Source organism: Lagenorhynchus albirostris, chromosome 18 (assembly GCF_949774975.1).
Source record: "Lagenorhynchus albirostris chromosome 18, mLagAlb1.1, whole genome shotgun sequence".
NCBI classification, from domain to species: Eukaryota; Metazoa; Chordata; class Mammalia; order Artiodactyla; family Delphinidae; genus Lagenorhynchus; species Lagenorhynchus albirostris.
Genome location: NC_083112.1, coordinates 22,335,094 through 22,407,182, shown reverse-complemented (window position 1 = coordinate 22,407,182; position 72,089 = coordinate 22,335,094). Strand labels below are relative to the sequence as shown.

General features: G+C 43.5%; 1 protein-coding gene across 1 annotated transcript; it reads right to left on the bottom strand.

Annotated features, from left to right (window-relative positions):
- Positions 1 to 38,220: 38,220 nt before the first annotated feature.
- Positions 38,221 to 62,633, bottom strand: SMIM2 (small integral membrane protein 2). Its single transcript, XM_060129567.1, is given in 3 exon segments — positions 38,221 to 38,511; positions 38,513 to 38,546; positions 62,584 to 62,633. Coding segments are annotated over 3 exon segments (375 nt in total).
- Positions 62,634 to 72,089: the final 9,456 nt, after the last annotated feature.

Below are 72,089 nucleotides of genomic sequence, written 5' to 3'. Positions count from 1 at the left end.
TTGATTTCTCATTGATTTGATTTGATTTCTTGTTTGATTTGTATTCTTCTACATTCTAGATGGGAATCCTTTGTCCATTTGAAACATTTTAAAGGCTCTTCACCCATGTTTCTAACTTTATCCCTGTGTAACTTTTTTTTTTTTTTGCGGTATGCAGGCCTCTCACTGTTGTGGCCTCTCCCGTTGCGGAGCACAGGCTCCGGACGCACAGGCTCAGTGTCCATGGCTCACGGGCCCAGCCGCTCCGCAGCATGTGGGATCCTCCAGGACCGGGGCACGAACCCGTGCCCCCTGCATTGGCAGGTGGACTCTCAACCACTGCGCCACCAGGGAAGCCCTAAAATATTTTTAAAAAGAGGATAGAGTTTTCTTTTTAATATACTGCGTTCATCTGATTATACCAATATGAAATGAGCCTGGCAGCTTTGTGTTTGTCCTTCTGGAGTAACTTGGAAACTTATTATTCCTCAAGAGTTTAGTAAAACTCACCTGAAAAACCATTTAAGCCTACAATTTTCTGAGCGTGGAGGTTGTTAAGTGCAATGTAATCTCTTGAAAACTTATTGGTCTATTCAATTTCCCTGTATCTAATGCCAATTTTGGCATTTAATATTTTTCCATTTTGTCTAGGTTTTTGATCTTTTTAGTTCATAAATCTTTTAATGTTTTTTGAAAATGATAGTTGCTCTTGGAGAGTTCAATCAATACAGAAAAATTTAAAGAAGAAATTGAAAATCCCACCCCAAATCCTAGCCCTAGAAGTAATCATAATATAAACATCTCTATATATGTACATAGTTATAATTTTTATGGCAGGCATTTCTTAGTATGCATAATTATAATATTATTAATAATAATAGCAAACACATATAGTACTTTATATTATTACATAAGATACAGGTAGAAGAATTACATACATATGCAGATAAAAGAATAGATGTCTGGATAGTAAAATGATAGATAGATAGATAACCCTGCATATATTTTTAGTATGATACCCCCCAAAAATACTTATTTTGCATTTATTGATTACAAATACATCCCCCATAGGATTCTGCACACAATGAGAATGGGAACCCTATTTTTCATGTCACTACAACTAGCCTGGTTTCTGGCAACTCTTCCAAGCTTATCAAATGTTTATCAAGTGCATGATTGAGGAAACGAATGAATGTGCAATGCTCTGTGCAAACATTGTTCTAGGAGCTTCACACATTTTGTTTATATGATCTTCCTCAGACCCTTGCAAGGAAGATAGTACCATCCTTATTCTACAATTGAGGAAACTGAACCTGGAGGGAAATAACTTGCCCACGGTTCAACAAGCGACAAGTGATTAGCAGGATTCTGACACCACATCTGTTTAACTCTGATACCTGCTTGTTTTCCACTGTACCCCACTGACACGAGAACAAATACCCCAGAATAAAGGCAAGACAAAAATGCAAAAGGACCAAAAGAAGTACCAAGAATCTGCAGTTCCTTCTTTGAACAAGTGTTTAGTAAACTCCTCCTAGACACCAAGTGTTGGGAGATGAACTGGGTTTCAATGTTTCATAAACAGGGCTCTCACCTTTAATCCCTACAAAGCAAACAGTGAAACATGGTGACTTGGGGTTAAGCTCTGCTCTGGAGTTGGGGTGGAATGAAAGGGAGACATGAAAGAAAGAAGAGTGTTCTTAAAGGCTTCCTACGTAAAAACAGGGAAAAAAGAAGGTAGGCAACTGGAGGAGGGAGGGACCGTGATCTACATCAACAGTGATGAGCAGAAGAAGGGACCCCCATGGGGGACAGAAGCAGGGCTGCATCCTGGCTAGTCCTCTCTCTAAAACAGTACCCGTTTGGATCCACCAATCAGGAAAAAATGCGCTTTCTGGGCTGGCCAATTAGAAGAAGTTTCCCCTTCTTCCTGCTGCATGCACCACACCGGGAGCTGAGCAAGAACAGATTCCAGCTGCTCTTTGCATCGGCTTGACTGGGTGCCCTTGTCACCACCGCCCTGCCTCCTGGGGAGAAGCTCCTGGTAAGGATGTCCTCAGCATTGCTCACTTTACTTAAAGTCACTTTAACAAGGCTTCAGAACAGATCACAGTTGGCTTTGTGATATCTGTCATTTAAGATGAACAAATATGTCAATAAAAAGAATTATTACCCAACTGGGGGTTGCAGGGCTGGCAGGATAGCTTATTTTCTGGTGATCTGCATATTCCCAGAAACCCCAATTAAGAATTTCAGATTTCTTAACACTATTTAAAAATATCGCCAGTTCTCTAAGAAGAAATGTATTCTGGTGGAGGGTGTATTAAAAAGAAAACATGTTGGGATCCTGTCTTCATGGTTTTTTTTTTTTAATTCTGAATTTTTGTTGAAGTATAACATATACACAGAAAAGTGAACAAATTATAAGTGTACAGCTCAAAAATTTTTCACAAAATGAATACATCCAAGTAGCCAGCACCCAAGTCAATAAACAGACTTCGTACTAGTACCCCAGGAACCCCTTCATGTCTTCTAGTCACTCCTCGCCATCCACAGACAACCACTGCTCTGACGTCTAATGCCTCAGGCTCGCTTTGGCTGTTTGTGAACTCTGTGTAAGTGGAAGCATTCAGTGTGCACTCTCTTCTCTCTGGCTTCTTTCTCCCAACCTTATTTTCATGAGACTGATCCAGGTTGTTGCCAGTAGCAATAGCTCATTCATTCTTAATGCTGTATAGTATGTCCTTGTAGAAATCTACCACAAATAACTTAATTCATTCTCCTATTGATGGACATTTGGGTCACTTCCAGTTTGGAGCTAATGTGAATGGTTGCCAGCCATTTTTAATGTTTGACTGTTGTTAACATACTCCTGCCAAAAGCCACACCAAATGTGAATGTGGAATTCAAGTGCTGATAAACTGTTGTGGTTGTAGGAAGCAAAAATAACTGTGAAAGATCATTTTTCTTGCTTGGAAAATTTAAAGGTATGGTTACTGTAGAAGGCAGTTCTATGCAAATCACTGCATAAGGCTCATAAGTCATCAGCCAGTGAGAAGCAAACAAGATTGATGACTTTGCAGGTAAAGAATACGAGTCTATGTGATCCCAGCAACAGCTGGTTATTTTTACCCTCTGTTTTTAGCAAAACTTGGTAACTTTTTCATGATACGATTATGTGACACTCCTAGGATTTAACATATACACTGTGTTGAGCAACTTAAAACTCTGTGAGGTAAATGACAAGTGGCATGGCTCCTATGTTCCAGAAAAGGGAGTTTAGGCAAAACCACTTCGCCTCCCTCTTGTCCTGTTCATGATAGCGAGTCGATATCAACTTCAGACTGAGCTGAGAGCTGTCTCCAGCAGTCCCCCCCGCCCTCTGAACACAGTCAGCCTGGCAGGTGCCCAAGATGTTGCTGCAAAGATCTCGTGGGAAGAACCACAGCCTTGAGGTGGGAGGAATTCTATTAATACCTTAGACTTTTATAGTTCTCTGCCTGTAGAGGACTTTGAGCGTCTTTTCAGAAGAGCTGGCCAAAGCTTGTGACTCATATGCCAGCATTAGGAGAAACGTCGCTTTGGAGATGGGCCTTCATATGGCTCTTGCGGTGACTTCCAGGCTCCTTATATGGGCTGATTTGTCATCTCCAGCTATTGTGTTCACGGTTCAAAAATATGACGAACTAGTCAAGGGGTAATTCTCTTTTCTCCCCTAACATCACTCACAGCATCTCAGCTTTCTGTATGTCTCCAAACAGGCTATTCCCAGGGGTTCCTTCTCTCTGTGCCATGGATTTCTTTGGCTGTCTGGTGAAGTCTATGGATTCTTTCAAAGAATACTACTTTAAAATGTGTAAAATAAAATACATTGGACTAGAAAGGAAATCAAGTATATAAAAAATACAGTTATCCAAATAGTAAAACAAAACAAAACAGATTTGTGATGTAGTCATGTATTTGCTTCCTTATTGACATATAACAAGATCTAGAGGTGGGGAAACAACATAATTTCAAAGTAATCATGAGTATTCACAATATTTGAAGATATCTGGGACAACTCTAATGTGATATTAAAATATTTTTCCTTCTATTGGTGACAAAGCCACAGATACTAATACTTCTGTGGTTTGCAGCCTATATTTATAGTTAAAAGGAATTTTAAATTTCCATTAAAGGATAATAAAAACTTAGGATGTATCCCCCTTTTCCATCTAAATTCATAGCTCCCCTGAATTCCATCACAATCCCCTGAAATCTATTCTCACTTCAATGCCTCAAAGATGGCCCTTATCTGGACACACACATACACACCTTGAAATAGCATTAGCTGTCTAGAACCCACTGGCCTCTCTTCCAGAAAGCTGGATTCCAGGCCAGTCCTCTCTGTCAGAGAATAGCCAACTTCAAGCTTGTGACTATGATTCTCAGACTTTGCTGGTACATCCAGACAAGAATTGACCTTCAATTTAATCCTTGCCTTCTCTTGTCAGTTCCAGAATGACTCCCTGTGACAGGCTGAGAAACAGGCTTTCTTTTTTTGTTTGTTTAAAGTCCTTTATTTTCCCACTACATACTTCCCTTTTTAAAAAAATTCTCTATCTATATATTTTTTATATAGCAGGTTCTTATTAGTCATCAATTTAATACACATCAGTGTGTATATGTCAATCTCAATCACCCAATTCAACACACCACCCCCCCCCCGCCGCTTTCCCCACTTGGTGTCCATACGTTTGTTCTCTACATCTGTGTCTCAATTTATGCCCTGCAAACCAGTTCATCTGTACCATTTTTCTAGGTTCCACATATATGCGTTAATATACGATATTTGTTTCTCTATTTCTGACTTACTTCACTCTGTAGGACAGTCTCTAGATTCATCCACGTCTCAACAAATGACCCAATTTCGTTCTCTTTTATGGCTGAGTAATATATTCCATTGCATATATGTACCACATCTTCTTTATCCATTCGTCTGTTGATGGGCATTTAGGTTGCTTCCATGACCTGGCTATTGTAAATAGTGCTGCAATGAACATTGGGGTGCATGTGTCTTTTTGAATTATGGTTTTCTCTGGGTATATGCCCAATAGTGGGATTGCTGGATCATATGGTAATTCTATTTTTAGTTTTTTAAGGAACCTCCATACCGTTCTCCATAGTGCCTGTATCAATTTACATTCCCACCAACAGTGCAAGAGGGTTCCCTTTTCTCCACACCCTCTCCAGCATTTGTTGTTTGTAGATTTTCTGATGATGCCCATTCTAACTGGTGTGAGGTGATCCCTCATTGTAGTTTTGATTTGCATTTCTCTAATAATTAGTGATGTTGAGCAGCTTTTCATGTGCGACTTGGCCATCTGTATGTCTTCTTTGGAGAAATGTCTATTTAGGTCTTCTGCCCATTTTTGGATTGGGTTGTTTGTTTTTTTAATATTGAGCTGCATGAGCTGTTTATATATTTTGGAGATTAATCCCTTGTCCATTGATTCATTTGCAAATATTTTCTCCCATTCTGAGGGTTGTCTTTTCGTCTTGTTTATGATTTCCTTTGCTGTGCAAAAGCTTTGAAGTTTCATTAGGTCCCATTTGTTTACTTTTGTTTTCATTTCCATTACTCTAGGAGGTGGATCAGAAAAGATCTTGCTGTGATTTATGTCAAAGAGTGTTCTTCCTATGTTTTCCTCTAAGAGTTTTACAGTCTCCGGTCTTACATTTAGGTCTTCAATCCATTTTGAGTTTATTTTTGTGTATGGTGTTAAGGAGTGTTCTAATTTCATTCTTTTACATGTAGCTGTCCAGTTTTCCCAGCACCATTTATTGAAGAGACTGTCTTTTCTCCATTGTATATCCTTGCCTCCTTTGTCATAGATTAGTTGACCATAGGTGCGTGGGTTTACCTCTGGGCTTTCTATCTTGTTACATTGATCTATGTTTCTGTTTTTGTGCCAGTACCGTATTGTCTTGATTACTGTAGCTTTATAGTATAGTCTGAAGTCAGGGAGTCTGATTGCTCCAGCTCCATTTTTTTCCCTCAAGACTACTTTGGCTCTTCAGGGTCTTTTGTGTCTCCATACAAATTTTAAGATTTTTTGTTCTAGTTCTGTAAAAAATGCCAATGGTAGTTTGATAGGGATTGCACTGAATCTGTAGATTTCTTTGGGTAGTAGAGTCATTTTCACAATGTTGATTCTTCCAATCCAAGGACATGGTATATCTCTCCATCTGTTGGTATCATCTTTAATTTCTTTCATCAGTGTCTTATAGTTTTCTGCATACAGGTCTTTTGTCTCCCTAGGTAGGTTTATTCCTAGATATTTTATTCTTTTTGTTGCAATGGTAAATGGGAGTGTTTCCTTAATTTCTTTTTCAGATTTTTCATCATTAGCATTTAGGAATGCAAGAGATTTCTGTGCATTAATTTTGCATCCTGCAACTTTATGAAATTCAATGATTAGCTCTAGTAGTTTGCTGGTGGCATTTTTAGGATTCTCTATGTATAGTATCATGTCATCTGCAAACAGTGACAGTTTTACTTCTTCTTTTCCAATTTGTATTCCTTTTTCTTCTCTGATTGCCATGCTAGGACTTCCAAAACTATGTTGAATAATAGTGGTGAGAGTGGACATCCTTGTCTTGTTCCTGATCTTAGAGGAAATGCTTTCAGTTTTTCACCATTGAGAATGAAGTTTGCTGTGGGTTTGTTGTATATGGCCTTTATTATGTTGAGGTAGGTTCCCTCTATGCCCACTTTCTGGAGAGTTTTTATCATAAATAGGTGTTGAATTTTGTCAGAAGCTTTTTTTGCATTTATTGAGATAATCATATGGTTTTTATTCTTCAATTTGTTAATATGGTGCATCACATTGATTGATTTGCATATATTGAAGAATCCTTGCATCCCAGGGATAAATCCCACATGATCATGGTGTATGATCCTTTTAATGTGTTGTTGGATTCTGTTTGCTACTATTTTGTTGAGGATTTGTTCATCTATATTCATCAGTGATATTGGTCTGTAATTTTCTTTTTTTGTAGTATCTTTGTCTGGTTTTGGTATCAGGGTGATGGTGGCCTCATAGAATGAGTTTGGGAGTGCTCCTTCCTCCGCAATTTTTTGGAAGAGTTTGAGAAGTTGGGTGTTAGCTCTTCTGTAAATGTTTGATAGAATTCTCCTGTGGAGCCATCTGGTCCTGGACTTTGGTTTGTTGGAAGATTTTTAATCACAGTTTCAATTTCATTGCTTGTGATTGGTCTGTTCATATTTTCTATTTCTTCCTGGTTCAGTCTTGGAAGCTTATACCTTTCTAAGAATTTGTCCATTTCTTCCAGGTTGTCCATTTTATTGGCATAGAGTTGCTTGTAGTAGTCTCTTAGGATGCTTTGTATTTCTGCGGTGTCTGTTGTTACTCCTCCTTTTTCATTTGGAATTTTATTGTTTCGAGTCCTCTCCCTCTTTTTCTTGATGAGTTTGGCTAATGGTTTATCAATTTTGTTTATCTTCTCAAAGAACCAGCTTTTAGTTTTATTGATCTTTGCTATTGTTTTCTTTGTTTCTATTTCATTTATTTCTGCTCTGATCTTTATGATTTCTTTCCTTCTGCTAACTTTGTGTCTTGTTTGTTCTTCTTTCTCTAGTTCCTTTAGGTGTAGGGTTAGATTGTTTATTTGAGATTTTTCTTGTTTCTTGAGGTAGGCTTGTATAGCTACAAACTTCTCTCTTAGAACTGCTTTTGCTGCATCCCATAGGTTTTGGATCGTCGTGTTTTCATTGTCATTTTTCTCTAGGTATTTTTTGATTTTCTCAGTGATCTCTTGGTTATTTAGTAACGTATTATTTAGCCTCCATGTGTTTGTGTTTTTTACCTTTTTTTTCCCTGTAATTCATTTCTAATCTCACAGCTTTGTGGTCAGAAAAGATGCTTCATATGACTTCAATTTTCTTAAATTTACTGAGGCTTGATTTGTGACCCAGGATGTGATCTATCCTGGAGAATGTTCTGTGCACACTTGAGAAGAAAGTGTAATCTAAGGAAGTGTAATCTGCTGTTTTTGGATGGAATGTCCTATAAATATTAATTAAATGTATCTGGTCTATTGTGTCATTTAAAGCTTCTGTTTCCTTATTTATTTTCATTTTGGATGATCTGTCCATTGGTTTAAATGAGGTGTTAAAGTCCCCCACTATTATTGTGTTACTGTCTATTTCCTCTTTTATAGCTGTTAGCAGTTGCCTTATGAATTTGGTGTCCTGTGTTCGGTGCATATATATTTATAATTGTTATATCTTCTTCTTTGATTGATCACCTGATCATTAGGTAGTGTCCTTCCTTGTCTCTTGTAACATTCTTTATTTTAAAGTCTATTTTACCCGATATGAGTATCGTTACTCCAGCTTTCTTTTGATTTCCATTTGCATGGAATATCTTTTTCCATCCCCTCACTTTCAGTCTGAATGTGCTCCTAGGTCTGAAGTGGGTCTCTTGTAGACAGCATATATATGGGTCTCGTTTTTATCCATTCAGCAAGCCAAACAGGCCCTCCTTTATTTATTTTTTTTGCTGTACGTGGGCCTTTCACTGTTGTGGCCTCTCCCATTGCGGAGCACAGGCTCCGGACGCGCAGGCTCAGCAGCCATGGCTCACGGGCCCAGCTGCTCCGCGGCATGTGGGATCTTCCCGGACCGGGGCACGAACCCATGTCCCCTGCATCGGCAGGTGGACTCTCAACCACTGCACCACCAGGGAAGCCCAGGCCCTCCTTTAAATGATGTTCTTGCTCTTTGAAAAAATCAGGGAAGTTTAGATGATATCCAGGAATTATTTTTAATTTTAATTTGATGTTAATCAGGTTAATGAATGCACATGATTATGAAGAGAAATGTCCAAATTTTTTAGAGATGCATTCTTAAGTATATAGAAGTAAATAACATATTTGGGATTTGTGATTAAAATTTTTTAATTACTGTGGGTAAAAAAGGGAATTAATGAAACAACAGTAGTGAAAATTTGAAAATTCTGGACTGTGGGTGATGATTATATAGGGATAAAACTGTTTATTCTACTTTAGACTATGTTTAACTTTTTTTATTATTAAAAACCTTAAAAATAATTTTTGCAACAGGAAGTTAGGTAGAGAACGCTTTTTAATAGTGCTGGTGTGCTTCTTTATAGTAATTATTATTTAATTTACTTCCATGCACAATATGACTCGATTGTATTTTCTCTCTTATAGTAAATACACAAGTTTTAAAAATTAATTTCATTCATACCTTTTGCCAAGTATGGTCTTGCCCTCCAGGACTTTATATTCAAGTTGGGAAGAGATGATGCATATACATGAAACCGCAGTTGGGAAACAACATAAGACAGAGTATGGTATAAATGTCAAAAAGTAATAAAGATGGGGCATGTGATAGGAGTTCAGGAAAGGGAGAGATCAGTGAGGACTGGAGGCAGGGCTGGTAGCTTGGAGTTGGACAATGCTGCCTATCAGTCTCTGGGTTCATTGCCTCTGGCTAATTTATGCTTCTTTCTTTGCACTCACTTCTTCACCATGGAATTACCTCCGGATTCTTTTTTTTTTTGCGGTACGCGGGCCTCTCACTGTTGTGGCCTCTCCCGTTGCGGAGCACAGGCTCCGGACGCGCAAGCTCAGCGGCCATGGCTCACGGGCTCCGGATTCTTAAAGCTCATAAGCAACAGCATTCTTGCTCCCAATATTTCCCTGTCCCCTTTCCCTTGGAGGCTGTGTTCGATACATCCTGAGCCTCCGTGGATGTGTGCCCCCTATTCTGCTCAGGGCTGCTCTGCTTCATCTTTCTGTCCCGGATGGCAAACAACAGCCCAGATGCTAAGTACTACCATAAACATTCTTGCTCATGCATCCAACCCAGTGTGATCCCTGGCCTTGAGTGATGGTGGTAATGCTTGCCAGGCAGGCTGCCAGTGGACCACTGTGCCTGACCCCAGTGTTGCCTCAGTGGAGAGCCTCTCCCTGCCGAGTGCTGGGGAACAAAGCAGTAAAGCTTCACAAAGATCTGCCACCAGGGCACAATGAAAGCGAAGGGGTGGGTGCTTAAGCATGACTGTGGAACCTTACTGGCAACAGTTGCTGGAGCCAATTCATAGCCCTTGGAATGAACTAGAATGATCCCTCAGAGCAGGAGAAAAAAAAAATTCCTAGAAGCCATTCAAGAAGACCCACCTCCCAGATGATCTAATTTTAAAAAATTGTTTTACATTGCTTAGGTCGTTGAAACCGAAGCAGGTTTTCCTTTTTTTCTCTTCATTAATTCTCATTTTGAGTTACCTGAGGAATTGTGAGCAGGTTACCTGGCCAGGCTGAGTTGGCAAACAGATAAAGTCAGTGTGGGAGGGACAAGCGTACACCAGTGCTGCCATTCATGCCAAAGCTGGAGGCTGCTGTCAGTACAGCAACTTTTTGATCCTTTCGTGGCTTCAAATCACAAGTTTGAAATACAAGAGAAAACATCAAATCCGTAGTGCTTAAGAGTGGAAGGATTCAAGGAATCTGTCCAGGACACATCCTTCACAGATATGCAGAACTTCAACCCAAGTAGCCATCCCTCTCTGAGACCTGCCTCCCCTAGCCACCATCTCTGTCCCACCTCCTTGGATAAGGGGACTCCATCAGAGACCGAGGTCTACAAGATTTCATTTTCTTCCACCTCTCATGTTTAAGGGCATGAAAACAAAATGCTTTAACAACAACAACAACAAAAATAACTGCTGCTGTTCTGTGTCTGGGGAGAAGCTTTTCAAAGGAAAAAGCATCAGGGTGTGGCCTTGATTCATGAAAGTGACGTAGAGAGTGACCTGGTCTGACCTAGAGAGGCCGGGACGGAGAAGCACCAAACTTCTCTTAATAAAGTAACCAGAAATCTGAGTTTCCTCAGGAAAGCAAAGTGACATCGTAGGATCTGAGTCTCCAAAATCAAGCAGTGGTCTCTGGAGACATGACAGAAGGTAGCAGGCCTTGAGGCTCAACGAGGGCCATGAAAAATTTCTTGGGGCAAGAATGGCTACAGCATTTTACAGAACAGTGGCGTTTTTATTTCCTGTTTTAAATAGTTTCTCTTCTTCATTACCTTGTGACCCCTTCCATAACCTCTAACCACTCTGTAAATCTGTTACACACACCAGCTTTGATTGAGGGAGCTTTAGGGATGAACAGAGATGCTATCCAGTGTGAGGGGAAGGAGGGATAGGTCAGCAATTGCAGGAGCTGTGAGTGGCCATTAGGAACAGGCTACAGTGGAGAGAAGGCTGGAGCATGGGCCACCCCACCTCGTGAAGGGACGTGAGATGACTCCCTTTCACTCAAAATACACTAGAAGTAGGTGAACTTGATAGGAAGGCAGGAAAGAAGCTAGTTCCTACTGGGGAAAGGGCTGGACTCACAGGAAACACTTGGATACTTGGTTTACATATGAAAAAACCCCCCACATTTCTCTGGTTTGGATGACAACCTCCTACACACACACACAATTAATCATTCCTATTTCTTGGTTTCCTTAAAGTTCTATTTATCTTCTATCAGAGCAATTATCCCATTACACTATATTATTTCTGGTATACTCATATGTTTTTATAATTATACTTGTGAACTTTTTCTTTGTATCTTTTACCTGTCAAGCACCTGGCATGTGTTAAGAAGTGTTTGTTGAATGAATAATTGGCTACTACACATATTTGTTAACAAGATGGAACGCTGAGTCCCTCAGCAGAATCAAGTCTCATTTGTCATCAAGGAGCTGATGCAGTTTTGTTCTTACCTTTCTGCTCATCCCTGAGGCATGCAGATGAACCCTGGACTTCAGGAAGCATTAGTTCCGTGATGACCCACACTGGAATCTGCAACACTCCTCCATGTCCTGTGGCTTCTGGCGGAGGAGGAGGTGTGGACAGGTTGGTGTGGGCATGTCACTGTCACTGGGCCTGGCAGAGCTGGCCCAACTGCACTGCCCAATACAGGGGTCAGCTTATGTCCAAGAGCAGCAATGGCCTGTGAGGAAGAAGAGTGGGCGTTTGAGCACACATGGCATTTGAGTCATTTGACAAGTGCCTGGAAGGCTCTCATCACACAGCTCCCCTCATTGAGCTTTTCATTTCCTGTCATAATACCCAAAATTCTGTTACTGTTATCTATTCATGCTTTTGAGTATTTCAGAGATTCCAATTATTGAGTGATTTCTTTACTTGGTATCTGTGTAGGATTCTGGAATAGGGGGAGGTGGGAATAGGTAAGGAAGACAGAAAAAGAAGTGGGACGGAGATATAAACAGCTTTTGTCTCTCTTCTAGTGGTTCCCAGTGCAGGGCAATACTTTCCAGAATACCCTTAGCCCTTCCAAAGTTGCCCAGACAATATTGAGAAGCCCAGCAGGCCAGGACTCATAACACATATTCTTTTTTTTTTTAATATTTATTTATTTGGTTGCATCAGCTCTTAGTCGCAGCAGGTGGGTTCCTTAGTTGTGGCTTTCCGGCTCCTTAGTTGTGGCATGCGAACTCTTAGTTGCGGCATGCATGTGGGATCTAGTTCCTGGACCAGGGACTGAACCCGGGCCCCCTGCATCGGAAGCATGGAGTCTTAACCACTGAGCCACCAGGGAAGTCCTTCATCACACATATTCTTCAATACATGCTTTCTCTCCCAGCCACACAGCACCTGAAAACTCAAGCACTAAAGAAATAAGAGAGAAGAAGAACATCAAAACATGTATGTTGCTTGAGATGGTACTGTCACCTTGGTATGCCCCAGGCCCACATTTCCAGGCTCCCTTCTCCATCCAGATAAGACCTAGAATCTGAAGAAGAATCCTTTTCTAGATGAAGACTAAGAATAAAAGGAAACACAGGACTGAATTTCCTAATCCCAAACTGGAATGTTGGTTCAGACATATATGTAAGTTTTTTCTGTGAAGTCTTAAAGAAGGAAAATAAATTGCCTTTAGTTTACACATAATAAATCTCCTTTATTAATGGATTTAACTTTATTAACTCCTGTCCTGGAGACGGCTGTTAATCAGTTGTCCACTGTGCCGAGACCACTTCTGGAACTGCTTCTCTTAACCACCCAGACCGTGGCCATAAGCACAGGCCCTGGAATCTGCATTCCATTTACCTTCCGTGACCAGCTCAAACCAGTGATTTGTTGTGCTTTCTCTTCTCATTGTAAATAAATATTCACTCTTGTACCTAATTTTGCACCTGTGGTTTTGTGTTCCTTTTCATCAAGAGGGCCCCCATGTTCTATAAGTTTCAGCACCCACAAAGTTGGATCTGCCCTTTCATACCTCTACTCATATAGTGCACATGCTCAGAGTGCATAATTACATAGGAAATCTCAATTAACAAGGGTCCTGATAACTGATTCTTAATTAACCAAAATGTTCTCTGCATAATGCCCTCAGATGCAAGTAATGAAACTGGAAGAAAAAAGGCAATTTCTAATCTTAGAAATGTGGCAAGTGTTCTACCTGGTCCCAGATCTTTTCTCCCTCTGCATGCACAGAAATACATGATAACAGCTAACACTTACATAATATTTACAGTGAGCTGGGCTCCTTTCAGTCCTCACAAGTACCTCCTTGAGGTGGGTACTCTAACTGTACTCATTTTATAGATAAGGAAACTGAGGCATAATTTCCCAAAGTTACACCTAATATACAGGCCATCTGCGTCCAGGATCTAGGGTCTCCACCTCTATGCTACGTCACCTGTGTAGGATCATTGTTTATGTTAGAAATGATGACCCAGTAACACAGAAACAAAATGTTCACTTTGTTTTCAATTGACAAATTGAAGCCCCTATTTCTCTCAGCATTCTGGTTAAAAAAGTTGTGGTTACTTCACTTTCGATTTCCTCTTTTCCTCAATTAGAAATGAGAAACATCCCTAGAAAACCAGGGTAGCCTGACACACGGTAAGGGATTATAATGGGCTGCGTGGTGCCCCCAAAGGTATCAGTCCTAACCCTTAGAACCTGTGAATGTTATTTTATATGGTAGTTTTAACAGATGTGACTAAATTAAGGAGTTTGAGATGAGATTATCCTGAATTGTCTGGGTGGCTTCTAAATACCACCAAAAGCGTCTTTTCAAGAGATGAGACACACACAGAGGAGAAGGCGATGTGAAGACAGAGGCAGAGATTAGAGGGATGCAGCCACAAACCAAGGAATGCTGGAGTCACCAGAAGCTAGAAAAGGCAGAGAACTGATTCTCCTCTGGAGCCTGTGCAGGGGGTGTGGCCCTGCTGCACACCTTGATTTCAGATTTCTGGCCTCCAGAACTGTGAAAGAATAAACTTCTGTTGTTTTTAAGCCATCAAAGTTGTGTTAGTTTGTTACAGCAGCAATAGGAAACTAATCCAAGGTTCAATACATGGCCCCAATAGTTAGAGCATAATAATAATCATAGCTGCTGCCAGGTACTGCATCCTTATAATGTATTGGCTATGCACTCTGTGACATTTATTCCCCATAAGGTAAATGAAGAAAGTGAGGTCACACAGCTGCTAAGTGGCAGAGCAAGGATTTAAACCCGGGTCTAACCCCAAAGGCTATGAACAGAAACAACATATGGGATATACTGTCAATCCTAACACCTGACATGGAAATTACTAACCAAAATGAGAGCCAAACTCCAACAGTTCTTAATGATTTTTCTGAGACTAGATTTCCTAAATAAACTTTCACTCTTTGCCCATACACCCTCTCACATTTGGTTATTTGTTGGTTCTTCTTAGTGCCACTTAAAAATTAGGTACAAACTAACGTTAGCCTATTTTCCAAATGAAGAAACTGAGACACGGAGAAGTTATTTGCTGGAAGTCACCCCCCCCAGAGCCTGGCCTGGAAATGTTTGCCCTCATCACTCCTTTATCTATCCCTGCAGAATCTTGGTCTGGGTCTGTAACAAAGAGCTGGCAACTTTCAATTTTTTAAGTGCCTTTCAGTTTCAGTAGGTGTATCAGCTCTGTGCACAAAGGTTAATTAAACCACTATAAAATGCAGAAGCAGCCAGGTCTTTGTCTCCGAGGTAATAAAAGCACAAATGATTCCTCTTCAAAATGAAGCTGTAATAATCTGTTGCCAGTGGGTTGTGTGCATTTTTTCTGTTTTAACAGCAAGTACTTCTCTCTTCATCAGAAACATTAGGTCACAAGAGCCAATCTCATCTACATCTTTACAATGTTGTTTATCATCTTTCTGCATGCAGGAGATAGAACTAGTAATGAAGCAGCCAGACTGGATTCTAGGGAGGATTTGTCCTGACTTAGAATACTTTCAGAATCCATTCAAAATGCTTCTGATTTATCATTAAGCCCTCTGAAGCCATTTATTTGGAGCCAGCTTTTTAGGGATAGGACATCAATTGTGTCCAGTTATAGGGAATTATAACACAGCTGATGAAGTGTGACAACGCAGAGTCCACTGGATTTGCAGGAGATTATAGGAGGGCGCTATAGAAGTCAGCAGCTATTCCATGGAAAATGTTTCTGAGCAGAAAGAGAGAGCATGAAATAAGGAAACAGATTCTATCCTGTCGCCTGACACCTCTCCTGTGGTCTCTGCGTTGAGCTTATGTGGGTTTCCACTCCCACAATTCCTTTTACCTGCCCCTGTACTTCGTTTGCATCTTCTCCGGCCCACTCCCTCTCTCCCTCAAGCAGGTACCATACAAAACTAGAAGCAGGGATAGAAGGCGGATTGATGCTTGTGGCTAAGCATGGGTGGGTAGTATGCTTAGCCACATCATGGACACAGTTATATTCTGAAAAGGGCAGGTGGCATGTTATCTAATGAGATTTTAGCTGAACCATAAGATCCAAAATACTTCACAAACCATGAATCATAGTCTTGTACTCCAGCTGCATCTACGTGAAGGTATTCTAGGTCAGCCTGCCCCCTTCCCACACGACACATACTAGGCTCTGGAGAAGCTCGTGGGAAGGGGAGTGGTGAAGTGTTTCAACCTTGTTGGCAATATCATCTAGAATTACCAGTATACATACTTTGTGATCCAAACATTACATTTTTGTGATCCCATCCTAAGAGGAAAGAAAAAAAATGACCTAGTATGTACAGATTTATGTGGAAAGGTGTTTGTTGCCTAAAAATCTAGGGTACAGAAAATCTGCATTTCCTACAATAGAAAATGGTTGAAGAAAGCATGAAAATATATATATATATAATGGAGTATTATACAGCTATGAAAAAGAATGAGTTAGATCTATATGCATGAATTTGGAAGTATGCCCATATAGGTTATTAAGTGAAAAAAGTCAGTTGCAGTATAACGGACACAATACTGTATGATCCAGCTTTAAATTATTAGGGCTTGGTGTCTACAGAAAGAGTATCATCATATCAGTATCATCTGTAAGTCTGAGGAAGGCTCATCAGCTTATCCATAATGCAAAAAAGTTTGACTCCTAAATTAGGCTGGTTTCAATCCAATTAAGTTTGGATAGACTTAATAATAGTAATGCATACATGCCCTGCCCAAGCTTACACTATGCTGTAATCCTCATGAAGTAAAAGTACCTTTTACCCTCTAGGGAAGTCCCGTAAAGTTGAGATTCTGTTGGGGAGTTAGGTTGAGTGGTAGGATGAAAGAAAGCAGTTTAGAGCTGCCTTTTCAAAATACAATGACTATGTCTTACGCCAGACCAAATGAGTCTGAATTTCCAGAAGGCTGGGGATGGGAGATGGAGAAGGGGGCCAGAACGTGTATAAGAGCCCCAGTTGATCTAGTCTCTCTTTCCTCTCTCTTTTCTTTCCTCCCTTTTGTGACCCATTTGAAAATAACTGTCTTAATGTACGTGCCCTACTTCAATTATCAAGAGGCAGCTGTAATAATGATAGACAGTAGCATTTATAATGTACCAGACACTGACCTAAAGGTATGAGCATAAACTGGTTCATTTAATTCTCACAACAACCTACAAGGGAGGCGTTAATTATTATCATCCCCATTTTACAGATGAGAATAGACAAAGAGGTTAAGAATCATACTCATGATTACAGAGTTAGCTAGTGGTAGAGCCGGGGTTTAAAACCCAGGAAGTCTAGCTTCAGACTGTATGGAGAGATGTGAGCCAGAGCAGATGAAATAGGGCAGGTTCACAAGCTCAATAAAGCATTTTTATGCCTACGTTTCTCATAGATCTTGTCCCTTGGGTGAGACCTAAAGACTGTTCTATCAATACTTCTCAGTGCTCACCCATTGCCACACTCATCAGTGAATTGCCCTGGTCCTTTGAATTGTTCACTGTATCTGAAGAAATGATTCTGAGAAAACATGCTCTACTGTTTCTCTCCTTCCTCCCTCAGTCCCTCCCTTGCCATGGAAACAGGCTCCTTTCATAAGCAGAGAACTGTACTGTCTCCCATTAAAAGTCTGTTAAAAAAAAGGGCTGGGGCTTCCCTGGTGGCGCAGTGGTTGAGAGTCCGCCTGCCGATGCAGGGTACGCGGGTTTGTGCCCCGGTCCGGGAAGATCCCACATGTCGCGGAGCGGCTGGGCCCGTGAGCCATGGCCGCTGAGCCTGCGCGTCCGGAGCCTGTGCTCCGCAATGGGAGAGGCCACAACAGTGAGAGGCCCGCGTACCGCAAAAAAAAAAAAAAAAAAAAAAGAGGGCTGAAATCCCATGACGTCTAGTTCTTCCCTACCGTGTTCCTAACAGCCATCACTTTCCAGAAGTGTCTTGAAAATTAGGCTGAGTACTGGCTTGCCTTGAAATCCTTTGCTTAGGGGAGGAGGAGGTGGCGAAGGAGACAGGCATATAAATGTCCTTTTCTCTAAAGATGGCTTCTTCTCAGCCTACAGCATGGAAATTCAGTCTTTCTTGACTTCAAGAATTATGATGTTGTGGGAAGAAAAATATCCTAAGAGTTAAGGGCCAGTTCTGTCACTTTGTAACAATATGTCTTCAACCAAGTCACTTAACTTTCTGAATTTCAATTTTATAATCTGTAAAATGGGACAATTAATTGCTGCTCTACTTACTTTACAAGGCGGTTGTGCCGACCCAAACAAGAACCCAGATCTTCTGACTTTATGTCCATGGTGCCCAAACATCTATCCATCCATCATCCTTTTATTTCTTCACTCTTCAATATGTATGGTATTTTCCAAGACTTAGTGAAATGAAAAGTACATGTATGTTGGGAGGTTGGGGGAAGGAAAGAAGAGAGGCACCCCAGATTGAGAAAGGGCATTGAAGGCAGAGAAAATGAGGTGATTAAGAGCATGGTGTGATCAGGGACTTACAGCAGCCCATGACCCCACGTTCTATTTTACATGCTATTCCAATTCCTTTGAGGGCAACACTGTATGTAGCACAAAAAAAGAACTACTTTTTAAGGTTTCCTTAAGACGGAGCCATTTTTAGTTCATCCAGCCAGCACTCTCTAGTTAACATCTTCTATCTCACCTTCTCTCTAGGCCCTTCTACTAAAACATACAATAACTGGTGAACAGAAGTGGGCAAGGCTTACAAGTCAGGTGGGCATCTCAGATCCAGCCATAGGGAAAGGAATCTGCGAGGTGCTTTAAATCTATGTCCGATATAAAAATAAACCTTAGGTATGACATATAGTATATAAAGTGCAGGTTCTACATGGCCCATTTTTAAGGTGTACACGCTGATGTAAGGGGCATATAGCAATAATACTTTGAATTTGTAAAGTGCTTCTCCATGTATTACTAGATTTACCTTTGAAGTATCCTGAAAAGGTAAAAATATAAGAGAACAGGAAATGTTACTTCACCAGCTCTATATTATAAATAAAGGAACAGAGACTGGAAGCAACCTGTGATAGATTGCACAGTAAAATCAGCAGCTGAGCAAGAACTAGCCTTTAGGTTTTCTGGACTCCAGGGTGGAGCTGACTTCCCATCTGAGGCGATTACTGAGAATTCATTGTCAGATTATGGAGGACTTCTTCTACTCTGATAATATTGCTGATAATTCTAGAATTAACTCATTGATCACGTACTCATCTCACAAACTCTTAACTGAGGAAAGGGAGTGGAAGGTGTCTAGAGACGGGGCTGGGGCAGTAATCAGAGGCCAGAGCCTCATGGCCGTGAATGCCAAGTTCAGCGTTAGGCCTGCATCTGAGGGTCATGGGGAATCCCTTGAGTTTTATGTAGATGCATGTCCCGAGCATTTAGCAGCAGTCACTCTGAGCTACGGTGGGCCCGACAGGAATGGGCAAATCTTAGAGCAGGAAACCAGTCAGAACGATGGCAACAAAGCATGTGAGAGATGGTGGTGGCAGCCTAAAAAGCGAAGTGAACGGATCACATCCAAATATGAGAACCAAGGTGTCATTCTTTCCTCGAATCCCACTGTTAATGAATTTCTCCTTCTAGGACGACTGCAAATGTGTTTCTGGTAGGAAAACAGTCCCTGCTCTCTGCCTCCCCTTGCTCCCCATCGGTCCCCGCCCCTGGAACAGTGAGGAATGAGACAGGAAACAGAAGGCCGGGACCCCCGGGGTCTTGATTACAGAGATCAATTGTCCCGACGCCCACATTCCAGAGCCCAGGCTCGCTGAGGCCATTTGCAGCACGTCGTGACTTCGCCAGCAGCCTGCTCTTCTCGCTAACAAGGTTTCGCCAGCCTCTTTACATTAAGGCCAGGCATCTCGGCGCCCGCGGCAAGCGCTCTGGCATTTGCTAAAGTCCCACAGGCCGCCTGGCTCAGGAATCTCTCATGACTGACCCGAAAACGGTCAGGCACGCAGCCGTTCCCTTTCCCACAAGGCGTAGCACGGCTGAGGGGTAACCCCGCCCCTGCCGCCTCCCGCAGCCCTATTGGCCAATGCTCCTGCCACTCATCCAAGCGCCCTCCCGGAAGCGGCGGTCTTCTCCCCGCGTTAGCGTCTTTTTGGTTCGTTCTTCCAAGTGCTTCCTCGCTCCTGGAGTAGGATTCTGACTGTCCTTTCGCGGCCTACAGCCGGCCTCATAAACACTTTCTCTTTGGAGTCTGACCCTGTGAGATGGACCCTGGAGGCATATTCCAGTTTTACAGGCGGGAGAAATAAGGGTCACAGAGGTTGAGTGACTTTCCATAGAACCACGTGCTGGGTTTTTAAAACGAGATTTTAATAGTGGTTCCAGACCCGCGTTTTCGGCTCCATAGCATTGACTCAGTGGTTAATCTGAATTTGTTTCTTCATCTGTGAAATTAGGAAAATAAGAGCCACCTTGCGGAACTGGTGTGAAGAATACATAAAGTAACAGGAGAAGAATCGGGTATGAGGACTGGCCCGTGTACGCTGTTAATGAATAGTAAGTAGGTAGCTACAGAACCCCCCAGGTCTTCTGGCTTCTAGTCTGGGACTCGTTTTGCAAAACCTGTGATACTCAGAAGTCTAGAGAGCTCAAGATGGTCCAGGGACATATGCAAGGGCTTCAGTGAGCTCTTACATAGGAAACACACTGCCGGAAAACATACTCCTCCTAAGACAGATGCTAAACATTATCTACTACCAATAGTATAACAGTATATTTTTTGTCAACTTTTTCCCAGGTATTGATTTAAGTGCTTTATGTACATTGAGTCATTTAATCTTCCCAGTGACCTCTGAGGTACATCCTATTATAATTCCTGTTTTACAGATGAGGAAATTGAGGCACAGAGAGGTTAAATAACCTCTCCTTGTTTAAAAAGCTATAAGTTGTTGGAGCGGAAATTTATACCCAGGCAATCTAGCTCTTGGAGTCACACACATTAATATTTGTACTATATACAAGAGCTCTCTTTGATAATGAATACTTTTGTCACTATCTCCAAGAAGATTTTAACATTTTAAAACTCCCAAAGGCAGGAGGTAACAAGCAAAAACAATGCAGCGAGAGGAACCTACGTCCTGAATTGTGGAGAGACTACGTGCAGACTGATTATTAGAAACCCATGTGTGGGTGCTGTGTTTGGAATTGCATTTTAGCTGAGTCCTCTGGACTCTCACATCCTTCAGTGTCTCTGTGGACGTGCCCACTGTGGAAAAATGGCTGAATGACATGATTGGGATGGAATGCAGTGGTCATCTTAACTGACCACACAGATACCTGCCAGAAGAGGAATGCCTCACTTCCTCGTGACATCTTTGAAGACTTTCTGAGAAGGTGATAATATCATCCAGTTACCTCACAATCACAAGTCGTACTGCAGTGACTGCAAATCCTGTGTGTCTCCTTCAACAGGTGTCACAGAGCAAGGAAGGAGGTGGGAACTGGTAGACCTGAGGGGACCAAGGACTCAAACTGAAGGTTAAATGCTGTAAGATGGGAGCAGAGATTTATATTCCTGGCAGACAAAAAGGGATAATATCTACAGGGAAAAGGTGGAGGCAGTTCTCTCTTTGGGAGCCAGGTCAGAGTTCCTGCTAAAGTGACTTTGGCCTCTGTAGCTCTGGTGGCCTTGAACTATACAGAACACTTCCATACACAACCTCTGTTTATCCAGAGCAGTCCTGATTCTTGATCAAGAAAAATACCCAGGTTCTTGGGCTTCAGCCTTCTCTTCTGCCTTCTCTTCCTCCACCTTTCCAGGTAAGCTTGGGAAACATGGAGTATGAGGAGGGAGTAGGGATAGTGCTGGGGGTTAGGACCCAAGTGTTCCCTCAACATCCAGAGGTGATATTTTGAGTGACCAGAGAAAATGCAGCCTCCATCAAAGAGGGAAATACAGGGCAATTTTGGTAGAGAAATATTAGTCGTGAGATTCTAGTGGTGAACATACAGACCTAGATGGGAGATGAGGCTGGGAGCCAATGATGCCATTTGCTTGGGAAATGGAGTAAAGCATGGTATGAGCAATAAAGTCTTAGGCAGAGGCTGCGGTTAGATGTTTCAGAGGATAGCTTGGTTCTGTGGGTGTTAGCCACATGGGACAGGGGCAGGGCAGTGGAGTTAAAGGCCCAGGAACAAATAGCAAAAAGTGTGGCTCTCGCTCCAGAAAAGAAGGGGCTTCACCAAAACCATTATCCCTCAATCCCTGCATCCCAGCCACCTGGAGAGTCTCATCATGATATGAGTAATGTCCACTGTGCCGCTTAGTATTCATTCAGAGACATTTATTGTACATACACTTTGTGTTGGGCTTTTGCTAATTGCCTGTGAATGCTGACCTTTCATAAATGATGCTAAAAAAGATTATTTCTGCGCCGTGCTCCAAACATTTCTGATTTCACGGAAAATGGAAGAAGCAGTGGGCTTAGCAGATACTCCTGAATAGCTTTGGAGACATAGGCCAGGGAGAAGATCCAGAATGAGATAAGGAAAACAGTCCTCTCTTTTGGAATCTGAAACATTTAAATGTAGACTTTGATGTTCACCTTGGCACCGTCATTAATGAGCGGATAAGCATTAGGTTGGCCATGTGAAGTACCGGTATTCAATTGTTTTTGATGCACAGAGATGGTAGCTTCATATGACTGAATCTTACAGAATCCTGAGATAAATAAGATATACTAGGGGATGTTTAACTTACTTGATTACAGGGGAAGAAATACTGAGGAATTTTGTCTGGGTCTTTATAGGAGTGAGTACCGCTAACTGTAAACAATCCATTAAAAATAGTCTTGCAACAGTTCGATGACACAATTTCATTAATGTGATGCAGAAAGATATCACATTTTAATTGGATAAATGCTTGGATGTAAAGTAGAGCTAAAAGTTATAAAATTGTTTTTCAGTTATTTTGGTTGAGAAATTAAAGATGTTGCATAGTAAAAAAAAAAATAGTCTTGCACTATCTCTAGCTAAAAACACGAGTTTTATTAATTTATTTGTTCATTGTAAAAACAACAAAAATCGTTGAGCATCTCCTATATCTCAGTCACTGTGCTAGAGGCAGAATGAAATGATGGTCCCTGCCCTGCGGGCACACACAGAATAGGAGTAAAGGAGGGAGGAGGATGCAGTGGGTGGTTTATGGGGACCAGTCCTGGGAGAATAGCTAAGCAGTGCAGAGAAGGAGCAATGAAGATTCTGGGGAAGGAGCGGTGTGATCTTAATCAAAGGGTTTGCTGTAGGAGAGAGAAATAATGATGAACCAAATGGTTAAGACAGGAAAGAACATTCCAGACAGAACTGGGGAGAGATGACCACATGATTTAAAGAAACAGGATGTGCTTAGAGTGAATTAAAATTTAGTAAATCTACAGAGAGGCATTTCTCAACGGGCTTTAAGCATCAGAGAGTCAGAGAGTCTGTCATATTCTTGTTCCTGTACCCAGTGTTGAGTCCAAGGTAGTGCCTAGCACACAGTAGGTGCTCAGGAGATGTTGAACTAAACTGACCTGGAAAAAAGCCTGAAATTGAAATTGATCACATACTCAAAAGAACCTATCTTCTCCCCTATTCTTCTTAGTCCAAACTGATGGAAATTCAATGTGTTGCTTGAAATGTTATGCAAGACAACACGCACTTCAGCCTACCTCTGGAAAGAGATGTAGTTATGTAACCCGTTAATCTGTGCGTAAAGTAGATGTCAAAAGAATGTCTTGCCTTGGAAACTTTTTCAGTTCCTTGTTTTAAATATGTATTATATACTCTGTACAGGCAAGGTGATATGCCAGGCTCAGGAACACAGTGGTGAATAAGACTATTAGCCCCTGCCTTCAAGGAACTTAATAGATAAAACAGTTATTAAATTAATATTTTCTAATAATAATTGGGGTAAATAAAATGGAAAGCCAATATTCAGATGCCATGGGAACATATAACTGGGGGCCTAGCCTAGACTGATGGGGGTTGGAAGGGTGCTCAGTATAAGCTTCTTTAAAGAATACACACTTAAGCTGAAATCATACGACAGGGAAGGAAGAGTGTTCCAAGAAGATGGAACAGCCCATGTGAGGACCATGAAGAAGGGGAGACTGGCCTTCTAACAGGTATGACTATGTGACTATAATTATAAATTGATAAAAACATCTCATATGATCCTTCTAAAGAGTAATTGTTTCGTCTGCCATTTTAATCCAGAAGACCCTAGTTCATAAGGAGGAAAACCACTTCATTCATTTATTCAGCGTATGTTAAATAATTTCCATGTACCTGAAACTGTGCCAGGTACTGAAAATTAAGGAGAGAAAAACCTCACGGACCTCTAGACACTCACAGTCTTGTGAGGAAACAGATGAGCCCACACACCATTACAGTGCAGTGTGGTCGTTTCTGTGCTTGAGGTGTCACCTGCAGGACACAGGAGAGGTATGGTTATATTTGCCTTGGCGAGGCAGGGAGGGGTCTCAGACAAAGTAGCTTCTGAAGGATGAGGGCATTCCAGGAAGCAAGAGAGGCATTGGAGGAGACAGCACGATGTACTCAGGGAAGAGCAAGTCGTGAGCCATACACAGGGCTGCTGGGAAGAAGAAGGAAGTGTGAAAGGAGGTAAAGTTAGAAAGGTGGGCAGGGGTTAGATGTTGAAGCATCTTGGAAAGGACTTTTTATTTTATCCAGTAGTCAATGGGGAGAATTTTGAATAAGGAACCGGCACGATCGGTGGACTGGAATAGTTGCGACTAGAGGTAGGAGACCAGTAAGGTGGCAGTTGTCAATCAAGAGTCCAAGAAGAGATAAATGCCCAGGCCCCCTACCAGAGCCGTGATCAGGACCAGAGAGGAGGCGACAAAGGCGACAGAAGTGGGATGCTCGAGAGATACAACTGATGGGCTTTGAGAGTGACTGGAGCTGGGCACAGGAGAATAGGAGAGATGGGGGAATCTAGATCGACTCCAAGGCTTATAACTCAGGAAGCTAGGTGATAGGAGGCATCCAGAGAGACGAGGAGACTCCTTACTGTTCAGACCGCAGCACAGAATCACCAACAGAGCTGACTTATGAATAAGATGTTCGGGTTCTTGAATCACCAAATGTTTTGGAGTTTTAGGATTTTACATAGAGATTTTGCAAAGAGAGCTCTGCAAAGACTAAAAAAAAGAAAAGTCTCAAGAGGAATGAAGTCTTTATTTCTTAAGTCCCAACCTCTCAAACACCTCCTCCTATCTCACTCCCTCCAGCTGTATAGCTGAAGCAACAATAGCCCCGGTGCATTGTGCCATTACCACGTATAGCCAAACAACTACATAACCACCAGAGAGCAATGAATATGGCCATAAAGGCACAGAGTAGTAATTATTTTCCCATTAGCACCAGCCACACTAATATCAGCACAGAACAATTAACATTCCTAACCTCACGGTTAGGCTATATAACCTCCACATGTCTTGCAGGAATAGGTTGATGAATGGCTTAGGAGGAATAAGCACCAATAAGGCAGCTGTGCAGTGAGACCTCTGCATCCTGGCCATGCCTGTGGGAGATCAGCCATGCCATCAGGTGGAAAGGCAGTGGGAGAACTCGGGTTTGATTGCCACTGATCTAGCCAGTCCCCAGACAGAAAACGTCTAATTCAGCTGCCCTTTCTTTGGGTCCCCAGGAAGGAAGCATTTGAGTGGGAGAAAAGCTATAGCAGTAATGACACAGCAGACAGAGCCCTTTGCATTTATATTTCCTTATTCTGTCCATCACTAGGCAACTGTTCTTTGTGTTTAAAACTACACATCATTCTACATTGTAACACCTTATTCTCTGAAGTAACTGCCTTGGTTTGCAGCGTGCTAGGGGATATCCATTCTATTTATTTCTGTTTAGGTCAATCACAATGAAGACCAAGTCATTTTGAACCAGTAGCCTGATTTAGGAATCTCTTCTCTGTGTTCTTGTAGTATCATGTTATAGTGGATCATAAACTCCATCGCAATTGCATATTTGTCCATTTTTCCCTCCAGACTACGACATCCTGGAGGGTAGGTACTACGTCTTGTCTATGTTTGTAGCCACATCCCCAGCACCTAACACAGCTCTCAGCTACATGGACGCTACTCCATAATTGTTGATTGGATGGATGGATGGATGGATGGATGAGTGAATGTCTTCCCTGAAATTCAAGCTTTAGTGTTTGAAAGTGTGATTATTTAGTTTAAAGCACAGGCAAGGCTAATTGAATAGACTTGGCCAGGAAGAATTAGGCAAAATGTAAGCTAAAGAGGACTCACTGCACCAGCCTGGAGAGGTCTGATGTGGATGAGCCAGGCGCCAGCTGCAGCGGCAAGGCCATTTCTCTCTTCTGGCTAGGAAGAGCGCGTGGCAGAGACTCACCCGGGGATCTGAATAGCAGAATCACATGAGTGCAATGGCTCATTACTGCACAGGCAAAGAAGGGGCGCGCTCTCCAAGTAAATGTTTATGTCTTAAGTTGGGTTCCCTAGAAGCAGAGCCTGAGACAAGGATTCTTGTCCAAGTGATTTTTTTAGTGAGGGCATGCTCTCAGGAGAAAGGGAGCGAGAGAAGCAGAAGAGGGCAGAGGAAATGCCAGTATGTGAGCTCAGCTGGAGACTAGCTGCAGCTTTATCACCATGAGCTTTGGGGTTGGTCCCACCTTAAGGCAAGGAGGCTAACTCTTTGTCTCTCTATATGGGCCAGTCATTGGCTGTGGGCTATCCCTTGAAGGCAGGGAACCATATCTGCCTAGTGAGCAAAGATCTTGTTTTAGTGGAGGGTGATTCTCTCCATGGGCAGCTGTGGGTCATTGGTGCTCAATGCCCAGAGCTGGTAGTTTTACCATACATGCCATGGCTCGTAAAAGTAGTCTGGGCATGGCACCAACAGCATCTACTGGAAATGGATAGCGTGAAATAACGTGGATTATAGTAATCTCTCTCAGTTATTGAGCACCTACTGTACGCCAAGTGCTGTGCTAAATGCTATATATATATATATATATATATAATATAAAATATAACTATATACATATGCTCATATAATCCTTGGAATATAGCTATTAGATAGGTAATATACTACCATTTCCACTGGACTGTTGAGGAAACTCAGAAAACACCATACTTCATGCTTAGAATATTGCCTTTCTGTGTCTGCATTTTTATGGATAGAATCAGGATATTGCACATCCAACTGGCCTGAATTCCATGCATTCATTCAATTCATGAATTTCACCAATGCTTTGGAGCACCTATTACGTGCCATGACTAGACTAGGCCCTAGAGACATATCAGTGAACTGATGGTCTTGAGCCCTGCTCTCAAAGGGTAGGACTGAGCCTCAGGCCCAGTTCCAATACCCATGTGACACAACTAACAAATATTTTTGGACACCTGTTGTGTACATTCTGCTCCATCAGGCCTTAATCAAGAAAGAATCTCGACCCCAGGCCTCTATAACAATCCCCTTGAATTCCTCACATACAACATTGCTACTAGATTAGAAAAATCAGTTTTCAAGATTATGTACAAACCAAGCATCCCTGTGCATGGAGGAGATTGAACGTGGTGAGCTCTAAATCCCCTTCAGGCTCTCACATCCTGGGATTCCTTCTTCTGATGACCCACCCGATTATGGTTACATCCTTTGTAAGGGACTGGGATGGTCAGCTTGACGTGTCAACTTGGCCAGGCTATAGCCCAGTTATTCAAACATTAATCTAGGTGTCACTGGGGAGGTATTTTGTATATCTAATTAACATTTACTTAAACTGATTTTAAGTAAATGTTATCTTTGATAATCTGGGTGGCCTTCATCCAGTCAGTTGAAAGGCCTTTAGAGCAAAACTGAAGTTTCCCTGAGGAAGAAGCAATTCCGTCTGTGGACTGTAGCATCAGCTCCTGTCTGAGAGTTTCCAACCTGCTGCTGGCCTGCCTTACAGATTCCAGACTTGCCAGCTGCCCCCGTAATCACTTAAGCCAGTTCCTTGAAATAATTCTACGTGTGTGTGTGTGTATGTGTCTCTGTCTCTGTACACATACACACATACATACATATACAATCCACTGGTTGTTTCTCTTGAGAACCCTGAATGACACAGGGACCCACCATGTCCTTTATTTTCTTGTAATATTGTCTGGTGTGTATGGTCTTGTATCTTGCGTGTATAGTTATGGACCTCATTTAGATTACTAGTAGGCAGATGAAGCCTGTGCTTAAAGAACCAGTAAAATAAGACCACAAAAACACGAGAAAAGTTCATCTTGAATTCACTTAACTTGTCCAGAATTTTGCAGTCAGAATATCCAGAACTTTTACACACATGTAGGCTCTGTGTTTTACACTATATGTTTGTTTTTTTATTTTGACCTGTAAACGGGTGGGAGGGATCGCATCTTTTCATGTTAGAGCCTCTAAAGGTATTCATGCAGCTCTGTATGTTCCCAAGTAGAATGTAAACTCCACGAGGTCAGAGGCCAAGTCCTAGTTTTTTTGTGACCCTGTAGTACCTGTATGGTGCTTAACAGAGACTCAAATATACAGGAGGTGTTGAATCAATCTATTTATTTTCCTTTTGTTTCATTTCTCCAGAATATGTTACCTTTGGGAAATGAGAAACAGGCTCAGAGAAATGTCGGTTGGTTGGTTGGTTTTGAGGCAAATCGATTTACCATCTCCAAGGGAGAGGCTGCTTCCTCAGTATAGTTGCAGATTTATGATCTGAAGAGCATTCCAGAGACTAGCCCTTCTCTCGTTTCTGTGTCGTTGGTAGGGAGCTGGGGGTCCAGATGACCGATGTGCATCAGGCTTTGCGAGCATTTTACAGAGATTAGTTTTCACAACAGCACCGGGGAAGGCTGCCCCAAGCCCGCAGCAAGCACTGTTGGCAGCGGGAGGGATTACAAGGGACTTTTGCTGAGACTCAGAGTCTAGACTCTTTCTTGGACACGATCTGGAATAGCTGTGTGATGTGTAAACAGCAAGCATCCAATAAATCTTTGATCATAGGTTGGCTGACTCTTGACCCTTGAATTATTTACACTCTTGGTGGAGAAAGTGAGGAGAGGTGCAGGTTCAGGGCAGAGCTCTTTTCAAGGCCACCTAGAGAGTACTTTCATTTATCACCTTTCACAGTAATGATCTGAAAACAACCATGGCAATTACCCCAGAGGCAGATGTTTCCGTGTATGGAGTCTGAGGCTGCTGAGTCATCAGAGTTACACCAAGCAAATGAGCAGTTCTCTGGAGAAGGACAGACATTCACCCTTAGCCCGAGGTTGGTGAGTTCAGCACCAGGTGGAGGCTGCTTATTGCTACGAACGCCTGGCCTGAACCTTCGTCAATGGCCTGAACCTTCCTTGGGCTGTTAAACAATATTCAGACTCTTCCTTGAACACATCCTGGAATAGTGATGATTCAATAAATTTGTGTTCATAAACTGGCTGAGACCTGACCCCTGGATTACTAACACCCCTGATAGAGAAAGTAGGGAAAGATCCAAGTCCTCACACAGATAACCAGCTTCAGCTGAGAATTTATGAACTTGAAAAGAGAAAACATAAATTAATTATCTAGATCATAAAGGAAGGACTTCAAGTTGAGTCCAACCCATGATGTGAAACTTCCATTAACCGGAATGTGCGCTCTGGGGTCTCTCACCCCCATCCAAGGACAGAAAATATTGTGCACCTGGACACTGCAGTAATAGAGGCAGATCTCAGGGCCCAAGAAAAATGTGGGGAAAGACTTCCAGAATAAGCAGATTAAGACAGTCAAATTATAAAACAGCTGTGTGTAGTAATGCCCCAAAAAGCACTGAAAAGAGAGAAGAAAGAAACGTGAAGGTGGAATAGACCGCATCTCATGTGTCTCTGAAAGCGTCTCTTCCAGCCCCATTAATTCCACCACTTCCTCACTTGTCTCTGCTTCTTGCCTTCCCGCTTCCATCCACGCCCCTCCACACTGGCCAGTGACTCTCTTCCTGTCCTCTCCCCTCTTAAAGCCTTCAGTGTAAAGGCCCACATCCTTCACAGGACACTCAGAAGCTTCCCGAACTAGCCCCGGCCTCTCTCCAGCCACATCTGTCACTCTGCCTCCCTCCCCCTATTCTTTGTTCACACAACTATTGCACGTTCCTTTAACTGCTCCCCGCTCCTCCGGCTTCCAGGCCTGAAATACCCTCAGCAAACCTTTCAGGAGCTCACCGACCCCGCCAGGTCCACTCAAATCTGGGTCCCGTCTCCTCAGGCTGAGTCCATCCATCCTTCCTTGATGCTCCCCAGTAATTCCCACTCTCCATGTGCCACTGTACTCTAATTACTTATCTAGTTTATTTGTACTTTAATTCTCTCTAGAGTACGAACTCCTCAAAGCCACAGGCAGAGGTTTATTCTTTTCTTTAAATTCTCGGTGCCTCATTCGGTACCTGTTACTTAATAGGTCCTCGATACGTGGAGCTGGACAAATGAATTAGTAATCAGTTGAGCCACTTAGATCTCTAGGCCTGACGTCCAGCTTGCACTCAGGTATTTCTCTCACGCATTCTCTATGTGCTGCTGCTCTGAGAATCTGTGCTCATTGCTATGTCCAACTCACACCACTGCCTCATAGTTCCACGTATTCCGTATATTCACGGTGACTTCTGTGCATAATCTGTACTTATGTTGCAGGAAGTAAGCTTCCCAAAGACCGTAAAGCACCAAGCAATGAATATGGGATGGCGAATAAATACTATTGAATTATGTCAGCAATTTGTCCTATTTTCCTGCCATTCAGTTCTGTGCTTTGAAAAAAGAGAGACTCACACGCAGGGTCCAAGGCTGGTCTGAATTCCAGGGAAATCCACTTGTTAGTGGGGTCGAGACCTGCATGCACTTACTGCCTTCCTTCGGTTATTCTCCATCCGCTGCCAGATCGTGGCCCCCAGATACACAAGGACCCTCCTTCCAGGCCCCGTTTGGAGAGGGGCTGATTAGTGATCTCCTGGAAATCAGGTACAGCCTTTGGGCCAAGAGAGAAGCCTCGTTGGGGCCAGTGTGGGGTGGGGAGCTGCTCTTCAGAATAGAATCGTGCCTAAACTGAGGCATAATTTGGCTTAATTCAGCGTTCCGAACAAACGACGACAAATGAGAGCTTCTCGCTGTTGCTGTAGCTCTGCGAGCAAGCTGCACTAAGCAATTAGAGAATGGTGATTGTCTACAATCAGAAGGGGAGAAGTGTCAGAACGAGGCCAGCAGAAGCAGTGACACGATAGATAATTTATTAGATGTTGAATGGCTGTTTTTCTCTCTCCAGGCCTTTGTGAGAGAAACATCCAAATGCCACAAGTACATCCCCAGGGAGGCTCAGGGTGGCAGGAGCCCAGGCTGTGGGCACATAATTGCCTTTTATCTGCTCTGATTTGGGCTTTATCAAATCATCTGGCTTCCAGGGCATTCTGTAGCAGAAGCGCTCGTGGTGTTCCAGCACTGGGCCCACTTCTGCTGGAACTACCAGGGGCCCGAGAACCTGAGAGGCCACAGGTTTCCCATGGAGGAAGAGCCCATGCTCTTCCTCCCAGGCCTCGGGGCCTGTGCTGGCCACTCTTCTGATAAACCCTGATCTGGCTTCTTGCTAAGTTCTTTGGGGGCTCCTGCCTTGTCTCTTTTCATACCAGACTGGTTTTGGTCTGGGCTCTGTGCCCATCGGAGACTTGCAAGGTTAATAATAAACAAGTAGTCACGGTAAATATGACTTTTGCCCCCTTAGGGAAGAGTGGTGGGACTTAAAGGCTTTTGTAGGACTCAGCATCCACTTGTCCATCTGTCCATCCATCCATCCTTCCAGTAAAGCTCTGTTGCATTCGGTCTGCTCAGAGAACAGGGAGATTTTGCCCTGAGGTAGCTCACAGCAGAGAGGAAATTAGACCAGACACCAAATAAGCACCATGAGGTGCTTAGAAGGTCAGAGATCATACTTCTCTACCGTTAGCTTGGAGGCCCTAAGGAGGCATGGAGACACCCCACACTCCCCAGTGACCAAGCAACAGCTGGTCCATGGGGTTTCAGCTTCCCAGGAAGATTTGAATAAGTGACACCTACTGTTGCCAGTGGTTGGTCATATAGAAGACACTCTGAAATCTTTGGTGACCAGCAAAAGCTGGCGGTTGTCAGAGACATTCAGGGCTCTCTATCCTGCCCCTGCCTTCCCTCAACCCCCCACACTTCTCTCTCTCTCTCTCTCTCTCTCTCTCTCTCTCTCTCTCTCACACACACACACACACACACACACACACACACACACACACACCCCTTCCATTTGCCCCAGCCATATGCAGCTATTGCTGCTCTCTGACACACTATGCTGTTTCATCCCTTTGTCTTCACGTTCTGTCTTCCAAGTGGTCTGCCTGGTGAGACCTCCTGGGTAGCCTCAGGACCTGCATATATAGACACCTCTGCAGAAACCCCTGGGCGGTGTCAACCATCCCCATCACTGCACCCTGTCCACATCTACTCCAATGTGTGCGTGTGATCACAGGCTGACTAGTGAATACACATGTGGAACGCTCACTCATCCTTGCATCCTTGGGACCCAGAAGGAATGCCGTGAAATGTGTTGAAAAGGAATCAGTGTTGAATATTCAGTTATCTTCTTGTTAAAATATTCTTCTTTGTATCCCTCATATTCATTCATTCCCTGATTCAATTTCAGACATTTGTTGAGCACCTACTGTGTGCCAGGGGTTTGGTTCAACCCAACTGTCATGGTCTCTTCCTTTAAGAATCTTCTACGTATTCTTAAATTAACCTTGAGACTTGTGCAAATAGTGTGTGTTCAAGTCTTGAAGTGAGTTGGAGAAAAAAAAATACCATCTTATATTTACACAAGTGATTTAGTATATCATGAAGCATTTGAAAGTCCTTTGATGAAGACCTCTCACGGTTGAGTAAGGAGGTTCACACTCATCCCTACTCCAGGGGACTGTGGGAGGCAACATGGTTCTAACATCTGAGCTGTGTGTTTTCTGTGGAGCTAGCACATGCATTCAGCAGCTCCTGATGCCACTTTGAAGCAGAGATGGGTGACAGATGGCATCGGTGCCACTCAAAGGCTTGTGGGTGGCACTCAGCCACTCCTCTGCATCACTATTATTTTGTGGACTCATTTTCTTCCTTTCCCGTCTTTCTCTCTCCCATTTCTCTCCTGCTCTCTGTCCCTTTCTCTCCCCTTTCCCTCTGTCTTGAAAAACATGTTTTTTAATTTTTTATACAATTTTTAAAGGTTACTTTCCATTGGCAGTTACTACAAAATATTGGCTATACTCCCTGTGTTGTACAATATATCCTTGTAGCCTATCTGATGACTTTATCATCCCGTACATACATACCCTTAGGCATTGCTTAGTATCTGACACTTGGCGCTAAAAAGGCTTACTTCCCTTCACTCCCAAGCCGAATCAACCCCCAACTCCTAGACGTGGCCTGGGGAGATTGGGGGTGGGTGGACAGAAATGGCCCAGCCTCTGTGTTCCTTCGGCTGGCTGTCGAGGACTCTGCTCCATACCGGACCCCCTGAGGTGAATGAACTCAGCCAGCAGCTCAGCCTGGGCTACAAACTAGGAAAAACCCAGGCAAGGGACGGCATTACGGCATTACTTTGTCTGGTTAAGCGAAAGAACTTGGAAGATACGCTCAGCTTTCTGCAGGTCAGACAAGGGCCTGGAAAGGGAACCTGGGCTCTCTGCTTAGGGTTTCACAGCATTGCAAAGCCAGGCAACAGGGGCAGAACGACAATGCTTGCTTTTCACCCAGTGCTTGCAGAAAAGCCCCCTTACCCCAGCATCAGCTTCCCCAAGCCCTGCCAAGCGCACAGTGAACCTTGCCTGGCGCTGATTTATTACAGGAGAAGAGGAAAAGAAACAGCAGGCCCTAAATGTCAAGGTTAGGAGGAGGGTAGCCTGCCCAGAGAGGGAATGTCGAGTGTTCTCTGGGGTGTAGCACGTGACTGGGATCTCAGGCCTGGAGGGACCAGGAGCCAATTCAAGTGGGAGGTGTTGGGAATGCAAAGTCGGCTGTAGACTCAGCACATTAAAAATGTCAAGAACAAGGCAGGGAATAACACAAGGAAAAGAGTACCTTCTGTTTTGTGGGAGGCGGGTTACAAAATGTCAGAAGCGCACGTTTGCTTTCATGTGTCTGCTTGGTTGCAAGTCGAATCTGCTGTCTGCTGGAACCCAGGAGGACTGAAGGGCAGGTGGCATCCAGGAACCTGCTCCCGCCTCGGGGAGTCCTGCCTCTGCCTTCCCGTGCTCCCAAGATTCCGCGGCTGCGTTAAGAGGAATTTAGAGAGCAAGGCAATGCAGGCCTCCCCCAGGAAAGGGAGCATTGATGGTGCCGCTCACCAGGGCTTAAAGGAGTGAAGGATAGCTGAGGCCACACCTGCACAGAGTCCATGTCGTTGGCAAAACAGAAGATAAAACAGCAAAAAAATCCTCCAGGCTTACTTCAACTTGGCATCGTTTTTAAAGGCACTGAGCTCAGTTCTCTGTTTCTTACCCATGCAGCCCTGATGCGGGGCCTCCCCTGGATACATAGGAAAAAAGATTCTTCCAGCAGGTAGAACTCCATCATTATTTGTACCGGAGCCACAGGCTTCCTGTCCGATGGCTGAAAAGGAGCAGTGCTCACCAGGAAATGCACACTTGCCACTCTCAGCAGGAACCTGGCTGTGTTGAAAGCCCACCACGTACAAGGTGCTCCTGGGAGGCAGGAGTTAGTTAGGAAGCCACTGTCTTAGTTTTCATGCCTGAAACAGAAATCTGGTTGCACAGAGCTTGTGGGGGAGGCGCTCCCAAGAATCCCAAGAGGGACTGGGGAAGCAAGACGGAAGAGGGGGAAGCAAGACAGAAGAGGGGAAAGGAAAAAGGGGGGTGTTATGAGCAGGCTGCTGCTGAGAGCATTGGGGTTCACTCCCACTGGGGTCCCTGTCAAAGACACCATAGAAAACGCCTCAATTGTCTTATCGAGGGGCAAGGAGCCTGAGACATTTATGCCCAGCTCCATCCCTCATTGGTCTTAACCAATGCCAGAGGACCATTAGCTCTGGGGCTCTTCTGGGCCGCCTCAGCCCCACCCAGGGGCTCAGCAAATTCCCGTGGCCAGAGAAAGCCTTTAGGATGCAGAAGCTTGAAGTAAGAAGCCACAGTGCATCCGGAAGCTGCAGATGACCTCGAAGGGGATCTGCTCCATTCACCTTCAACAGCCATTGTGGCAGACGGTAGTTACGGCTGTTCACCTGTGATCCCAGGCTTGTGTGTGTGTGACTGTGTGTGTGTGTGTGTGTGTGTCTGTGTGAGTGTACATACACAAGTGCACACACAGATACTCGCACCATCGCTCCACTCCCCTCCCTCTCAGCTGCATTCCCCTCACTACAGCCTCATAAGCAGCGAGCCCCCAAATGGTCTCAGCCCTGCCGAGCCACGCAGCCTCACCTTGCTGTACAAGCAAGTGGGAACAGTGCCTGCAGCCTCCTGGGCCCCAGACATGCCAGTGGAAACCCATGCCAGCTTCCAGCTCCTGCCCAGCTGGAAGGGCTAGCACTTGCATTTGATGTTTTGCGTAAGCCCTGCTGAAGTGCAGCATGGAGTAATGGAAAAAACTGGAACAGATGTCAGGAATTTGAGGTTTCTCGTCTCAAGTCCACAGTAACTTACTTAGTTGACTCTAAGGAAGTTAACTAAACTTTCTGGAACTTAGTTTCCCCATTGGTAAAATTGGAGTAATAACACCTGCCCTGTTTACCTCCAAGAATTGTGGTCGGACTCAAAGGAGACCACTGTCTTAGTTTTCATACCTGAATCAGGGGTTGTACCTGGAAGCACCTTCAAACTTCAGATTGCTCTTACTCAGGCTTGGCCTGATTACTTGATTTTAGCCCCTAAAGCAGGGGTCTTGCTGGGTGACTCGCTTGGTCCAGGCAGACCAAGTCCAGGATGCGTTCACTCCCAGAGCCACCCTCCCCTGTCTGGGGACAGGCTTTCTTGCCGCCTGCATGGGGCCTGACCCCTCCTGTCTCTAAGTTTAGTTCCATGTCCAACAGCAGATTCCTGAATCACTATACAAAGTGACAGATGGGGCAACGCAACCTCCCCAAACCACGATGGGGACGAGGGAGAAGAGCAGCTACTGTCCTTAGCATGTATCATTAAGTCTGACGCAACGACAGCAGAGAAGCAAATGTCAGTTGGACCTGACCCCTCCAGCTAAACCTGGAAGTGCTTGTCAGTCGCTCAGGGAGGGCTGCCCCATGGGGTGAACGCCACGCCAGGGCTGGAGAAACCAACTATTCGGGAAGAAGTCTTAAGGTTTATCTCACAAATATTGGGGACAAGCCTTGGGGCTGTAATGGTGGTAGCAAAGCACTTTGCACTGTTCAGTGTGGGCCCCGCCAACATGCTGGGGCAGTAATGGTGCGTGTGGAGAGAGCGTGCTGAGCCCTCCTACCCGGGCTCCGGAGGAAAAGCTCGTATCATCCTCCAGTTACAAACAATGAAAGCAGAGCGACTCTGCGACAGAAACATGTTGTTGGCGGTGGGGGGAGACTTGTGGGAGACTGTAAACAGTTCCCAGAATAAATCCCCACATAAATCCAAAGAATGCTCATGTGGAGAAGCTACCGCTCCCACCCTCTTTTAAGCCAAATGATATCCTCCTGCCGGAACAGAGTTGTTCTTGGCACTTGGGAGTACATGTGAGGAGGGAATCAAAACACGACACCTGAGAAAGGAATCCATAAGGAATCTGCGGCCAGAGGCATGGTGAGAAGTAACAAAGAAAGATGAGTTGGTGGCAGGAACGAAGATTAACTGTACCAGGGAGATGGCATCTTGGCTCCTAGAGCAGGGACTGGGGCGGCCAGCACTCGGAGGCACGGCTGGGCCAGCGAGCTGCAGAGACACGCGTGCCCTTCCTGCCCTCTGCCTCTGCTCTGAGGGCTCAGAGGAGGGTTCCTGCCCAGCTGCGTGGCAGCCCCAGGTCAGGCTTCTGGAAGCTGAGGCCCCAGGCCCTGCTGCCTCCTTGTACCAATTCTGGAAGGACATTCCGTACTAAAATCAGTGAGGCTTCACCATGTGACGCACAGGATCAACAGAGAAAGTAGTGAGACCTGGTGGAGAAAGTCCTCCCTTCCCTCCACCTTCAGTGACACATAAACTGCCTCCGGGGACTTTGGCAAGTTTGACAAATGGCAGAAGAATCTGGAAGAATTTCTTTGCTGGCCAAGAGGAGTTGATGACTGGGCATAAACATGCTGCCATAGGTCTTTGTACAGTGGATCTCTGCATGGCAGGCACAAGTACCAGATTCCTTTCAACTCTTTTCCCATCTAATCCCCGCACACTCCTCACGTTGATAGCATCCTAGTAAAGATGAAGTTCTCTGCCATCGCAAGAACAAATTCATCACCAACACTGTACGTTCCACGTGAATCATCAGTACTGTGTCCACATGAATCATCAGGCAGAGACGGCTACACTTGCCCGACTTGGAAACTCTTGACTCGTGGGGCACTCGTAGCGGCTAATGCCCACTAGTTACGCAAGCACCTTCTCCAAGTGGCTCGAAGCAGTTTACAAGCTGCTGGCTCATTCTGCATCCTGTCGCTTGGAGGGAAAACACAGCTGGGGAAAGAGGAAGGGTCGACATGATCATCTGCGTTGTATACGGAGAAACTGAGACTCAAACAAGCCCTCAAGTGAAATGCCCAGACATGTATGAGTCAGACACTGCCCCTGGAGGAGACAAGGTGAGCTGTTCTGAATCCTAAGTGGAATATTTTCCTGCCCAACAATGTCACGCAGCTGTTCTGACACAGCCTCAAGACAGGCGAGCCAAAATGCAGGCTCACAGGATTTTGTGTGTTACCAATTCCCCACCCGTCACTCCATCTCTGAGTCTTGCTCTGTCTCTACTGGATCGACATTAGAGGCCTCCCAGCCTCCTCTCCTCCCGACCTGCCCCCGGTTCTTAGGACACCTTATTCCTGACATTTACTCCGTCCTTAACTGTTGCCTGATCCCTGGTATATCTCTTCCATGTTGAACCTCTACCATACCTTTCCCCGCTCCACACACCTTGACGCCCAGAGGTAGGATTAGGATTGGCAATAGGACAAAGCTCGGGGCTAGGGTGAAACTCAAAGGTGGGGTATAAAGTACCCATTTTACTCATTATTTAATTAAAATGCTCTTTTATTGAAGTATAGTTGTCTTACAGTGTTATATTAGTTTCAGGTATACAAACACAGTGATTCAATATTTTTATAGATTATACTCCATTGAAAGTTATTATAAAACATTGGCTATATTCCCTGGGCCGAAAAACTAACACTTATCAGCTTAATTTTTAAGCCAAATCGAAATATCCTCATGTCTAAATAGCCACACAAAAAAGTGGCTCTATTGAAATAGCTGCATCCAACGAACTGGGAGTCTGGATGTCACCTGCTTCTGGCACCTGACTTTGGTCCTTTTCTGTGCAGCTTTGCCTTCTGTTCCGCTGTATGCCAAGGTGTGCTTAATCAGAAGAGGAGCGAGCGCCAGGGCCTCTTTTAATCCTCTTGTTCCAAGTGAGGACTCTGTACGTGTCACAGATGAAACTCATCCGAAAGCCGAACAGGATGCTAGTGGCATGGCCAAGTGTCTCCCCCTCCCCGTGAGGCAGCCTGGCTGGCATCAGTCCTCTCCCCAACCTCTTTCCTGCCCCCATTCACCCATGAGCTCTTGTTGGGTCAGAAATGCAATTCTTTGATGGTGCCAGACAGCCAGATGATGCTGGAACAAAGGGAAAAAAAAGCAAAAGCAGATTTCTAAATTAAGCACAAGCCTCGTTTATAAAAATAAATAGCCACAGCCTAGCAACATGCTCACAGCTCAGCTTCCCTCTGTGATGAAGCCTCTGTGGCTAGAGCCAGGGGTGACACAGCCTTCAGGGGGCCCCAGGCCTGGCCCCGCCCCATGCATAGTACTCATCTGGAAAGTGCTGACAGTGGCACGTTGAGGGCCTGGCCCAACCAAGGGCCAGGCTCCAAAGGAGCAGTGAGGATCCAGAGCTTCCAAACCTTAATGAGGTCCCTAAACACCTACAGACTCTTGGCAGTAAGAAGCATACCCGAAATAATAGCAGGTGAAGTTCCTTGGGCTGCTCTATTGAAACAGAAGCTGCTCCTTGAGATAGCGTCTTCTGTGTTCACCACTGAATGCACAGCGCCCAGCTTAGCACATGGCGCACAGTGGGCAGTCAGACGCTGTGTAAGGGAAGACTGGATGGAGGTGTGAATGGATGGACGGAGGGATGCCGCCATCCCCTCATCCCTGCTTCCCAAGCGCTCCACCCTCAATGGAGTGGAGTGAGAATCTGAAGAGAACCGTAATCTCCTGATTATGACATGCACCAAAGAGGCAATGTTCCCTGGGCTGGATGTTTAAAGCTGAGTCAACAGCTGGGGTGAGCAAGTGGGAGGTGATTAAAGGGTGCAGGCTTTCACTGCCCCAAGTGCAGGTGGTGTGGCCATCACACATGCGGAGGGGCAGAGGATGTGAGAAGTGCCCTTGGTAACAACTGTCAGTGTTCCTGCACCTTCTCTTATTTTTAAGCAGCATCAGCACCAAAGGTGAGGTATTGCTAAACAGAGAAGCCACGGGACAAAATAGTACATGAGTTTCCGGCCTTAGTCCTTTGGGAACAGAAAAGTAGAGCTCACGTTGCCCTTTGAGGCTCCACAGGCCAACACATCAGAAATGGACCACAGCACAAAGATTTAATCCCATCACCAACGCTCCCAAATCATGAGATGATTAAGTAAAGCTGGGGTGATCCTGACACCGTCCTCTGAATACTGAAAATTAAGTAATCCTCTGAATCCCACGAGGATCCTGGTGAGGTTGCAGGGGACAACCTTGACTCTTGGAGCCGTTGCTTCTGCATACTCCCTAGTGACCAGAGAGTGGTTGAAGACAGCATGTCAAAGTCATAAATCTCTGTCTCAGAACAGGGGCCTTGGGTTTAAAAGATCAGGGAAATTGGCCCACAATTCAGAAATCTGTCTTCTAACATCTTTGTCTGGCCTGGCCAGAAACAGTAAAACCACGTTCATGTCAGTGAGAAAAAGGTTCTTAATTAAATTCAGATGTGCAAGAATACATTACAGGTCTACTCGTGGAATAATAATCTGTAGTGGACGGGCCATCTAAACAGCATCAAAAGGGGTACCGTAGCATCCCGCTTCACTCGACAGCACGCAGCAGAGAAGCATGAGTCCTCACAGACTCCTAGATCATTTCAGTCCCACAGCCTCCCAGAACCCCAAAGCCATGGTCCTGGAACAATCAGGATGAGGGAGTCCAGCAGTGACCAGATTGGAGATGTGACCACAAGGACACAACCCCAGCAGAGAGTAAGGACACAGACTGGTCAGGCTACCCTTGAATCTAGTGTATCTCTGGTGACCCGACAGTCATGGCATTCACAACCACAGGCCTGTGCTCCATCCTGTGTTCCAGGGGTCCTGAAGGCTCCACACCCAGGGCTCCTACTTCTGAGATGGCTGCTCAGTGGTAAGACCCCACTGACCCCCATTCTCTGTAGAGGTTACAGAGATTCATGGGAACAGAGTCCAAGACTCAGCTCTGTGACCTTAACTACTTGCAGACTTAGTTTTCTCATCTATAGAATGGAGAGAATAGAAACTCTGATGCCTGCCTCCCAAGATTGTGTGAGGATCAAATGCAACACTATTGTGTTCAAATGCTTCTCAGTCTGCAAGCTATTGTTCTACGTGAAAATGTGTTCTCAACTGTGAAAGTCCATTATGAGAAGTTTGCTTCTGATGTGGGGAGTGAGACTTCCTTTGTTACAAACTTCCACAGAGCTGCCTGGATCTCAGTGTCCTAGGGCTTGATTCATCCTAGTCATAATCCTAATTTTTTGAAGGGATCTCTGACCTGTCCTCTTGGCTTCATATACCAAAGACTTCTAACGTGTGTGTGTTTGTGTATGTGCACGCACATGTATTTGTAACTGCTTTTCTCCCCTTACAGTCCTTCAAAAAGTGCTAGAATTCTAGAACACACGAGGGACCTTAGGGGCTTCTGTAATCCATCCCTTCATTTTGCAAAGGGAGACATCAGGGCACAGAAAGGTTAAGTGCTTGTCCAAGGTCATGTTGTTACACTTGCCCTGTCCTTGGCCCCTCTCACAGCCATACAGCACCTACAGTCCAGTGGATCTTTGAGGGCCATATATCAAATCAGGTACTTCCCTCCCTCTGCTATAGCCACTTTTCCCCCATTTTTAAGTTACTATTACGTAAGCCGGGTGTGTTCTTTAGGATGTGGGGACGGGGGGCAGGAGCGTGGTAGCCAGTTGAGGGCATGTCATTACTAAAGAATGGCAGTTACAGGAACAGGTACATCTAATGATCTAGATGATGCCTCAGTGTAATAGATTATGTATTTTGCACTTGCCTTTTATTTTTGAAAAATAAATATAGAATCATTTCCCTTTTTTAGTTGTTCGTATTAATTTGCATTCAGGAAATGACCAATTACATCCAGGCAAAGCATAGATGCACCTAACATAAGTTGCTGTTGTTTTAGAAGCACATGGTATGAAGGGAACTAGGCTTCATTGAATGACACTTCCTCTACCATCTGCTCCCCTTTCTCTCAGCAGATTACCTTACACCTATGTAGTAAAAAATTAAGGTTATTTTGTGTGAAACCCTCCCCTGTCCCCTGTCTTCTCCATACCTACCCACCCATATGAAGAAGAGTCTTTCATTCTCTCTGTGACAACAGCTCTACCTGTTAGCTAGGCCTAGGGGGACCAACCATCCTAGTTAGCCCAGGACTGAGGGTCCCTGGGACATTCAGTGCTAAAACTGGAAATGTCCCAGGAAGACCAAGACAGAATGATTGCTCTCTTAGGCCTCACACCCCTTCCCCAGGGACCTTTCCAAACACATAACAAATCATTATTGAATGAATTGATAGCAAATAGTACCAAATTGCTGTGTAAAATTGAAAGTCAGGAAGAGAACTAAAATGAATGAATAAGTGAATGAAATTATTTGTTTTTAATGAAAAGATCCATGAATAATGAGCAGGGTAAGAACCAGGAGGAGGATGTCCTACCATCCAGGTGAGCAGAAGAGGAAAGTTTCATTAAAGGATTCATATAAAAATGTAGATCCCATTCATTAAAAGGAAAAAAGCTGATGGTAAGTTAGGGCAACATATTACATGAGAAATAGGCCACAACAGTACTTCCCAACTGTTTTAACTTCATGGCACACATTTTTTAAAAATTATAATATTTGCAACATGGGGTAAACTGAAAAGAGGAGCTACTTGTGGCTAGAGGTGACCATCTAAGGGACCTCTAGACCACAGAAACTCCCCAGTCCCCTGAGGGCTGAGAGGGTCAGTATCACAGCTTTCACTGACCTCTTTGAACGGGATCAGTGGCACTCTGGTCTAAACGCACAGGTCTAGACTATTCCATTGCAAATCTGAAATCCACATTTTCCCTAGGTTTCTGGTGAAACTAGCAAAGCCTAGGTGGACAAACTCCCTCTGATGACCCAATGCTACAAAGCTTCCACAAAGGGCATTTCCTGCAATGGGACAAGTTCCTGTTTATATTTCTACTTCCTTGGTGCAGGTTTCCCCAGCATGTGCACAGGGTTGCAGGTTGAGCAGTGACCTAATGACTTTGGGCAGGAAGTAATCCTAGATCACATTCGGTCTGCATCCAATTGCTGACCTGAGTCTTATGAAAACATTAGAAAAAAAAGCAAAGATATTTCCAATGATTTAAAAATTCAGAAATTTCTCATTGATAAATTCAGATAAACTTCTTGAAAAATGGAAAGGTCTGACAGCTGAGGGCCACAATTCCCACCATGGTCACAATTATCTGAGAACCGAGGGCCTAGGTAGTGCAGTGGATAGAAATGTTGGTGTCCAGAGTTCAAATCCCATCGCTGCTACTTACAAGTAACCAAATTCACGAACTTAACCTCTCAAGTCTTGGTTTCTCATCTTTAAAGCAATGTTAAACTAATAGCAATTATTTCTATGTACCAAAAATGCTTAAAACAGTGGCTAGCACATAATAATCTTTTTTTTCTTTTATAACCACCTTTATCATATATGTATTTTTATGCAACACTTCTCTACATGCATTACAAAATGACTATCACATCCATTGTCTTCTTTTTCCCATTATACATTTTTTGTTTTGATATAAACAGATTTTGAAACAATGAGGGCATGATAAATTATTTAATAAATTATATAGGAACATCTAGTGATTCTTACTTTTTTGAATTTTATTTTATTTATTTTTTTATTTAGCAGGTTCTTATTAGTCATCCATTTTATACATATTAGTGTATACATGTCAATCCCAATCGCCCAATTCATTACACCACCCGCCGCCCCCCTGCCGCTTTCCCCCATTGGTGTCCATACATTTGTTCTCTATATCTCTGTCTCAATTTCTGCCCTGCAAACCAGTTCATATGTACCATTCTTCTAGGTTCCACATATATGCATTAATATACGATATTTGTTTTTCTCTTTCTGACTTACTTCACTCTGTATGACAGTCTCTAGATCCAGCCACGTCTCTACAAATGACCCAGTTTCGTTCCTTTTTTATGGCTGAGTAATATTCCAGTGTATATATGTACCACAACTTCTTTATCCATTCATCTGTCGATGGGCATTTAGGTTGCTTCCATGACCTGGCTATTGTAAATAGTGCTGCAATGAATATTGGGGTGCATGTGTCTTTTTGAATCATCGTTGTCTCTGGGTATATGCCCAGTAGTGGGATTTCTGGGTCAAATGGTAATTTTTTTTAGTTTTTTAAGGAACCTCCATACTGTTCTCCATAGTGACTGTATCAATTTACATTCCCACCAACAGTGCAAGAGGGTTCCCTTTTCTCCATACCCTCTCCAACATTTGTTGTTTGTAGATTTTCCGATGATGCCCATTCTAACTGGTGTGAGGTGATCCCTCATTGTAGTTTTGATATGCATTTCAATAACAATTAGTGATGTTGATCAGCTTTTCATGTGCTTCTTGGCCATCTGTATGTCTTCTTTGGAGAAATGTCTATTTAGGTCTTCTGCCCATTTTTGGATTGGGTTGTTTGTTTTTTTAATATTGAGCTGCATGAGCTGTTTATGTATTTTGGAGATTAATCCTTTGTCCATTGATTCATTTGCAAATATTTTCTCCCATTCTGAGGGTTGTCTTTTCTTCTTGTTAATGGTTTCCTTTGCTGTGCAAAAACTTTGAAGTTTCATTAGGTCCCATTTGTTTTTATTTCCATTACTCTAGGAGGTGGATCAGAAAAGAACTTGCTGTGATTTATGTCAAAGAGTGTTTGTCCTATGTTTTCCTCTAAGAGTTTTATAGTCTCTGGTCTTACATGTAGGTCTTTAACCCATTTTGACTTTATTTTTGTGTATGGTGTTAGGGAGTGTTTCATTGTTTTACATGTAGCTGACCAGTTTTCCCAGAAAAACTTATTGAAGAGACTGTCTTTTCTCCACTGTATATCATTGCCTCTTTTGTCATAGATTAGTTGACCATAGGTGCATGGGTTTATCTCTGGGCTTACTATCTTGTTCCATTGATCTATATTTCTGTTTTTGTGCCAGTACCATATTGTCTTGATTACTGTAGCTTTGTAGTATAGTCTGAAGTCAGGGAGTTTGATTCCTCCAGCTCCGTTTTTTTCCCTCAAGAGTGCTTTGGCTCTTCAGGGTCTTTCTTGTCTCCATACAAATTTGAAGACTTTTTTTGTTCTAGTTCTGTGAAAAATGCCATTGGTAATTTGATAGTGATTGCATTGAATCTGTAGATCGCTTTGGGTAGTATAGTCATTTTCACAATGTTGATTCTTCCAATCCAAGAACATGGTATATCTCTCCATCTGTTTGTATCTTTACTTTCTTTCATAAATGTCTTATAGATTTCTGCATACAGTTCTTTTGTCTCCCTAGGTAGATTTATTCCTAGGTATTTTATTCGTTTTGTTGCAATGGTAAATGTGAGTGTTTCCTTAAATTCTCTTTCAGATTTTTCATCCTTAGTATATAGGAATGCAAGAGATTTGTGTGCATTAATTTTGTATCCTGCTACTCTACCAAATTCATTGATTAGCTCTAGTAGTTTTCTGGTGGCACCTTTAGGATTCTTTATGTATAGTATCATGTCATCTGCAAACAGTGACAGTTTTATTTCTTCTTTTCCAATTTGTATTCCTTTTATTTCTTTTTCTTCTCTGATTGCCGTGGCTAGGACTTCCAAAACTATGTGGAATAATAATGGTGAGAGTGGACATCCTTGTCTTTTCCTGATCTTAGAGGAAATGCTTTCCATTTTTCACCACTGAGAATGATATTTGCTATGGGTTTGTCATATATGGCCTTTATTATGTTGAGGTAGTTTCCCTCTATGCCTACTTTCTGGAGAGTTTTTATCATAAATGGGTGTTGAATTTGTCAAAAGCTTTTTCTGCATCTATTGAGATGATCATATGGTTTTTATTCTTCAATTTGTTAATATGGTGTATCATATTGATTAATTTCCATATATTGAAGAATCCTTGCATCCCTGGGATAAGTCCCCCTTGATGATGGTGTATGATCCTTTTAATATGTTGTTGGATTCTGTTTGCTAGTATTTTGTTGAGGATTTGTTCATCTATATTCATCAGTGATATTTGTCTGTAATTTTCTTTTTTTGTAGTATCTTAGTCTGGTTTTGGTATGAGGGTGATGGTGGCCTCATAGAATGAGTTTGGGAGTTCTCCTTCCTCTGCAATTTTTTGGAAGAGTTTTAGAAGGATGGGTGTTAGTTCTTCTGTAAATGTTTGATAGAATTCACCTGTGAAGCCATCTGGTCCTGGACTTTTGTTCGTTGGAAGATTTTTAATCACAGTTTCAATTTCATTACTTGTGATTGGTCTGTTCATATTTTCTATTTCTTCCTGGTTCAGTCTTGGATGGTTATAGCTTTCTAAGAATTTGTCCATTTCTTCCAGGTTGTCCATTTTATTGGCCTAGTTGCTTGTAGTAGTCTCAGGATGCTTTGTATTTCTGCGGTGTCTGTTGTAACTTCTCCTTTTTCATTTCTAATTTTATTGATTTGAGTCCTCTCCCTCTTTTTCTTGATGAGTCTGGCTAATGGTTTATCAATTTTGCTTATCTTCTCAAAGAACCAGCTTTTAGTTTTATTGATCTTTGCTATTGTTTTCTTTGTTTCTATTTCAGTTATTTCTACTCTGATCTTTATGATTTCTTTCCTTCTGCTAACTTTCGGTTTTGTTCATTCTTCTTTCTCTTGTTCCTTTAGGTGTAAGTTTAGATTGTTTATTTGAGATTTTTCTTGTTTCTTGAGGTAGGCTTGTATAGCTATAAACTTCCCTCTTAGAACTGCTTTTGCTGCATCCCGTAGGTTTTGGGTCATCGTGTCTTCATTGTCATTTGTCTCTAGGTATTTTTTGATTTCCTCTTTTGATTTCTTCAGTGTTTTCTTGGTTATTTAGTAATGTATTGTTTAGCCTCCCTGTGTTTGTGTAGTTTACATTTTTTTTCCCTGTAATTGATTTCTAATATCATAGCATTGTGGTCAGAAAAGATGCTTGATATGATTTCAATTTTCTTAAATTTACCGAGGCTTGATTTGTGACCCAAGATGTGATCTATCCTGGAGAATGTTCCATGCACACTTGAGAAGAATGTAGCGCATAATAATCATTCAATAAATGTCAATGATTCTCCTTCCCACCCTTCTTACATAGGTAGCTTTACTAGTTTCCCTACCATCCTGGCCCCATAATCATTACTGTTAGTCTAAAAAATTCAGTAAAATGAGTTTGGCATCTGTGGTGCTTCAGTTCACTATGTAACAACTCAAGTCTATATCCTTTCCAGAGATGATTGTCCTCATCCCCAGTTTGACACCTGTCCCTTCTCCGTCCCTGAGCTTCTCCCTCGTCTTGCTTGAGGTCACATGAAACCCCACAGCTGGGCAGGGGACACACAGCTGCTCTGAGTCCTCCAACTTTCTAGACAGAAGAAACATGGTCCACCTAGTTGCTTCAAGGCATCTAGTCTTGTTTCTAATATTGAGTCTTTCCCAGCCGTTTTGCTCTCCAGGTCCCCCCCAGCACATATAAGGAGAAAATCTTCTGAGCAATTCAGTTAGCAATTCAATCAACCAGAAGACACGAATGCATAGGAAAATGAGGGAGTGATTTCCTCACAGACAGTTGTTTTTAATAAACTAATGTCTACTGCTAAGCAACCTTAATCATGCCTCTTCCACAAGTACAGCTAAATAGAATACTTTCTTATTACCATGGATTAAGTTGATGCTCTCATGAGTCAGAGGGAGGTACCAGAGAAAGTTTTACTCAGGCTGCAGATGAGTGTAAAACACTTCCTAAGAAGCAAAATAGGAGTGGCATGACTGGGCTGTGTTATTTAAGGCACGTAGTTATTTTACTCACACTTTGGGTTTGACGCTTACTTGGGGAGTTAGCTGTAAAGAGCTGGATTGTTCATTCAAAGCTGAGTGGATGGAGTCATGGTGTGGGAGACAGTCTCCCTGGTTCTCTCAAGAAGACTAATAATTAAGGTTGCGGTTAGATCTTGCAGCAGACTAAGGGAGGTCCTGTGGAAGTCCCTGGACGTGAGGAGAGCCTTTGAGGCAGATTAGATGTTGCAACTGTCAAATCCCACAGCACAGGCATTATGCCAAGGGTATGAGGTGAACTGCGAGGCAGCCAATAAGAGCAGCAGGAGAATGGTACCATTTCCAACTGCTCCCGTCTCCTGACTCTGTTTGCAGAGGTAGGGCATTGGCGAAGCCAGCTGCACAGTTCCTTCTGAAAAATTTAACACACTGGGTGGCTACCCCTCCCACTGCCCAAAGCATGGAAAAATCCTTTGGTGTAACTTCCTAAGCCTCTAAATATGTATGTCCTTTAATACCTAAATGTGGCTATTTCCACAAAGCCAATCAGCTAAGGTAAAGAGCAACATTTGGAGGGAGGAATGTCTGGAGTGGAGAAGGAGGATTTCCCAGAAAATTCAGTATCTTCTTTACAACTTCTTCATCATCATCTTTTTGATACTGCAAAGAGTCAAACTAAATTTTCCTTTTGCCTCCAGTTAAATGAAACTATTAAGCTGCTGAAGGTGACACTGCAGGAAGTGTGCAGATAACTACAAGAAGTGTGAAGAACTACTGCTTTGACTAATTTTTTTGTGTCCATCTTTGACCCTTTGCTCCCTCTTTCTTGTTCCTAATCTCTAAAAACATGACCAAGACCTGAGGCTTCTCACACCAGATCTCCCTGTGTCTCTTCCTACTGCTGTGTCTCCTTCCAGCTCACTGTTTCCTCATACTCGGACCATGGAATAGCCTCTCAAGTAGAGGTGAGAAAAATTGAGAGGCTTGAAGAGAGAACTGCCTTAGGAGCTCCACCATACTCTCCTTCCTGCTGGAGGGAGAAAACAAAAACAAAAACAAACATGGCACAAACTGGGTCATATAATTCTGAGTTAGCGTCAGAGTCATTGCAGGAAGCCATTTAACTTCACTTAGCTTTGAGGTTTCCATATATAAAAGCAAAGCATATAACTTGCTCCCTACTCATTACCCAGGACTGTACTGGGAAGATTTATGAGCAAACGTTTGGAAAGGTCCTGAAGGAGGGAAGAAATCTGATCACTGTGTGTGTTCATCGTGAGGAAAGATCATTTGAAACTAGTAAGCCAACAACACACTGTTGGAAAGGAAAAGATGGAAACAGCCACCACCCGGGAAAATGAAAGAACTCACCTCCAATCTGATGAAAACTGTGTGCAGTGAGGACCAGCAGAGGAAAGATACAGTGGACGCCAAGGGAAGCTGCAAGAAGCAGTGGAGATGAGAAAAGGATCAAAGCAGGCACTGGGATCCAGGAGTTGACAAGCTATCTTGGGAAACCAAGCACACTATTGGGGAAAGCCAAAAATCCAAGATCTTCCCACATAATGCCTGCTTTGGAGATGTTGTATATCTTGTTGGTTACATGAGTATATATCGTTTTGAATATTCATCAAACTCTACACCTAATATACAGTATATGTAAATTTTATCTTACTTTAAAAATCTGTCTATCTAAGCCCATTCAAATCAATGAGTTCCCTGCTGCGCCCACGAGCAGCTATACTGCAATTACCAATTTTTATAACAACAGTTCTCATAATTATATTAAACAAGATGAATGTATGCAAATATGGATATTCATGTATATCATAATAGATACAGTTAGATTAAAACTGACTTTGTCATTCTCTAGTAACTGTTATTTCGGCACATTTGTAACACACTGCTAATCATTCAAATGCCAAATGCCTTTGGAATTACCAAAAATAAAATTAGATTGTGTGCAGCAGACTTTTGGTGTTAAATATGTTTTACTGATTTCTAATTCATTAAAAATTGGTGAAGCATGTGTGGAATATGAAAATTCTATTTATCAGAATATTGGTTTGCCCAAATGATACTATACTCTTACAAAACCTAATAATAGAGTTTACTATACGTATGATTTAGACTTTGGGGAAAAAATAGGTAACAACAGTTATACCTGAATTCATGAATTAGCTGTTGTTTGGTTTGCAGTTCTAACACAAAAGATAAATATTGCTTAACCCAGACTAGTGACTTACTGAGAATAATCAGTGTCTGAAAGGAGCCTGAAGCTGGGTTCTTGCTAAAGAAGTATCACACTTTTGTAAATCACACATACTTGTGAAATTCAAGTTTGTGTATTTTCTTTCGAATAGAAACTTCAGATAAACAAAGAAAGAACTTATTTGAGAATAGGCAATAAATATAAGCCAATCAGTTAATTTGCCGCCATTTCTTGTCAATATCAGCACAGGCTTGATCTTTAACAGCAGTGAGGTGCGATCACCACGTCATCTTCCTCATCATCATTACAGCATGGGTCCTCTGAGACTCTGAGATCTGCGTGCAGCAAATTTATCCAGGACTGCCTTAGGGCGTAACACCTGTAGGACAGCAGAAGAAACATGACTAGAAGGAAAAGTTGAACCCCACTGCAATGGCGACAAATATCTAAGCTGATCTCAGGAGAGACTCTAAAGGTGAAAGGGGACTCTACTGATGACCCTTCTGGGGCAAAGAGGACCAGAGCTTGTACTCTCACATCAACCCATCATTGAATATGGGACGCCCCAGAAAAGGGACATGACCTTGAGCAAGAGAGCTTCCTTTGGCTTACGGAGCTATTGGCAGCCAGGAAAATGAATGTGTCGGACCTGGGGGGAAGCTGGTGTTGTATCACAGCATCAACTACAATCTTCATGTTATAAGTCTTTAATAAATGGCTGGCCATGTGCTAAGCTTTTTACACACATTTTCTAATTCTCACTATAGTCCTGTGAGGGAGATAAATTATCACCTCTTTTTACAGTGGGGGAAACCAAGGCTTAGGAAAGCTAAGTAACTTGCCCCAAGATCACCCGCCAACTGCTTAGCAGTACAACCTGTGTTCAAACACAGGCTACATGTCTCCAAAGTACTTGCACTTGACCAAAACCCTGGATGTAGAGTCAGGAGGCCAGGATCCCCTCAGTGACAAGCTGTGTAGGTTTGACCAAATGCAGCTCTGAATCTCTTCTTAACCTGCAGAGGGTAGACATCTTTCTGAAACGTTCGAGGACCCTCTAAGGCACCAGAAGGTGGGGAGCAAGGGGCAGATTGGTCAGGGCTAGCGGAATAACTCTCCTGTGCATGTGCCCTCCAGGGCTCGTGGTGTCCAACCATCGATTTGGAGGTATCTACAGGGGACGGTGAACCTGAGTGCCATTAAGGCCAGTTTCAGTATCCAAGGAGCTTTGGGGCAGTAGTGGTGCCTGCAGTCAGAGGGGTGGGAGGGCTGTAGTTCTGGGTTGTCCATTCACCTAGAAGCAGGACTCTAGGAAGTGGACAGGGGACAGGGAATTCAGCAACAGCGGAAAGATGTTACACGTCTCAGCTGACAGGCGCTGTTAGACTCCAGTCCGGCTGAACCAGTAATCCTTTATCACGGCTTCCAAGGCCATGATGATGTTTATTGCAGACATACTTCTCCCTCCACATCCATCTTTTTCTCCCACCTCCTGCTCTGCCCCCAGTTACAATGAGTTGCGTACTTTTTCTACAGCAGGTACTGTGTGCCTTCTCAGCTTCAGGTTTCTGCCTGGAAGACCATTCTCCCTGGTTCCCTTTCTTTACCTGGCTAACTCCTACTCATCCCCCATGTGTCTACCAGGACTCTTCCAGGAAGCCTTCCTTGATCTCCCAAGACTGAGTAGGTGACCCCCCTGTGTTCTCCCAGAGCAGCCTGTGTTGGGAGGATTATATAATGACCGGCACATAACAGCACTCTGCAAACAGTGGCCATTATTATTACTCTTCCTTGATGGTACCTATCATTCTGAACTGGAGACTGTGCATGCTTTGCCTGGGCCTAGGCCTTTACTCTGTCTCTACCATCTGCCATATTGCAGAGCATACAATAAATGCCTGATAAATATTTGTTGAAACAATAAAAACCTCAGTTACACAACCGGGTAAACATGGACAGGACAGCATGGGGGAGGGGGAAGGGAGGGAGGTGGCTACGGCTCTCTTGCAATCTCCCAGAGGCTGGCCCACAAAGCCAGTGCCAGTCTCTGCCAGGAAGTAGGTCTGAGCTTCCATCTGCATTGGCTGTTGTGCTCAGGGTTGTGTAAGCAACGGGGAGGAATTCCTTTCTGGCTTCAGAGCCTGTAACTGAGAGGGCAGACAGGGATGGTCACGTGGGCAGGATCACTGTTCACAGTGTGATTCCACCTTTTTTGTTTAAGAGACAGTGCAGCATATGGAATATACATGGAATCTTGGGTCAGACACACCTGCGTTCAAATCCCTGTTCCTTTACCTATGGCTATGAGGCAGCTTTAGGTAAGGGCAGACTCTTTGGGGCAAGACTTCGTGGATTTGAATTCTAGCTCCTCCACTTCCTCACTGTGTGACATTAGACATGTTACGTCACCTCTCTGTGCCTTGGTTTTCCTCATCTGTAAAATGGAAATAATAATTTCTCCTTCACAGGGTTATTATGAGGATTGAATGAGTTCACAACTGTAAAATTCTTAGAACAGGGCTTGGCGTATAGTAAGTACAATGTAAAGGTTTACCTGATCATTCTGAGCCTCAATTTTCTCATCAGAAAAAAATGGATATATGTAGAACACTTGGTTCAGTGCCTGACATATGGCATACTCCCGGTAACCATTATTATTATTGCTATTACCATCACTTCCTTTGTAAGTGGAAGATACTTTCTTAGGGTGAGCTAAATTAAATAATAGAAACTTTCTTCTGGTGGATACTATTGGTCTCTACTGATGATTGAGCTATTTCTGTGTGGTTCTGAGCCAGCGTCTTCCCCGTGCCTTGTCTTCTTTCCCTAATGCTCTGAAAACCTTCCTCGTAGACCCAAACACTCAAATGCATACCTACTTCTCTGATAAATGAGCAAAGCAGGGGTGTATTAATTTTCTTGGGCTGCCATACAAGGTACCACAAACTTCGTGGCTTAACACAACAGAAATTTATTCTCTCACAGCTCTGGAATCAGAAGTCTGAAACCAAGGTATTGGCAGGGCCACCTCCCTCTGAAAGCTCTGGTGGAGAATTCCTTGCCTCTTCCAGCTTCGGTGGCTCCAGGCATTCCTTGGCTTGTGGTGGCATCACTCCAATCTCTATATTTGTCCTCACATGGCCTTCTCCCTCTGTGCATCTCTGTCAAAATCTTCCTCTGCCTATCTCTATTAAGGACACCTGTCATTGGATTTAGGGTTCACCCTAAATTCTGGAAGACCTCATCTTGAGATCCTTAATTATATCTGCAAAGACAATTTTTCCAAGTAGGCTCACATTCACATGAGTTGGGAGGTGAACATATCTTTGGGGGCCACCTATTCAACCCACTAGGAGGAATAAAAGGGCCCTAACTGGTTCCAAATAGAATCCATCCCTTTACCTTGATTGAACCTACATATATTTCCTTTTCCCGTTTCCTTTCCCCTGCACACCTGTTCCAGTCTCGTCCATACTTCTTTTATGGGATGTTCACAGCTAGAGGGGCAAGTAAGACATCCTGACCAACTAATCTGCTGCTTCCTGGCTCCACTCTGGTCCACGTCTGTACCTGCTTCCTACCTCAGGCTTCGCTGTCAGCCCGTTGTATACTTGAGCCCATGAAAGCTTATTCTGGTTGGCCCACTCAGTTGCCTTGCAGATAGCCAGGAGAGTTGGATGTCACCCTGGGACCTTGCAGTACCAGCTTGCCCCACCTGGCTCTTCACCAGGGTTGCCTTAGTCACACATCAGATTTCATAGATGAGGCCAAAGCAGGAGACCCTGGTGAGCTGGAACAAGTAGGGGCAGTGGATCTGGGTCAGAGCAGGAATTATGTTTGCACTTGGACCAGGCAGATAGGCTCAGAGAAGGAATCTGGGTCAAAAGCTTGGCAGGCTAGTAGGAAACATGAAGCCTGATACACAAATTAAATTGGAGACTAGCTCTTCATCTGCACAGTCCAGTTCTTGGTTCTCCAAAGTCTGATTGAGGTGGGTCTGTGACATGTGGCATATCATATGTTGCAAGGGCCAACTAAATTTAATGTGTATTCATCGAGCATTTGCTATCATGCCAGGATCTAGGGATACAGAGTCAGAACATAGCAGGCAACACATACACATAAAAAACTAACGCCATAAAATGTGATAACTATGTGCCAGTGTTATAAGACGTCCGGTTCTGCCTTGGGTTAGGGAATGGGTCATGATGAGGGCACAGAGAGGGAATATTTGAGTGGGCTCTTAAAGAATTCAGGAAGGACAGTGCGAAAGGACAGCCCAGAAAGTATACTGTCCACTGACCAAGCGGGTGCCTCTTCCTCTCCTCTTGCTTTGTGTTGATCTCATCCAAAGCCTAGACCTTGCATAAAAAGAACCATGTTTTGCACAAGATCTATTTCTGATCGGCAATCTAAAGACAGATATCAAACGTGTTCTACAAATGGGTCGTGGCCCAGAGAAACAACCAACCAGAAGGGCCTCCAGTTGTGAGGAACTGGTTTGGTGGGTACTGGCTGGATAGCAGAGGCCCCACCTCCACACCTACTACTATCCACGCAGTGGGAAACTTCAGTGTATCAGCGTGTTTCAGTGATACATCAATATTGAGATTATCACGTGGCCTGTTTGGATGTCTTTCTTATGAAAATTTTTTGCTATTTATTTTACATGTAGAATATGTTGTCTCTCAAACCCCAAGAAGGCATTTCTGATCACAGTCTCTGATAAAAGGGAAGGAGGCTATTGTTCATTACTCCCTGTCCCATATTTTTTCAGAATTTAATGAATATCTCTTTGAACTTTCTTGGAGGTCTCTTGTAACCCAACATCTTTATAATTAAGTGATATTTTAAAATTAGGAAATGGGGCATCTTCATGGAATATTAATTTTATCTAATTATTATTAAGTCACCTAATTGGGTACATAGGTTTAAATGTTTCCCAATATTAAAACAAACATGGATATATTATTTAGCATTTAAAAAATATATATATATGTTATATATGTATATATCATATATATCAGCATTGAATATAAAATTCAAATAAATTTTAGAAGCTAAATGTTGACCTCAAAATAATGAGAGAAGCCAGACATGTGAATCCATTTATATGACATTCTGAAAAAGGCAAGATTATAGGGATAAAATTCATCTCAGTGCTTGCCAGGGGCTGGGAGTGGAAGAAGGAAATTGCAGAGGAACACAAGGAACTTTGGAGATGATGAAAAATGTTCTATATCTTGATTGTGATGGTGGTTACATGACTGTGTATACGTACCAAAATTTAATTAACTATACAATTTAAAAGGGTGAATTTTACTTTATGTAAATTGTATCTCAATAAACCTGACTTTTTAGAAAAACAATCAGGTTACTCCAGGCTCCCTTTTCAGGCTAATTCACTGCTGCATCTACTCTTTCTTACTTGCTTTTGGGAATACCCAGATAGAAGAGTCTGAGACTTACCCATTTAACATCTCTTCTCTTTAAAAGAAAGAGTTTTGAGTAAGATTCTGAGTAAGATGGATCCCAAGATCTTGAACAATTTAAACATGAACAAGCATTTCAGGAGTAGGAAGTATAGGGCAACTTCAAATGTATATAAAATACCAACATACATACACACCATGTTTTAGAGATATGTAATCATTTATCTCAGTCTTCCTAAACTTCTTTACTTGTGAAATGTTCACTTGCTGCTCTATATCAATAAGGCAAGTCTATCAGTTTCTTGTAGTGCAAAGTACCACAGATTAGGTGACTAAAACAAGGGAAATTTATTTTCTCACAGTTCTGGACGCTAGAAGTCTGAGACCAAGGTGTCAGTGGAATTGGCTCCTTTGAAGGCCTCTCATCTTGGCTTGTAGAGGACCGTCTTCTCTTCCTTGTGTCTTCACATTGCTTTCCTTCTCTGTGTGTCTGTGTCCTAATCTCCTCTTCTTATAAGGACACCAGTCATATTGGGTTAGGGCCCACCCTAAGGACCTCATTTTAACTTGATTAACTGTTTAAAGACCCTATCTCCAAATACGGTCACCTTCTCAGGGGTTAGGTCTGCAATATATGACTCTGGGGGGTGGACACAATTCAGTCCAGAACAGCATGCTTCCCACTCCTTACCTTTCCAGCCATATGACGTCTCCCAAGATGTATCTTCCTCCTTTATTTTTTTTCACTTTGGTTTCCTCCCTGCTCTGTCAACATTTGCAAAAGGTGGCAGGAAGCCCAAACACTCTGACACGCTAAGGTGCTCTAACACCGATGCAGGCCCAGATGCGCCATTTAATGTGTTTGCTTTCGTTTGGGTGCATTCCTACAAATCCTTTCCTCAAAAGGTTTCGTGGAGCAACTTTGAACTCTCAAACCACATCCAGAATGCATCAGACATGTCGAACAGAAACTTAAGTACTTCCTACGGTGCACATAGCCTTGAACTTGTTGCCGCCACACATATAAATGGCGAGAAATGCTTGAATAGCAAATCTGCAGTAAGGCAACAACAGTGCAGTTTTTAACCCCAGCTTCTGCTGCTAGTGTGGATAATTAATGGTCAGACAAGAGTCAGATCCAAAAGTAATTAATCTCTGAGCAGTACAGTCATTTCAAGCTGAAAAGGTTCCTCTTCTCACTGAAAGGCAGGGAGACTTATTGAACTTCTGGCAGAAGGAGCATCAGTTCTGGCTCTGCTTCCTCTACCACAAGACGATATTCCCAGGCAGCTCTTGGAGAGCTGGGAGCAAGCCCAGTGGTCTTTGCATGGTCTCATAGAGCAGCAAATGGAAACATAAGTAGCTCAGACTCTCTGTATAAAAGCAGTTGATGCAAACTCTGTACTCTTAGGTTCAACTTTTATGCAAATAAAATACTGACAACTCTTTACAGTTAATACTGGGACTAAGAAGTGATGAGCCCGCAAGGTTCTGTGTGACACATGGATAAAGATCAGTGAATGACACAAGATCAGGAAGATAAAACGCGAAGTGGGGAGCTTCCCTGGTGGCGCAGTGGTTGAGAGTCCGCCTGCCGATGCGGGGGACGCGGGTTCATGCCCCGGTCCAGGAAGATCCCACGTGCCGCGGAGCGGCTGGGCCCGTGAGCCATGGCCGCTGAGCCTACACATCCGGAGCCTGTGCTCCGCAACGGGAGAGGCCACAACAGTGAGAGGCCCGCGTACCGCAAAAAAAAAAAAAAAAAAAAAAAAAAAAAAAAAACCGCAAAGGGGACCTATAGATACGAAAAAAGGCAGAAACAATTCAGGTTATAACATCATACGTCATAAGGGAGGAAACTGAGTGATAGTCATGTGTTGGCTGCCCTTTATTGAGTGGCTCTTATTGTGCAAGGCCTGTGCTAGGTGCTCTGCATGGGCTCAGGCCTAGAACAGCACTGCCTTTGCCTCTTAAGATCCCTTGTTTGCAGATGAAGATAGTGAAGCTCTGTAACATGCAGTAAATTAGAACCCAAGCACCAAGTTCCCCCTGGTGCTCAAGCCCATTCTCTTCTGCTATCCACTGTAACAGCCACTTACCCGTTAGTAGTTCATCGTACTGAGTAAACGGAACACGGAACGTAGTTTTTTCCTGAGTGTGGTTTCAATTCTCAAGTGATTGTTTCATTTCTCTTCATAAAGTTCAAAGAAGCCATATACCAGTAGATTCTGCTAAGAGAGTGATGCTTCAAACAGGGGAACGCAGCTGAGTTTTGCCTTCAAGGCTCTGATGTCCAGAGAGGGCCAACGTTATTAAAGAGAGTAGTTCATTTACTTGAAGGGGTGAAGTGTCTCCCTTTCTGCTCAATTCACAGCAGTTGGGACGGTGTGGTCCCTCCACGGATGAGGTTGCTGTCCAGTGGAAGACAGGACAGGCTGGACAACAAGTGCACAGATACATTGGATTACAATATCCGCGGAGTGATGAGGCTGTAATGCTTGGTGCAAATTAGCAAGGTTGATAGGAGCGACTGGGAAGCATCCAGAAGGGAAGACACCTGAGCAAGGAAAGCGAGTAGAAGAGAAGAGGGAGCATTGGGTGATGGCAGTAGTGGTTTAAGTGCTGTTTGGCCCAAACACTTAACAGAGCACCTAAGCATGGATGGGTAGAGCTAGGAAGGCTTTAATCCCTGGGTTGGAGTCCGAAACTTCCAGCCACATCTGCCCTAACTCTGGTGCCTTGGCTTTTGAGTTTCCACAGGCTGTGACGCAAACCTGGTGTTTTCTTGGGTGGGGAAGGGGTAGAACAAATGACTAGGTCAGCAGGGGAAAAAGGGATGACTGACAACCATTATCCCTGCAACCCTGGAGAAGGGGATCCTGCCTGGCTGGCCTGACTTCTGCTCTGACTCATGCTGTGGCTGTCACAGTGCCTCTGACTCACCCAGGCTAGAAGCCCAAGAACCAACGTTGACACCTCTGACTCCCTCAGGCATCATATCTGGTCTCCAACACGGAGGGATTTTACCCCCAGACTATGTTTAGAGCCCATTCCCTTGCTCCATCCCTTGCTTTGGGCCAGGCCCTCATCCTCCTAAACTGGTCTTCCTGCCTCTAGTCTACTCACTGGAATCCATTCTCTGAACCCTGACGTGTGTGATCTTTTTTGAGAAAGAAAACAATCCGATCATGTTCCTGTTTCCTTTTGCCAGAGTTGTGGTTCTCAGCTGGAGGTGCCTCTGAACTCCACAGACCCAGGAGCAAATTTACACATGTATGACACACGGCACAGGTTGTTAATGATGAACAAATGCTACTACATCTCTGCATATTCTACTGTCCCCTGTAGTTAGATTGGGGCATGTGACTAGTTTTGTCCAATGACTTGTGAGCAAAAGTGACAAGGTCCCTTCCAGGCTGAGATAGGGTGCCTCCTCCTCCCCTGATGCAGGGACCTTGGAAGATAATGTTCTCAGTGGCTTTACCACAACATGATGGGGGGCTACTGTATAGTGTAGACATAACTTTTATATGCACTGGACCTGACTTGAGCAAGAATAAACCTTCATGTCTTAAACCATTGGGATTTGGGGGGTTTGTCTAAGGCAGCAGTTAATGTTCTATATCCTTTCTCCGCAATTTAATAACATGCTTTATCTCATGCTTATCCATTGCAAGTTATGGAGGTTGGATGACTTTTTTGAAATGGGAAACAAATTACTTCTTAATAATTGCAGGACTGGGGGAGGTTAAAAAGAAATCTATAAAGACACGATCCACTGGAAAGAAAGTATAAAAAGTGAGTCCTTAAGAGTGAATATTGGGGACAGCTGGCCTGCAGAATAAAGCCCAAACATGAAGCTCACGTCAAAGCAGAGAAGACATGAAAGTCTTTGTAGTTTTGTTGGCAATGGCTTCTTGTTGCCCTGTGTTGTGATCAGCTTGGACTTCATTGTTCCGCAACTGCACGTTGCCCTCCCACGTGACCTTGCCCTTGCAAACACTAGTGTGTCATCTTCAGCCTTTACAACTCCGCCTCATCCTTCAAGACCCAACTGAAATGTCACCTTCTGCCCTGAGCTCCCAGCTCCCTCAGCCATGACCTCAGTCACAGCATCTCTTTCAAGATATTGGGGTTTTATCTATGCACGTCTGCCTCTTCACTAAAACACAAACTTCTCCTGTGCAAGTCATGGTTCGTTTTCATCTCTGTGTCCCTGAACCCCTAGAATAGTGCCTGGCACACAAGAGGTGTTCACCAACTGCTTTGGGGTACCCTCCTAGACACTTCAGATGGGTTGGCCACATGTGGCAATGAAGAAACTACATCGTTTTATTAAACTTCATAGATACTACGTTTTTTACAAATTGAGGGTTTGTGGCAACCCTGCATGGGGCAAGTCCGTTGGTGCCGTTTTCCAATAGCACTCACTTCGTTTCTGTGTGTCACACTTTGGTAATTCTCACAATATTTAAACATTTTTCATTATTATGACATTTGTTATGGAGATCTGTGATTGGTGATCTCTGATGTTACTACTATGTCTCACTGAAGTCTCAGATGATGGTTAGCATTTTTTTAGCAATAAAGTAAATTAATTTAAATTATGATTTTAATTTAATGTATGTACATTGTTTTATAGACATAATGCTCTTGCACACTTAACAGACTACAGTCTAGCATAGAGATAACTTTTATATGCACCGGGAGACCAAAAAATTCACGTGACTTGCTTTATCACGATATCTGCTTTATTGCGGTCATCTGGTTATCTCTGAGGTCTGCCTGTAGTGAAATTGTCTAGACCTTCACTTGTAAAAGAATTCTATAGTTAAGAATAATCAGTGCCTCAGCACCAAGTTCTTGGCACATGTTCAAGGACTATAAGCCCTAAATTATATATGCTAGTGTGTAAACTGCCAATCAAACACCACCTTCCACAATGGAGGGACAAACATAATGAAACCCGAGTTTGGTAGAACCTAACAAAACTGCTCATGTTACTTCTTCATCTCTCCTTAACATGGAAAACTGTCACCTTTTCTATATGTTCTATGTACATTTCAGCTCCTGCCCTCAGACAGTCAGGAGTACAGTTTCTTAAACAAATTAGGAGATTTGATAGCCTGACATAAGGTTGTCTAATGCAGACCCAGGTACCACCAGTCCCCTCGCCTGCAGCCACGGCAGACGATCTCAAGGACCACAAGGTCCCAACCATGAGTCTGGAGCCCACCTCACAGCCCCACACCATCCCGAGAGCTTCTGCTGGCCAGTTGGAGTTGGTACTTGAAATGAATGATTCATATTCTAGGTTTCAGTTGTAGAAGGTCAGGACTCCAATGCACAAACTGTCCTAAATCTTGTGTCTATCTCTGGGTCATTTATTTCTGGATGAAAGACAGTTGCCTGTCTTGCAGGATTTGTGTTCTTTATCTCTCTCTTTCTTTTTTTTTTTCTCTAAACATACAAGGCAGAATACAAAATTCAACCATTATTTCTCAGTGAACTGAACATTAAACTACTATAAATTTTCAAGGCCTCCATGATCTGGTATCTCTCCCTCTCTCTTTTCCTGTTAAACAAAGCCAGGCTGTGTATGGCGTCGTCCCCTCAAGCTGTTTCCTCAATCTATAGGATTGTGCAAGGTGCAACGTTTTGGCGAGGCACTAGGTGGCATCTATGGGAGGCACTTGGTGAAGTCTCCCCGAAAATGCTTTTTTAGGGCACTCCACCGTTCTCCATGTTGTCTGCCGTTGTCTGTTGGGCGTGTTGGAGTTAATCCATTGCCATCTGTCTTTATTTTGCTAACATACTCAGTCGGACGCCACACAATTGAGCTCCGCAAAGGTCGGCTCTCCAGTACAGCAATGACCAAGTCTTTCTAAACAATATCACCACACAGCATTCTTCCTGCCTTGAAGCATTCGGGCTTATTTTGCCTTGCTTTGTTTATACGGCTCTTCATCTTCAAAGAGTGAGAAAAACTGATCTGAACTCAAAGCCACGACAAGGCATGGCTCCTCTTTCCAAGCTGAGAACATGCCAATCGACCTGTTCCTATTACATAAAAACCCCAGGCAGCGCAGCAGAGGACGTGGGCTGTGTCCGTACAGCCCACACCGGCACCACCACATCCTCCAGGATGCAGGTACTCAGAGTGGTTGTTGATGATGTTATTTTTGTGGTTGTTGATGATGTTATTTTCATATTTGAGGGGCTGGTAGGAGGGGTGAGGAGTGAAGCAGAAAGAAAGAAGGAAAGAGAAGGGAGGGGAGAGTGAGTTGATATTTGAATGACATTCTTCCATTGCTATTCCAAAAGAAGGATGAATTAATCATTTCAATGGCCTAGAAGTGGTATTTGTCCTTCCATTGCTTGTTTACTCATTCATTCATTCATAATGTATTGAAGACCTACTGTCTGTGTCAGGCGCTATACTAGATGCTCCAGATATAGATGGGATCAACTCACCAAGAGTCACTGCCCTGTTGGGGCTTACAATTTGTAGGGAGACAGATATTCATCAAGTAAACACAAGGGCGAGTGAGACAGCCGAGGTGTTGTAAGTGCACGTAATAGTGGCCCTTACCTAGACCGGGGTCAGAGTCATCTCTGAGACAGATGAAGATGAAGAGGGTTTTAAAATATCATTCTTCTTTCTATGCTCCCATGTGCTAAGTACTCTGCTTAGCAATTAGCACATGCTAGATTAGTATTTGGTGACCATGTGGCAAGTTTTTACTGGGCATGGAGAGAGGAAGGTCCAGCAGAATGAGAACCACAGTAAGAACACAGCCCAGTCCCTGATGAAGAGGCAAGAGCTTCTCTTACACAAGCAGAGATTTCAGCTCTCCCTGTTCTGTTTACCAACCCCTGGATTTGGCTTGTTTTTCCTCACAAATTACTTCCTCCATAACCACTTGCTTTCGCCCTATTTCTGCACCGAAATTATATTAAAATCTTCTTCCGTCTTCTATCTTTATTGAAGTCCATTTTGTTCAAAGTTTTAAAGTCCTGATCAAGCAAAAGTGAATTAAACATTAACCTGGTAGTTTACCCTGCTATCTTAGGGTAGTTCTTCAGGTTTGATTCACACTCCGAGTTTTAAAAAATACAAAACAAAGAAGAGGCAGGAAAAAAGGAAATCTCCTACCATGTTTATCTGTCTTCTCCATTGTACTGTACTTTCAGGAGAAAGTACTATTTTATTCCACTCTACAGGGTTTCACCTATAAAGAAAGCAAAGGGGGCCCATATCCTGACACACTGGCATATGAATCAAGCAAACGCAGGGCTACTAATCTGTAGATTTTAGGAACTGCAAGCTCCCTGGGTTTTGTTATAGGTGCTGGAATAGATGGACCTTTGTTGGAGTTTCATGTGGCCTCCCTGCTTACCAGTGCATTTGTGAATGACCCAGTCTAAAAGGACTTTATCTTGACAACCATACTTGTTTGTCATTAAATATTTGAGGTCTGAGTCCTTTCAGGTCACCTCTGGGAGAATTGCACCAACAGGTAGTTCGCAGACCAGTCCCAGCTGCAGCAATAACACAGGAAGACTTTGTTATGCTTTGTCTTGGTTTTACCAAATTCCTCCTGGATGCTGACTCCAGGTTGGCAGGCAGCTGCCCTTCATGATGGCGGGGTTCTCCTGCGTGAACGCCAACCATAACCATCAGAAAATTCGGGTGGGTGGGGCTGTCCTGGGCGAGTGGCTTGGTCTGTGGAGCGGCCACGAGTACAGCCACGTGCCCTTCTGCTCCCACTTCACTGGGATCTGCATACCCCGTGGACCTGGTGGGTGGTGGGTGCAGAGGGCAGTGGGAACTCCAGGGGGAGAAGAAACATTTCTGGAGCTGTGGGCAGACATTGGAGAGCCAGCCCTTTACAGTGGCCGCAGCAGTTACCATGGAGAACTCTGAGGAGGTTGCTGAAGGCCTCTGGAAGCAGCCCTTGCAATGTTCTTCCTTTACTGACCTCTCATTACAGGCCACATAAGTGAGTATTCATTCTTAAGCTTTCTCTTCTTCAGCTTATGCGACATGAACCCTGTTGTTTTTGCTCCTTTTACCCTGAGTAACCTCTGTTGGCCTCCTCTGTAGACACCTGTTTTCCTCTCTCCATTTACTCATTAACCATGGTCATAAAAGCCGTGGTTACAACTCCTGCCTTCCTTTTCCTCTCTTTTCTGAGATGTTCCTCCATTTTCTTGGTTTGAGCTACAAGTTGTCTAGAGAAGATACAACTGGGATTCAGCAAAGGCAGAGAGAAAGCTAGCGTGTGTTGATATGTTGAGTTTTGCTATGACCTCGAAGGCCCTGGTGCCAGGCATATATGGTGCCTCAGTCCATCCTACAGTAACCCTGCAAGGGAAGTGTGTCATTACCCTTTGTTCTTTTGTACACTCGTTCCTTTTGTCTGAAGATCTTTTTCTTCCTCCCTCCTCTCATCTTCCAAATTTCTACTCATTTTCAAAACCCAGTTCAATTACCATTTCCTCTGCGGCATCTCTCTTCACTCCCCAGGCCCCTTTAATCTCTTTGTCTGAATTCCATGGCCCTAACGTCATCCTTCTGTTAGATCAGTTATCACATTACATGCACAGCACGGTTTTCAAACTTCCCTACTCCCCAAAGTTGTCTTTGGGGTGCTAGAGAACAAGATGGGGTCCTGTCTGGCTCGATATCCTAATATCACGATACCTAACACATAGGCAGGTGCTTAAGAAATATTCATTTATCGTCTGCTAGCTAGCCTTTGTCAGCTCCATGCATCATCTCAAGCAGCCCTCACAGTAACCCTGTGAGGTAGGTCATTATCCCCACTTCACAGATGAGGGGAGTGAGGTTTAGTGAAGTTGAGTAAGTTGCTAAGATCCACGCAGGCAGAATCGGGACATGAACCAATGGGAACTGAAGCCAGGGTCCACGCTCTGCCACGCAGTCACTCCCTGGCTGTGGTGACACCTGCAGCTGTCGCTTGACGGTGAAGAGAGAGGAACGCTCATCAAGGGCACTGGCGCAACCCAATGCTGAATGAAGCATGCACGAGTTTATGAATTAATGGACAACGGAGCAAATGAATGAGTCCATGCCTATCAGTCTTTCATGTGGTCCAGCCTAAGTCCTGCTCATCCAACCTCCCCCGTCGCTCTGCCCTTTCTTCCCATAATGAGCCTTCATCTCCTCCCTGCCCGGTTTCATGCTGACTACCTACAACACCTTCTTGGTGAGTCCCTCAGCCCACAGCCTCCTTCCTCCTCTGCCCTGACCCCAGCCATTCTACATACAACTTCTGAAAAGTAATTCTCAAGCCTTGTTGTTGGATTCACACTCAAGGATTGATTTCAGCTTCTGACCCACTGTTAAGTAAAACCGAGGTCCTCAAGGCTGACTATAAGCGTCATTTCCCTTCATGTATCCATCATTTCAAAAATTAAATTTTATTTGATTGAAGTATAGTCGATTTACAACATATCCATCATTTTAAACCAAGCAATTTTGTTTACTGCCCCTGGTCCACAATGTGCCTGCTTCGCTTCCAGAACTTTGCCCGAGCCATACTTCTGGGAATACAGAGATTAAAGCTTCAGTCCCTGCAGTTCACAGATTAGTGGAAAGACGGCTGAAAGAGCAATTACAAGGCACTATAATTGTGGGAGGCCGTTCAGAGGAAAGCCCGGTTGCTATGGCAGCACATAGGACGTCCTCCCGCCACATCTGCAGTAATCTCATCTCTCAGCTCCCTCACCAGCTCCACTCACCTCTCGCAGGGCGCTTGCTATGCCTGCCCTTTCACTTGGTCCCTACAGGTCCTCTTCCTCTCATTTGCAATCGGATTGTTCTACTTTTTTCTGTACTTTTATTTTTAAAGATTGTTTTGATGTGGGCCATTTTTAAGTCTTTACTGAATTTGTTACAATATTGCTTCTGTTTTATGTTTTGGTTTTTTGGCTGCAAGGCATGTGGCATCTTAGCTCCCCGACCAAGGATCAAACCCACACCCCCTGCATTGGAAGGCGAAGTCTTAACCACTGGACCGCCAGGGGAGTCCCTATCTGTACTTTTTGATTCATCTGCAATATATCTATATATATTTTTTTTTTCTTTGAACTTTGCCTCCTCAGCTGATGAACTATAATGAGAGAGGTGAGGATAAAAGAAGGCAAGCCACAGGAAGGGTGGCTGCCTTCTCAAGGAGAACATCTCCCAGTGATGAAGAACAATGTAAGTGAAAGGCATGGATGAGTTTTGCTGCACTCACCCCAGCCGTCTCCTTTGGTGGTAGGGGGTGTGCCCTGAAGTGAAAGGGTCAAGATGTAACTCAACCCTGATCTACTAGACTTCCAACAACCTTTTGGGGACCCCCTAAAACGGCAGCTCACAGATGACAGACTGCTGTTTCCATACAGCTGAACTGATCTTGGAGGATATAAGACACGCCCTTGGAACTCTCAGAGAGGCTTGAGGGGTGAGGACTGAAAGAAACCCCAAGGCCCCATGGGGGACACAGCTGAGCAAACAAAATTTGATCCTAGAGGTTGACAGCCTCATTTGTGTCCAAGGCTAATGAACCTGGGGAACATTCACACATACTCCAGTCGTGGCTCTGTAATGATTTACCAATCGACTAAGGGGAAACGGGCTCTCCTCGAGACGATCCCAGGAAAAACAGAACAGCCAGCAAGGCTCAGCCTGGCCTGGCTGGTGCCACAAGCTTCCCCACCATCCTGCCAGGAAAACTCTGGCATTCCAGCATCTGGATCCGAAACACTTGGTTGACATGGAAACATGTCAACAACATCTACGGGAGTTCCCTGGTGATCCAGCGGTTAGGACTCCGTGCTTGCCCTGTGGGGGGCACAGGTTCGATCCCTGGTCGGGGCACTAAGATCCCACAAGCTGCGCGGCGTGACCGAAAAAAAAAAAATCTACGTTTCAGCTTTCTCGCTCTCAGGTCTGGCGTGTTCCTCTCTGGCTCCAACCCCCTTTGCCTCCAGCCTTCCAAAATCACATTTCTCCACTTCAGTCACCTGCCCTTTGAACCAGCCAGGAAGTCTCTGCCTCCCTCACAGTCCTGAGGAGTGGGTGCTGGGAGTTGGGCTGCGATGGGTGCCTCGCCCGGCTCTGCCGTCCTAGGGGCTCAACGCCATCAGGCTTGGGAGCCTGGCGAAGCTCCCTTGCCACAGGGGATTTCATTTTATGTCAGCATTTTCACCGGCTGAGGGGGTGGCAGAGAGAAGAGAACCATGGAAAGAAAAGAACACACCACAAATCACTGAACTCAACAAAGCTTTGAAGTAAAGATGCAGAGATTTGGTAAAAAGCCAGAAATCTAAATACTGGGCTGTGCTTATGAAGTTTGCTTATGCGTAGACTTAAGCAAACAGATCCCCCATCTCCTTGACAACCAGAACACAAGCATGTTTTACCTGCATTATCTACTCTCTTTGACGAAGCCAGGGCATAATTAATGGAGAAAGAAAACCCAAAAGCATAGGTGCTGGGTGAAAGAGTTCACGTCTCTTAGACAATGTTTATCTCTCATTCCTCTCTGCTGGGAGTTCACCTACACAAACTTATTAACATCTCACCTGTCGAATTGGTCAGCCATGCCTTCTACTTGCTGGTGGAAAGCTAATATACCTTCGCCTCTCCCTATCAGTCAACATTATTTAGGAGACGGATAAGAAAATTTGCTTGAAAGGTTGTTCTGGAAAGTTCTATGTATAGAGACACACCTAGGTGGCCACGGACACTATCTATAAATAGCCTCTTTTGTGTGGGAGGGGTAGGGCCATGTTGTCACCATCCTGAACAAAGAAGAGAGGCCTTCCTCCTTCTTGGAAGGACGGACCCCACACACGTTTGCTCTCTCGGTATGCAAGACAAGCCATGTCAGTTCCAGGGTGTTTGATGTGAACCGAACCCAGGGATTTGCCATCTCAAGGGTATGGGTGGCAACAGCCTCTAAATGCTTCAGGGTTCCAGGGGCACAGTCTCACGACAACCAAGATAAAGCAGTTAACCCTGGGAAGATGGGATCTCAGCCCTCGCATCTGGAATGCTCATTTCCCCGTGACTGTCCTCCCCAGCCAGCGGGGAGGAAGGTCAGGGCAGCAGGACAATGTCCTGACTTCCTCCCGACTGGACATGAAGGGCCCTAAAGGTGGCGTTTAGAGCAAGTCATCACCGTGAGCACAGCACACGCTCACACATCTAGGCCTTATCTACCCAGCTGGAGTCTTCTCGGGACGGAGGCCGCAAGGACAGGAGCCCAGTGGGCAGAGAGGGAGGGAATAAATGTGAGTATAGGGTCCCCACTGTTCAAAACAACTTTACAGCAAACGATGAAAGTGGATTGCTTTTCCTCCTTCTCTCCCTAGGCCAGGTCGTTTCAGGATAAGTTGGGAATCTGTGCGAAGAAGGGGAGGGGTTTGTGAACACCTGTATGTGAACACAGGGTGTGTGCACCACCCCACGTGGATCTGTATTAGAGTGAGTGCTGGTGCCTCTGGGCATGCACGTGGAAACTCATGTGATGCTGCAAACAATACAGGCACTACACATGTCAGCCTAACCACAGAACAGTTGCCAAACCCAACTCTGGTGGGAAAAGCCATTATTTTCCAAGAGTCGACAAGTACCCTGTTCTCATTCCAGTTCACCCTCGGGGAATCACTTAGCATCAGTGGGGGGAAGGAGAAGCATGAAGTAATGAGATGGAATGAGCCAAGGAGGAGATCTACCAATTATCAGATTCAGCATCCTAATGGGAAGGTCACTCAGTGTGGGAAAAAATAGGATCCATTAGGGGTGAGTTCCCAGGTGGCCCTCAGAAAAGTGTTCTGCGGGCTTATGCCGAGAAGCAGGAAGGGACGATGGAGGGGCTGGCTGTGTGGCCTGCCTCCAGCCCCGCTGGGGTGGCTTCAAGTGCCGTGCAGGTGGATTCGCTGATGGATGTTTCTTGGAACCAGTAGCAGATTTATGGAAACTGATTACACAATCATAGCTGGCCTGGACAGAGCTCTTGTGCAATTACCGGAACCCTGCACTGCTCCTAATTCACATAACAAACATTTTCCACCTTCTTAATGAGAAGAGCTAATGTTTATTGAAAAGCAAGCGTTGTTCTGAACTCTTCATATCTATTACCTTAATCTGCACAGACCCCTGCAAAGTGGGTGCCATTGTCACCATTTCCATTTTACAGAAGAGGAAACTGAGGCATAGTGAGCGTAAATAACTTCCCCAAATTCTCTCAATGTATGCAAGTGGCAGGATTTGAACATAGGAAGCTTTATTCCAAAAAAACGTATCTGCTTCCTACATTACTTTTGCACGAAGCACTACACAAGGCATCTGAAAGAGGCTCACAGAAATGGCATGGTCCCTACCTTAAAGGAGTTTATGGTCTGGGGGAGAGAGACAATGACATTGCCTTCTGACTTAAGCAAACTTGGCGATTTGGAAAACATCAGTTTCTTTTGGTAACTATTGGTAACCTCTTACGGTTAGAGGCACATGGGAGTTATAAATCCCCTCTCCCACAACCTCAGAAATGTTGGACTGAACCCCATCAGACAAACAAGCATGCACTGGCAAGCAAAAGCGCAAAAACAAGCATTCAAACTCACTCAGTGGTTTAGGAGAAGACCCACTATGGCCCTGGCAGTCGAGCAAGCATCGTGCATGAAAGGCTGGCACTGGAGCAGACACGGTGATGTTCTTAGGAGAGCACTGGACAGTTCTGGTTCAGATCAGGCAACAGGGTCCCCCTTGAAGGAGAGGACAGAGGACCGAGTGGCTGATGCCAGGCCTACATCTGCCAGTTTCTTATGTCTTGTTCATAAAAGGGTGGGGGACGAATGGGGCCTGTACAGTATTCCTAACCAACCACCAGTGTTGACACTCTTCATTGTACCAAAGAAAAGATTTCGCTAAAGATATGGTGAGCGCTCGATAACCCCGCTGCACACGCTGACTCGTGATCGGGCACGTCATGTGCCGGTTCACCATCCTAGAATGTTGCTTCCTGAGTTCACAGATTATGTCCAGTGACCTCTGTGTCCAAAACCAGCATCCACTGAGTCATTTTGATCTAAGTCGGTATCTCTCAAATGGTACTGTGCTGTTCAAAAATAAAATAACCAAGAGAACATCCCATAATACAGGAAACATTGCAAGGACTTGAACACAAGGCAAAGCTCTTATATCAAAGCGTGATTTGGGGGGAAATATGCCTTATATTTATTTATTGTCATATAAACATCATGTACTGTGTGCATGACACGTAGCAGATGCTCAATAACTGTGTTTCCCTCCCTCACTATCTCATCTAATTCTCATAAAAAACGCTATCGGGAAGTTAAATTTTTGTTTTATAGATGATGAAACAAAAGATTAAAGAGTTTAAGTAACACGACTACAGGTGGCCACGCTGGGTTCACACTACAAAACCGATGCATTCATGGTATCAATACTGCCTCTCCAACACATATAACTGAGCTTTGCAGAATATTGTATTTACAAAGCACTTTCACGTGCTCTATTTCACTGGATCTTCAGAACACTCATGTGACATGAGAATTATTATTTTCTTCACTTCTAAGTGGAGGAAATAGGTAGTGGAATTACAGCAATTTCCCCAGGTTTTCTAAGGTGAATGAGTCCGCAGAATTTAAACCCGTGTCTTATGACGCCCGAACCTTTGCTCTGGGCTCCACACCATGTGACATCTCAGCGCCGAGCCCAAAGCTGGCCAAAGGGCTGAATGTGAGCTGAACACCAGCGTGCTCCATTCATGGGCTCCCAGGATCCAGCTGGCTCGTTGGTGTTCCAGAACTGCCCTCAAATCCCATCTCAGCAGCATGGAGGGACCACTTGTGATGAGAGTGATACCCAACATTTTTGTGGCATTTTATAGTTTATAAAGTACCTATCTCATATGTCCTAATTGTGAAGGAGCCACTCTAAAGACAGAACAGCAAGGTGACCATATTTCTCAGGCTGGTAGGTAGGACCAACCCTAATGTTATTCTTGGACGCCAGAATCAATTCCCACATCCCATAGAGGCCACTTTCCTAAGTGACACTCCGCATTCTTATTGCTTCACTTAATCTCCTTGAGGCTACCTGGATCTTCTAGGTATACTTTTCTCAGGATCTTTTTTTTTTTTTTTTAGGATCCTTTTAAAATAGATTTGCTATGTTAATATTATAAAAATAGTATGTGACTTTTGTCATTAGTTTAGACTAGTATAGAGGAGCAAATTAGCATTAACAAGTAACCCACTAACCAAGATATGCTAATTTTACTATCTTTAGACATGTATATAATATATATTTATATGTATATATATTCCATTATATCTACCTGTATGTATGTACCATTATTTATATATTAATGAACATTTGCTATTTGGATTGTCTTCAATGTCTACACGACATTTCAGTGAAAATTCTTGAATATCCATCTATGAATACTTGTCTAATTTTCTAGAAATGGAATTGCTGTTCATAAGAATGTACTTTTTAAAGGGTTTTAGTACATATTGACAAATGACCCTCAAGAGAACTGAACCAATTTATACTCTCACCAACCGAACATAAGATCCACCTTTCCCACGCCTCTGCCCACAGTGAGAATTAGCAAAATTTATTCTTTAACAAGCTGATAGGGGAAAACAATAACTTGGTTTTTCACTTTTCTTTCACTATTTGTGAAGGTGAACGCCTTTTTAGCGGTTTATCAGTGAGATGATCATATAACTTACTGTGCAATTTAGAGTGTTTTGAGTGGAAAGGGGTGCTAACCAGAAGGGAAGCAAATGAAACTCATGTCACACTACTTACTGGCCATTGCATTTCTTAGTTTGAGAATCGCTTGCTTATAACTTTTGCTTATTTTTCTATTATGCTGTCTGTTCTTAATGATTACCTGAAGATCATGTTACAATAATAATATTAACGCTTTGTAATTTATGTTAAATATATTTTCCTGGTACGTTGTTTATTTTTAATTATAAATTAAATAATATATGAACATTGTTTTAGTTTGTTTCACTTTTTTTTTTAATTGAAGTATGGTTTTTTCATTAAACTTTTTGAGACAGTTGTAGATTCACATGCAATTCTAAGAAGTAATATAGAGAAATACCCTTTACCCTTTACCCGGTTTCCTCCAATCATAGTACAATATCACAACCAGGACATTTGGCATTGAGACAGCCAAGATACAGAACATGTCCATTATCACAAGGATCCCTCATGTTGCCCTTTTATAGCTGCATCCCTCCCACCCTCCCCATAATCCCTTGCAACTGCTAATCTATTCTACATTTCTGTAATTTTGTCGTTTCAAGAGTATTACATAAATGGAATCACACAGTATATAATCTTTGGGGACTGGCTTTTTTCATTCAGCATAATTTTCTGGTGATTCATCCAGATTCTTGTGTGTATCGATAGATTGTTCTTTCTTATTGCTGCTTGGTGTTCCAAGGTATGGATGTATCACCGTTTGTTTAATCATTCACCCATTTAAGTACACCTGGGTTGCTTTCTATTTTGGGCTGTCACAAATAAAGCTGCGATAAATATTCATGTACAGCTTTTTGCGTAAACATAAGTCTTCATCGCTCTAGGATAAATTCCTAGAGATGCAATTCGTGCATCATTTGATGGTTGCGTGTTTAGTTTTTTAAGAAATTGACAAACTGTTTTCCATGGCTGTACCATTTTACATTTCCACAGCAATGTATGAGTCATCCAGTTTCTCTACATTCTTGCCGCCATTTGGTGTTGTCACTATTTTTTATTTTAGCCATTCTCATAGGTGAGTAGAAATATCTCATCACAGTTATAATTTTCATTTTCCATATGACTAATGATGCTGAAACTTTTTTCATGTGCTTATTGATATTTGTATATTCTCCATGGTGAAATGTCTCTTCATATGTTTTGCCCATTTTCTAACTGGATTGTTTGTTTTGTTCACTTTTGGGTTTTGAGCATTCTTTGTGTATACTAGATATTAGTCCTTTGTCAGATATGAGGTTTGTAAATATTTTCTCCCAATATGTACCTTGCCT